Source organism: Babylonia areolata, chromosome 18 (genome assembly GCF_041734735.1).
Source record: "Babylonia areolata isolate BAREFJ2019XMU chromosome 18, ASM4173473v1, whole genome shotgun sequence".
In the NCBI taxonomy this organism is placed as follows: domain Eukaryota; kingdom Metazoa; phylum Mollusca; class Gastropoda; order Neogastropoda; family Buccinidae; genus Babylonia; species Babylonia areolata.
In genome coordinates, this window is record NC_134893.1 from 38,580,571 (window position 1) to 38,652,659 (window position 72,089).

The window sequence follows — 72,089 nt, forward strand, 5'->3', positions numbered from 1 at the left end:
TGTTAGAGACAAGACGTTTTTAGTGGTCGGTTATTATTACTGCTATCATCATCATCATCATCATCATCATCATAGTGCTTCATGATTTTTAATTGCTCCGACGCAGCAGGTCGTTGAAAGTGTCAAATGATTCCACAACTTTTGAAAATATCACATCAATTCACGTCACTTTCTCACAAACTGTAGGTTATCTGGTTGTTTTCTTCACTTCCCTTTTACTCAGAATTGAAATATACTGAAGACTGTTTTCGCACAGTAGATTCTGAATGTACAGATCGTTAGAGAGAAATTATCATGGAACCTGAATTAGGCAACACCAAAAAAAGGAGGATACAGTACAGCCTGACGCCGTTTTTAAAAATCTGTTTGGTAGGGCTGTTAATTAGTGTGGTTCGGAGGGTAAACCAGTTAAACTACTGAACTGAATGGTTGTAGACACAGATTAACAGTTCTATGGACGCGTTCAAATCATTCTTGAATAGGTGCACCCTTACATGACTAATAGAAGTTCTTATTTACAAAATGTTCTCATGCAGTACCTGCCCCATTCCCATCCCCTGCACCCACCATTCCGCGCGCGCGCGCACGCACACACACACACACACACACACACACACACACACACACACACTTGTGGGCTGACCCTAGGCTGTACTTAGATTCCGGTTTTTTGTTTTCAATGAATAACAATGGAAAAGAATAAAGAATATATTTTCAATTTACACTTAAACTGTTAATGTATCTGTTCAGAATGGTAGATCAGACACAACTGACTCCACGCTAAATAAAAAATAAAAAATAGATTAAGGAGGGGAGGTAAACATGTGCATGCCGTGACCGCTGGCCACACAGCACACCAAGAACAGTGAGTTGTTTCAAAACCTCCCTTAAGAATGCCGTCCACACGTCATGGAGAGGCGAGAACTGCAGGTAACCTGTGGCGTAGCCTGCTCGTTTGTCGATGGGACAGTGGGGCGGAACGAATTCTAGGAATCAGTCACTTATAATCATTCAAAGATTTCGAGATATCTTTTCCTGACGACAGGTCTGATGTGAGAATGACGATGGCGGTCGAAGTGTTTCAGAAAGAGGAGGAGGGAGAGCAGAGAGTCAAGGGGACAACTGAAACAGAAACATACATGTCTCCTCCAGTCAGTGCCGACCAACCTTTTCCGTTCCCTGCAGCAAGGCCACCCCACAGCAAACGACCCGGTGTCAAACACACACAATATCCGCTCAAGGAGGGCTGAACCGGTATTCACATTAACAAATAGCAGCACCTGTGTTCGCTCCTGACATGGAAAGTATGTCTCTTTAGCACACCCACCACGATGAACGTATTCACTTTTCAAAGCTTATAAAATTTCCAGCAGCAGAAAGAAAAAAATAATTTGGGAAAAAAAATATATTACACGGCTTCTTGCTTCCTGTGATATATTCAGTTTATTGTATTGTATTACTCTTTTTTGTCACAACAGATTTCTCTGAGTGAAATTCGGGCTGCTCTCACCTGGGAGAGTGCATCGCTACACTACAGCGCCACCCATTTTTTTTGTATTTTTTCCTGCGTGCAGTTTTATTTGTTTTTCCAATCGAAGTGGATTTTTTCTACAGAATTTTGCCAGGGACAACCCTTTTGTTGCCGTGCGTTCTTTTACGTGCGCTAAGTGCATGATGCACACGGGACCTCAGTTTATTGTCTCATCCGATTGACTAGCGTCCAGACCACCACTCAAGGTCTAGTGGAGGAGGAGAAAATACTGGCGACTGTGCCCTGATTCGAACCAGTGCGCTCAGATTATCTCGCTTCCTAGGCGGACGCGTTACTTCTAGGCCATCATTCCACCCATGTGAGAAACATCTCAACTGATGAACATCTTTCAACTATACAAAAGTAAGGTAAGTATTCTATGCGCGTATGTTCATGTTTCTGTGACGATTTTCAGTACACGTGTGAAAAACACCCAGAGAAAGCATACATTTGGGTAAGTTGTGTCCCAGGAGTGTCATTCAATACACTTCCGTTCTCTGGCGAAACAGACGGAAGCCGCTGTATACGATGTCAGTGTTACTGTTTTCCAAGTTCATAAGAAGTGGGGCGGGAGACCGTATTGTATGCATACGCAACACTTCCATAACCCCTCCCCTCTCTCTCTCTCTCTCTCTCTCTCTCTCTCTCTCAGAATTGGTAGGAATTGCTCACACGGGATGTAACCCGGGTTTTCAGAAGCTGCTGCGTCGGAAAATGACGGTCCGAAACTTTCTGCCCGGGTATTTTGACCATGTAAAGATGAGAACCTGCATGACTGTAAGATCATGATGAGAATAGAACTGCGTGACCTCAAATCAAACACGGTGCAGCAGTCGGTTTGCCCACGAGAAAATGAAAACTCCCATAAACTAGCCATTAAAGGAACGCGGAAGGACACTTAATTTGTCATGGGAAGATGAGTACTGCCTGGCCATGAACAAGTAACGCGGTAGGACATATTGGCCATGAGAAGATAACTGCGTTGCCATGAAAGAAACTGTTTTTGTGCGACTCAGTGAATTAAGTTCCTCCATGTTACGTTGCTGCTGCTGCTCTTGCTTATCATCAACATTTTTAATTAGTAGTCTTAGGCTTATTATCATTATTATTGTTAATTTTATTATTGTTGTTGTTATTATTATTATCATCATCATCATCATCATCATTATTATTACTATCACGCAATTCTGATAACCACTTATGCTTTAAAGCATTTGTAAAGTGATTATTATTACATGCAAGAGTACGTACAAGCTTTCATCCATTTCCTGCATTCATCATAGTGGCCATTCAAAGGGAAAAAAAACACAATACAGTGTATTGGGCGATCATGCGATGTTTGTGTGCGTGCGTGATTGTGTGTGTGTGTGTGTGTGTGTGTGTGTGTGTGTGTGTGTGTGTGTGTGTGTGTGTGTGTGTGTGTGTTTCATCATTTTAGAAAGGGGAGACTTCAGTACTATGCTGTGAGGCATGGAGGGTGGGGGTGTCCCCTTCACAATAATCTTGAAGCAAGAAAATGTCCGGAGCAAAATAGAACAGGTCGCTGAACTGACTGTGCACCAGGTTCGGTCATCCAGACCACCACATCCAGCAATATGTCAAATTGTGTCTGCCTTGTTACAGACCAGATGCAGATAGAGTGGTCTGGTCAGTGTCAGAGACCAGTGCCAGCCAGTCTCCTGACCGTTCGCTCTTTTTACGACTTTCTACCTCCCAGCGGTGTATGTCCGCAATATAATAATTATGATGAAACTGTTTCGGCAGATGTAAAGATGCTGCTGCGTTCAATTCTAATACTGGCTAATACGTGTGATTATCCTGTTGTGATTCTCCTTTATAACTGGGGTTGAGGATGGAGAAAGGGAGAACGGATGGGGGACGGGGTTACGTGCCACTTCACACACACACACACACACACACACACACACACACATACACACACTCACGCACGCACGTACACACACACACACTACTACTACTACTACTAATAATAATAATAATGATAATGATAATAATTACAACAACAGAAGGAAAGAGTACAGCGTATGCTGGCACAAAACCCTCTTGGCCTGACCTGTGATATGTTTTCCGACAGCCCTTTGGTAAGTCTTGGCGAGTAGGATCCAGAACACTACCTTTTTTCTCCCGCAGTATCCCAGATAAAGTTCAGGTTATGATTATACTGCGGCCATCTTATCATGATTATGACACTGCGTGGAAAAGAAAAGAATGGACCACAAAACATGTCATAATGATGTTGAGAATAAACTTTATGAAATAACTGTAACCAGTTTTACATTACATTCATTCATGAACAACACAAAGCTGCTGGAACTCAACACCGCATTCACCGAAAGTCACACGGGGGTGGGTGGGGGTAGTGCCTGGTGGGAGGTCGAACAATCATAATCCGGTCGTCGCAATGAACTTTGATGATACCTGCAATGCAGATGAACATGAATTCTGGCGATGTAAGCGAGATCATGGTGTTACAGACTAAGTGTAATGAGGGAAACGCGATCAAATCCAGTGGCGAATGTAAAGAATATGTGTATTGTGATAACGACGTTGATAATAATAGTAACGATAATACGGATAATAATGATGATTATGCCTGCGTAAGTACATTTATTTTCAGGGTTTGAATATGTAAGAGAACACGTGTCTTAGAGCGCCAAGGTCTGTGTAAAAAGCGTTCATTTTGTTATTTTATTATTTTGCGTGGTTTAAAAGTTTAAGATATGTGCAGATTGTGCACGCTCATTGTTTCAGGTGTGGTGCTGCTGCTGTTGCTGTTTAATTCTTCCTGTGTGGCTCACTGATGATCTGATGCAACAAAGAAATATTACATCTGTATTTTTAGCTCTGAAACAGTTATCTCGTTGCTCCTGTGGCACGCACATGCAAGCATGCGTGTTATGCACACACACACACACACACACACACACACACACATGAGTGCATGCGCATGCACATTCACACACAAACGCACATCAGTCTGTGACACCCACCCGCACACGGGTACGCGCGTGCACACTCACATGTTAAAAAAAAAAATTAACACTAAGAAACACTGTACGCGTCCCATCCCCTTAAGCCACCCCCCTGCCTTCTCCCCATTCCGCTCCTACCTCCCACCCCCACCCCTAATGCCCTATCCCACACCGCCCTGTCCCTGATGTGGCGTAAGAGTCAAGTGCTCGCACACGTACATGTAGGCATACACAGAACTTTTAAACACAAACATCGGAATTGTTATAGGTCTCTTGTACAAAAAACAACAACCAGCAACTAAAAACAAAAACACAAAAAAGTAATACAAAATCAAATCATTTCACGTATTAATTACTTTCCCGTCATGATAAGGCCCAGATGCCTAGCTTTTTGTTATAACAAAGGGAATAAAAAGTTACATGATGCAACTGTGTCAGGTGCTATGATTAGCTGGAATGTGCTGGCAGTGTGTTTTCGCTGACTGTTACAGTATTGTGGTAGGAAAGTAATGAAAGGGGCGATGGGAGTTAACTACGTACAATGATAATGTGGACTGTGGGGTCACTATGGAGAGAATTACGTTCAACTCTGATGACTTCTTTTTTCTTTTCTTTTCTTTTCTTTTCTTTTTTTTTCCCCTTTATCCTTGAAATTGTTTGATTTGGATTAAACTAACATCAAATCCAAACCCCCGTATTTCTTTGTATTTTTTCCGAACGATGGCGCGTGAATCTATTTGCTGGTGTGCATGCATCTCTCTCTCTCTCTCTCTCTCTCTCTCTCTCTCTCTCTCTCTCTCTCTCTCTCTCTCTCTCTCTCTCTCTCTTACAGTGATGGAGTCTTCCGTCAGACCGACGGATGAATAGGCAGGCAGACTTATCTGTCGGTGTGTGTCCTCATATGGGGGAAGAGGCCGATTCTGGATGTGCAGCACTTCCCACAGGTGTTGCAAGGGGAAACGTCTCCAGAAGCTGAGCCCTGCTTCCTTCGCTCACGCTTCTCCTTAATGGCCAGCGTTCTCTTGTTTTCAAACATCTTTATGCCACTAGAGCACAGCATCCTCCAGCGAGAGCGGTCAACGGCATCAGTTTCCCAGGAAGCGATGTCTATGTCACAGGCTTTGAGGTTTGTCTTCAAGGTCCTTGAAGCGCTTGCAGGGTCTCCCAAGTTCACGGTGGCCTTCCTTCAGCTGGCCATACAAAAGCATCTTGGGGATCCTGCTGTCATGCGGACGTGTCCTGTCCAGCGTAGCTGGCACTGGATCAGCAGGCTTTCGATCCTGGGCAGGCCGCTCCTCTCTAGGACCTAGAGGTTGGAGACCCTGTCTTGCCACTTTATGCCGAGGACCTTTCGTAGGCATCTCTGGTGCAAATGCTCAAGTTGTTGAATGTGACGGCGATACGTCGTCCATGTTTCACAGCAGTACAACAAGGTGGTCAACACAACAGCTCTGTAGGTTTTGATTTTGGTGCTGAGCCTGATGCCTTTGTTGTTCCACAGCCTGTTGTTGAGTGCCAAAGGCGGAGCTGGCCTTGGCGATGCGCAGCGTCATTTCTGCATCAAGGGCTCCGTTGCTGCATAGGGTGCTGCCCAGGTAGCAAAACTTGTCGACTGACTTGATCTCTGTGTCATCGATCTTGATTGCAGGTGTGTGTGGGGGGGGGGGGAGGCACTGGCGTTCTGTGAGCTAGCTGGTTGGTACATGGACTCGGTCTTGCTGAGGCTGATGGTGAGTCCAAAGTGCCTGCAGGAGGTTGAGAACCTGTCCATAATGAACTGCATAACATGGGTGTGTGCAGCACGCGCGCAGTCATCAGCGAAGAGGAACTCTCTCAACAGTGCCTCAATCAACCTGGACCTGACATGGAGTCGCCGCAAGTTGAAAAGTTTGCCATCTGTGCGAAACTGAATGTAGATGCCCCGGTCAGTCTTGGGAGGCGTCAATCAGCATGGCAGAGAAGAGAATGGAGAACAGTGTGGGTGCCAGGACGCAGCCCTGCTTCACTCCATTTGCCACAGGGAACGGATCCGACATGTCAGTATTTTCCTGTACTCTCGCCTGCATGCCATCGTGGAATGACGCAATCAGCTGGATTGGGCTGTCTGGGCAGCCGAACATTAGGAGAATCTTCCACAGACCACGCCGGTTCACCGTATCGAAGGCCTTAGACAGGTCTACAAAGACCATATGGAGCTCCTTGTTCTGCTCACGGCACTTCTCTTGCATCTGGCGTATGGCAAACACCATGTCACATGTTCCCCTACCTGAGCGGAAGCCGCACTGTGCTTCAGGGATGACTGTGTTGGAGACATGGTCAACCAGTCTGTTCAGTATGATGCGGGCGAAGATCTTGCCGGCGATGCAGAGGAGAGAGATTCCACGGTGGTTATCGCAGGATGTTTTGTCTCCCTTCCGTTTGTAAATGTGGACAATTGAAGCATCCTTGAAATCCTGGGGGACCTCCCCTCTCTCCAAGATAGACTGGAACAGGGCGGTCAGCTTGTCTGTCAGCACCTCGCCTCCATACTTGTAGATGTCAGCATGGATTCCATCCGCTCCTGGTGCTTTTCCTGACGTTGTCAGCTTCAGGGCTTTCCGGGTCTCGGCCTTGGTGGGAGGGGCAGCTTGCTAGTTATTGACTGGTAGCTGTGGGAGGGCTGCAATTGCCTCGTCAGATACGGACGAGTCCCTGTTGAGGAGGGTGTTGAAGTGCTCTGCCCAGCGGGCAAGGATGTCTTTCTTGTCTGTCAGAAGGGTGGTCTGGTCCAAGTCTCGGACAGGGGTTGATCCTGTGACTCTCGGCCCATACACAGCTCGGAGACCATCATGGAAGGTCTTCATGTCGTGAGCATCAGCAGCGGACTGAAGCTCTTCGGACTTTCTCAGTCCCACCAGGTGTTCTTCATCTCACGCAGCCTCTTCTGTACGAGTTGCTTGGTTTGCAAGAATTGGTTCTCCTTCCTCTGGCAGTCTTTATCGGAAATGTGATCCCGATGCCGTATATGCAGTGTGTTCAGGAGCTTGGAGATTCCAGAGTCGTTCTCGTCAAACCAGTCTTTGTGGCTCATCTGTACAAAGCCGAGTGTGTCAGCTGCTGCTGTGTACACAACATCTCTAAAGGTGCTCCATACCTCTTCTACATCAGTTGACGCAGGAATTTCTTGGAGAGCTGCTTGGAGTTGCTGCTGCAGCACGTCCTTGGTAATAGGGAGGCGGTGGATATTCAACTTCCTATGGGTTTCTGCCTGGCTGGTTGGACTTGCGTGCAAGTCTGATGGTCATCTTGCTGCGTACCAGGCGATGGTACGACCAACAGACTGCTCCTCTCATGCAGCGTGTAATGGAGACATCACCTCTGTCCCTCTGCCGGACAATCACACAGTCCAGCATGTGCCATTGCTTACAGTTACTGTTACAGTACTGTGGTAGGAAAGTGATGAAAGGGGGCAATAGGAGTTAACTACGTACAATGAGAAGACGCCGGGGTCACTTTGTTTTGTTTCATTATCAGTTTCGCTGTCACCATTTCATTCGTTTGTTATAATGGTTTGTTACACACTGAAAGTGTGTTGATGCATTCAGCCATTTCATTAGGACCTCATGGCCACTGACATTAAAGTGTTAAAGCGTCACACACACACACACACGCGCGCGCGCGCGCAGGCTTTTTTCCAATCTAGCTTCACATTTTGAAACACCAATAATATCAAAGCAAACGAACATTAACTCAATGAGAAGACGCCGGGGTCATTCAGTGAAGTTCGCGGTAAGTGCATGGTGGCATTTTCTGGTCGCTCTTATTGTGACTCGGGTTTGATAAATGTACAACTAAACTACAATGAAACATGCAAAGGAAATGCGCCCAGATTTCACACTCACAACTCAATGGGCTTTTGGTCGTTCGACAGGGTGGATCGAGAAGGGAGGGAGGGGGGGAGGGGGGGCTTTTTCCTGTCGTCTTTTCCCTCTCGACAGTACCTCTGTCCAATATGCCCGAATACGTCTTCTCTCCAAGCTATAACATCACGTCAAAAAGCAAGTTCCTCAAACCTAAACCTTAACGCGTCGAGACATTTGCAGTTTCTCAAGGATGCGTCACTGCCCTAGCACAAAAGTCAAATTTGGGAGAATGGGCGAGACCGAGGTTCGAACCCAGACCATTACGGACACTGTATCGGCACTGTATAAGCCTTTTAACCATTCAGCAACCTTCCTCCCGGAGACACATACTACAGCTGATCACAATGATTCATTGAGTTCTCCGCGGTGGCTCTTGAAGAGAGAAGCGCGCGCGCGTGAGTGTGCGTGCGTGCGTGTGTGTGTGTGTGTGTGTGTGTGTGTGTGTGTGTGTGTGTGTGTGTGTGTGTGTGTGTGTGTGTGTGTGTGTAAGCAACATGATTTGTGTGTGTGTGCTCGACCTCACATTGACAACTACTTAACATCAGGGAATCCACGAATGATCCTGGCAGCAGATTCAATTCGGTGACTGATCTGAATATAAAACACAACAGAAAGGTTGTTGACCTTGTTAAATAAATAAATAAATATGTGTATATATATACATATATTCTTTGTTCTGAGGGACGTAGTTTTGCTAAAACCGTCGTGCAAAAGGCTTTCAAGAGAATGTCCTTTGTCCGTTAACCTTCAATAAATGGTTGATTGATAGAAATTCACACACACACACACACACACACACACACACACACACACACACACACACACACACACACACACACATCAAAAAGCACACACACGCGCGCGCGCACACACACACACACACACACACACACACACACACACACACATCATGACAACATCCACTACCACAACATTAACACCACCACCACCACCGTGGCGATCATCATAGAAGTGGAGAACACTTCCAGCCTAGGCCGCCGTTAGACAAAAATGTGTGGTGTCGATAGAAACAAAACTCATCTATCTTCTTCTTCTTCTTCGTTCGTGGGCTGCAACTGCCACGTTCACTCGTGTATGTACACGAGTGGGTGTTTACGTGTATGCCCGTTTTTACCCCGCCATGTAGGCAGCCATACACCGTTTTTAGGGGTGTGCATGCTGGGCATGTTCTTGTGTCTATAACCCACCGAACTCTGACATGGATTACAGGATCTTTAACGTGCGTATTTGATCTTCTGCTTGCGTATACACACGAAGGGGGTTCAAGCACCAGCAGGTCTGCACATTTGTTGACCTGGGATATCGGAGAAATCTCCACTCTTTATCCACCAGGCGCCGTTACCGAGATTCAAACCCGGGACCCTCAAATTGAAAGTCCAACGCTTTAATCACTCGGCTATTGCGCCCGTCCTACAACATTTTTAAAACTTGTACTTAATTCCAAATCTAATTCAGGCAATCACTACTTCAGTAGATCATGGTATGTTGTTTTTTTTGTGTTTTGTTTTTTACCGTACTTCTGTGTGTGTGTGTGTGTGTGTGTGTGTGTGTGTGTGTGTGTGTGTTTGCGTGTGTGTGTTTGCGTGTGTGTTTGCGTGTGCGTGTGTACGTGTGTACGTGTGCAATGCCCGATCAGACTGCATAGTCCTGAATCAAACATTGTGAACGAAACGAAGTGAAATGATTTAACATTGTGGTTTAGAGACGAGCAGCCAAATTTGTGCTGAGACGCTACCGGAACACCTCGAGTGTATCAGCAATGCTACAAGACGTTGAGTCCCTGCAACAACGCCGCCAAACAGCCAGACTGAGTATGCTTTATAAAATCAAGCATAATTGTTTAAGCATGGATTCACTGAAAGAAAAACTGGTATCACCACCACCACGGCAGCGACGCACCCACACTGAGCAGCTGGAGCAAAAATCTTCTGCAAAACTAGATAATAGGCAGGCTGGTTTCCTCCCACGTACCATCCGGGATTGGAACGCCTTGCCCCAGAGAGCCGTGGAGGCCAGCTCAGTCGACACCTTTGTGTCGATGGTCTCCGGGATATAAATATCAGAATATACCTTTTTTTTCTTTTTTTAAGAAACCTATGTAGACCTAAATGTATCTTCCGCAGACCCCGTTTTATTCAGTGATAGAATAGTCAGGTATTGACTGTGATCACTTTACGGAAGGAAGGAAGGAAGGGTGCTTATGCGTGATGTGTGTGTTTGTCAGTGTGTGCGCGCGCACGCCTGTGTGAGCCTGCCATGTCTGTTTGTCAGTCTGTCAGTCTATGTACCTCTGTTATTTAGCCTGTTATAGTATATAACATTATATATATGTGTGTGTGTGTGTGTGCGCGTGCACACGTGCATGCGTGCGCGAACGTGTGTGCGCGCGTGTGTGTGTTGTGTTACTATCTCTGTGTCTGTCAGTTTGTCTCTCTGTCGCTGCGTCTGTCAGTGCACATCTCTCTTCTTCTTCTTCTTCTTCTCCTTCTTCTTCTCTACTCGTTTTGTCTGTTCGTTTCTCTTTATGCCTTTTGGGGTTTTTTTAAACGTATTCGTCTATTCACTATGACCGACTATGACGAAGTCATTTTGAACTGAGCAATTTGTTCTTTGATTGTTTGTCGGTCTGACTGATTGACTCACTGAGTGACTGACTGACTGGCTCAGTGATAGAGTGATTAATTGATATGAATTGATCATAAGGTGCGAACGATTCCAGGGACGATTGGTTTGATTAATTTATGTGTTGAGTTTATCAGTTGAAGTGACAAACGCAGATGGATTCTTGTTGTTGTTTTTGTTGATGTCGACTGATCAGGTTCGACAGATGGAATTCAGTTTAGAACGTATTCTATCCAGGAAAGATCAGGCTGTGTGCACAGGCAATTTATGAAAACAAACACTGAGTCGACCAGTGTACAACAGGCGCGCGCACACACACATGAACACAACTGAACACTTGACACAGAGCTAGGAAAACAGACTTGGAAGAGGAGATAAGAGAAGGCAGCACGGCATGAAAACACTACTGCAACAACAACAACAACAACAACAACAACAACAACAAAAGCTGTCTTCACATCGCATTGCCCTGAGGGAAAAAATTAACAAACAGATAAAGACTTAAGTAGTCAAGTTAAAATTTAAAAATAAAAACATTTGGAAAACGCGATATTCAGTCGATCATACGGAGCAGGAAAGCTGAAGTTGGCTTGAATGGCATTCCTTGTTCACCGCCCATTCACACCATTCACCCACCCAACCCAAACCCGCTATTTTCCATTCCCGTCTCCATGCCAAACAAAACGACTTTTAAACTGACACAGGCCTATATGTTCGCACACGTCGTTGTGGGTTATTTTAGTCTGACCATACGAAATAGCCGTGCATAATTCGAATATCATATTACACATCGCATTGCAAGGACACGCGCACTTTTTCTCAGACCGTGTTTATTTTCAGAATACCTAACGACCACGCCTGAGGGGATCTCATACCTCGGGTCAAGTCCAAAACAACCACGGGAAGGCGTAACCAATGACGCGGACAGTGTCAGATATAAACATAGCTGAGGAAACACACTGAGCGGATAGTGCACTCACGTGGCTGCAACAGCTTTCTAACATCCACATCGCCATTTCAAAATCTGTGACAAAATAAACTGATCTGGTCGCACATAAACACAATTCGTGAAAATAATAAATCAGCTGTAACTAGGGTCAACTGGCAGGTCGAGCAGACGCCTATCATCCGGGGTTTCTTTTGCGGAAGCAGACTTTCAGCGCTTGCGTAGTGTGTGTGTCAAGCAACCATTCAGTAAATAATGGCTTCTGCTAGATAGGTACCGTTATTTTATCGGGAGCATCGGCACTTACTTTGGGAATGTATTAACATCAGAGTGACATAATTGAATTCGTCAATCATTTAGCTTACTGATGTGGCCCTTCTTTTGAAGGAGAAACGACAATAGGTAAGATTTTTCGCACACAGTTTTGCCCTACCCTTCCTTCTTTTTTCTGTAGGTTGGACTGGTCGGAACTAAGCACTGGATGCAGTCTCCATTGTGCTAAGTTGGACATATTTTCTTTGTTGTTAGAACGATGGAGCTACGAGTTGGAAACAAGTATCGCCTGGGAAGGAAAATCGGCAGTGGCTCTTTCGGAGACATTTATCTGGGTAAGTCAGTGTTCACGATTTCATTTAGATTTTTAATCAGAAAATATTTTGTTTTTGTCTGCTATGAAGTTCGAAGAAATCAGATCAGCTGAGTTCGGATTCTGGTCTGTGTCATCAATGTGAATAGTGTCCGACTACTAGGCAGACTAGATCTGATACTCCAGCATGAAAAGGTGGCTAGTGACATAATTTTGCATGCAGTGGTATGGTGAATTTCATATGGATCTCGCTCAGTGAGACACACAAGATAATATACTTTCGTTACAATTTTCATGATTTATTATCAAAGAAATGCCCAATAACTCGCTCAGTCATTGTTTCAGTGAAGTATTCATCATTTTTTGCTCGATTCTGTGTTTCTAGCAGACTCTTCCAGCTTGTTTAGAATCAGTAGGAAAAGTGTATTTTTATTGGACAAAGTTGGGGGACCCAAAATATAACTTTCACCTTTTCCATAGTGTTTCTCGCGGACTATGACTATGTCAGTATGTGTGCACAATACAGCACATGATTGATAACTACATATTTCTGCTTGCACAGACATGAACACACACACACACACACACACACACACACACACACACACACACACACACAGAGTGTTATTCTTCCAGCAGGACACAAATATTTCTGTATCACTATCACAGTATCAGACATAGAAAATAATGATTTTTGGCAGCTTTGTATTAATTTTAAGCTTTTGTTAATTTGAGATTGTGAAACTGGACATACCACTTCCAGGAATTTATTGGATTTGATTTTTGTTTTTTCACACACAAAAAACTATTATATGCAGTCTGTATGTTTCTTTGTTTTGATTTTGAATACTTCATCCTGTGAGTGTGATTGATACATGTGTGTCATTGAATATCTTCTGATACTCATACAGTGTAAACAGTCACTTGATTTTCACTGTGGCTAAGTTCAGACTGTCATTAACAGACTCCCTGTACAGTTGCAAGTATAAATCAACCTAAAGAAGAATATGTTCAGAAACCCAAAAAAGTTTGTTTCCATTGCTATGTTGCAACTTTTACTAGTTTAAGTTTTACTTAACGGTCACAGATACACTAAAAACTTAGCAGATGCCACAATGTTATTTGTAAAGGGTGTGTCAGTTTTTCGTTTTCTTTTATATTTGCAGACTGGCATGATGTGAGCCTGAAAGAATTTTATGTTTTGGTTGAAGCAGACAATACAGTATTTTGAATTGAATTGAATGGAATTGAACTTGTACAAACTGTTGTGTAGTGTGAACATTACATATTCTGGTCAACAGCTGGAGTCTTTAGTTAAATATCAAACTATTCACCAAATAGAATCATTGTTCCCATTCCCAATGTTCGCAACAAGTAAATAACTTGTAATGTGGGCTGAATGAAGCATATTATGCTTTTGTTTTTGTAATACTTTTTTTTTTGGCGATTGATCTTCACTAAATCTATTAAATGTAATCATCAATAAATCATCAATGCATATTTTAACCTCACAGAAAAATTGACACCCAGAATGAATCTTTTTTTTTTCTTTTTCTTTTTTTAATCCTCAGCCAGTTTCAAACCTTCCTTTCCTGTCAACATTTTTAGAAAAAGTCATCATGTATCAGTTTGACAACCTCCTTTATTTCAACAATCTCTTCCACCGTTTTCAGTTTCTGTCTGCCTGTTGTGCTGAACAGCACTGAAACCATTCTTCTCCACATCCTGAATATTCTTCTGATACAGTGATAGTGTCCGACTCAAGAAAAAAATATTTCCTCTCTTACTCTTCTCAACTTGTCAGCTGCCTTTGATACAATGGACCATTTGATGTTTTTTTGCATCTTCATTTGAATTCATTTTGTTTCAGCAGCACTGCTTTCAGCTGCTTCAAATCATATCTCATCAACAGATTCCACCAGTCTCTAACAGTTGACAGTTGTCAGTCGGAACTCGCTAAAATCAAACACAGAGTCCCATACATGGAGGTTGGTGGGGTTTTTTCGGGGGGCTTCATGCTCTTCACACTGTACACTGCTCCCCACACTGAAATTATACGACCACCACAATTTCAGTCATTGATTCATTCTAATGCCAATGTTTGACTCTCAACTTCTGAAAAACAATACCCCTGAAAGTTTGTCATCTATTGCAAGAAAAATATGACTCCTTTCTGGACATTCAGAACTGGAAGACTTTTAATCAGTAACATTTGAACTGACAAGAACACAGACAAAACTGAAACAATGATCAATTCTCTCACACTTTGAATACTGTAACTCTCTGTCTTTGTTGTGTGGTTTCCCTGCTTCATCTATTCACTCCCTTCAGCACATACAAAACTCTGCTGCTCAGCTTGTCCTCTGGAAGAAAAGATCTGAGCACATCACTCTTGCAACGCCTCCATTGGATTCCTGTCTGACACAGAAGAAAGTACAAGATCAGCACTCATGCTTTTCATGTTTTTGTTGTTGTCGTCGTTGTTGTTTTTTTGTCTCCTCAGATGAAGGTGAACAGATAACTGATAAGACTGTACTGTGTTGAAAATAACAAACATCAGCTTGCTCTTTCTCATTATCTCACTATCTGTAAGTGGACATTGCTTCTTTGTGATTGTATGAGCGTATTTGCAATTTTTTTAGCGTGAAAAATCAATTGTGCAGGCACAGACATTTCCAATGGTGAGGAGGTAGCCATCAAGTTAGAATGTGTCAAGACAAAGCACCCGCAGCTTCACATCGAAAGCAAAATTTACAGAATGATGCAGGGAGGAGGTAAGTAATACAGTCCATAGTCATATTGAAATTTGAAGTAGAACCTCTGGAGCCAGATGTATGCTAGGTCTGTTCTTTGCCATTATAATCATGGACTTTCTGTTCTGTTCTTGTCTGTTTTGCTGTTATATTTTGATTTCTTCTTCTTTTTTTTCTTTTCTTTTTTTCATTTCTCCCTTTGTTTAAAATGGTAGACATCTGTTTGGAGGGGAGGGGATAGAAACTAGAGTTACACTTTTTATCATATGTGCTTGTAAAAAGTTGTATGATTTACTAGACCAATGCATACTGTATTCTGTCTCTAATTCTAAATTAGAGTGATTCACAAAATATTCATAATACATGATGATGTATGTTGTTTTTGTTGGGTTTTTCTTTTTCAATTTGTATTTGAAATAACTGTAAGTGTTATCTATATCAGTTTATCTGTTTCAGTTTATTCATGTTCAGCTGTTCTTGTTTTTTTAATAGTGTTCTTATTTTATAATGTAATAATTATTTTGAAAGTTTACAGGTGGTAAACAGTACAAGGCAAAACTTGTACAGCCTGAGTTTAGTTTCTGTGCGGTTGAAGAGTGAAGGTGTTTGTTGCAGTGGGCATCCCCTCCATCAAGTGGTGTGGGGCAGAAGGCGACTACAATGTGATGGTGATGGAGCTGCTGGGGCCTAGTCTGGAGGACCTCTTCAACTTCTGCTCCCGGAAGTTCAGCCTCAAGACTGTCTTACTGCTGGCTGATCAACTGGTGTGTGTGTTTGTGTGTCACTGTGTGTGGGGGGTGGGGGGAGGAGGGTTAGAGGGGGGGGTGTTGGGTGGGGGGGGGTGCAAAAGGGAATGGGGTGTGAGGTGGAGGCTGAATAAAGATGTTAATGCACCTGGGTTTAGATTCCATCAACACACTGTACACATGTGTAAACACTGGTGTGTGGGGTGTGCAGCATGTCATAAATGTGGGAATTGCTTTTCAGAAGAAGAATGATGCTACCCTTACACTACAGAATCAAATTTAGTATTATTCCTATATGTTTATCTGTACATTCCTGTTACATTGGACAAGAGACTTCATGAAGAACACAGGTCAGGAGTTGACCAGCAGCACATGTGCTGCAGAAAAAACATAGTGATATAAAAAAAAAAATTAATCTTGAAGATTGTGACAACTCAGATTTTTGTAAGTACTGTTGAAAAAGAAATGAAAAGGTGGAGGGTCCATTTATTAGTTGTGTGTACATATGCATACTGTTGAAAGAAAAATAATACACATAATTAACTAAATGTCACCGTCCTCTGCCATCCACCTCCTTCTCTCAACAGTACTGCAGTGTTTTTGCAAATGTATTATTTTTCTTCCATAAACATTGACAAAATGCAGCGTTTTATATGTCATTTGAAACCAGTACAAGACACTGACACAAAAAAAATACTGCTCTGGGCAGCACCTGTTCGCACAGTATTAAATCCTCTGCTCCTAGTCATATTGATAAGAAATTGATTCTAGTTTGCACATGTTGACACAGCATCAAATATGAATAATATCCCAATTACCCCTAAGTGACTGAGCATAAATCACTATTGAAATCCCATGTCAAGGGACCAAACTCTGACAATTTTCGATGGATGATTATTATAAAAAAAAAAAAAATTAAATATACTATCATCATCTTGTTTTGTTGCACTGAGTTATTTCTCCCACCCCCCACCCCCATAGAATTTGATCATCAACTTTAGATAAATCCATTACTAAAATTACATTTTACTTTAAAATAAGTTTGGTCTACTCTACTGTGTGTTTTAACACCACATCTTTTCTTCTTCTTCAGCTTGAGTAGCTATAATCAACATGCTGAATTTTTTTTCTTTTCATTTGGAGAGATGCTGTATTTTTGCATTGATAGTGGAAAGAAAGAAAAAGCAAAGAACCTAGCCTTGTCTGTAAAGAAAAGAGAATAAAATCCATGGAACTAGCACAAACAAAAGAGAAATATAATCCATGGAACTTGCACAAACAGGAAGATTGTGTACAATCGAATATTTTTAGTGAAATCAACGACTGACACATTGAGACAATGACAGTATCAGTTTTGGAGATTTGACAGTTGCTTCACACTTGGAACCATCTTCTCTGTGATTATCACTGTCACTGTTGGCAAAACTCAATCAGTTGATATATACTGTATTATAGGCCACTCAGTATGATCGACTTCTACAAGATTCTCATGCAGAAATTATTCAGACAGTTCAAAATCATCATCATAGTGATCATTTAGAGGAAATATGCCAAAGCTCTTGTCAGTCATCAAACATCTTCTAACTTAGAATTGAGAATATTGGCAAAACTTAACCAAATTGGGCATTGAAAAGTGATGCATTCTTAGCAAGGAATGGCAAAATCGAGACAGTGACTCTTGTGAGAGTCTCACTTACGTAAACTACAATGCCTATGCCCATGAAAAGCGGGCGCTCAGTGGTAGGAGAATACAGATGTTTTTGCGGGTGCTTAGTGGTTAGAAGGAATATACTTCTAGTTCTGTTGTGTCACTGACAAAGAAAGCCATTCTGGTTATCATTGGTGATGCAACATCTGAATGTGTGATGTGGTTGTACTTGTGTTACGTAAATTGTAATCGACCAAATATTACCAAAATAATCAGCTCATAATGTTAGCAGTTTTTCTTTCCTGAATAAACTGTTTCGAATTCAGTAGTTATTGAAGTGAGTGTATGTGTCAGTGGTCCTGTATATTTTATTGCCCCTTTATAAATCTAAGGCTAAAGTTCTGTAATCTTTTTTTTCTTTCTAAAAGCAGATAAAGCAACTGATCAGTAAGGTAAATGTAATCTTTCTTTCTAAATGTAGGTGAAGCATCTGATCAGTTTTAATGGTCTGTTTCAGATCAGCAGAATTGAGTACATTCACTCCAAAAACTTCATCCACAGAGATGTGAAGCCAGACAACTTTTTGATGGGGCTGGGGAAAAAAGGCAATCTTGTGTATCTCATAGACTTTGGGCTGGCCAAAAAATACAGAGATGCACGAACGCATCAACACATACCTTACAGGGAAAACAAGAATCTCACAGGCACAGCACGCTATGCCAGCATCAATACCCACCTGGGCATAGGTAAGTCAGAATGACTAACAGGTTTTTACAGTGTGTGTGTTGTCAGTGCATATCTGTGTGTTGAGGAATATTTGGGCAGGACAGTAGTTCTGAATGTATGAGTTAATCGTGGTGTGCCACTGTGTCAGTCCTCAAATCAGTTTTAAAAAATTATTTCAGCACAACTGCATGAGTTAATGGGATGCTGACCAAAATGTGGCTTTTGTGCAAGTGAATTCGGGGACATCTTTGGTTTGGGGGTGGGAGGGTGGGTTTCCCCCTCAGTTTATGCAGTGAGTTCATGTGCTCTTTGAAAAATTGCCATAACAGACTACATTCATTCATATACATATGCAGAGATGGGGTGCATATTTGCATACACACGAATACATACATAACTCCTTCATAAAAATACAAGAATGAGCTTCTGAAAAAACGACAACTTGATTTTGCTCGATGAATTCAACCTGACAGATGGAAACTGGGACTGGTGCTGTTAAAAAAAGATTTTAATTACACATACTGTGCAAACTACTATCCGCCTATGCGGAGAAAACAGAAGCAACTACGGCCGATAACCTCCTAGTAGTTGGACGTGCCTTGTTATCTTTCTATTATAAATAGTATCTGTGCCGTCTGGAAATTCTGTTATAGAAATTTACTTGTCTTTTGCTCTCTTTGTTTCCACATTTTCTGTATTTTCACTGTCATCTCTTTCTCGTTTTGTGCTCGGTTTGGATTAGTAATGGGAATATTCTTTTTTTGACCAGAATCTTTTCAGACCTGACATGGCCCAGTGACTGGGTTGTAACCAACAAACGGCAGAAATAAGAGAAGTTACCTATTCAGACTTTCTAATATTCTGATACTTTTTAGCGTCCCTGTCTTTGTTGTATACTTGTGTGTGTGTGTGTTTTATTATTTCAAGTTTTTAATATTCTGTTTTTAGACATACATTGTTTTCTTTCTGTTAAAAAAAAAATTAAAAAAGTATCCCTGGACTTTTTAGTGTCCCTGTCTTAGTTATATACTTCTGTGGTGTTGATTTGTGTGTATGTGTGTGTGGAAATGTTCCTATTATCAGCATTGAGCATATCTCATGTTTGACATGTTTTAGGAAAAGTTTATATGTGATGTCAGTTTATTTTATATATGTGCATGTGCTGTCTAAACAGAACAAAGTCGGAGGGACGACATGGAGTCGTTGGGGTATGTCTTCATGTACTTCCTGCGTGGCAGCTTACCTTGGCAGGGCCTCAAGGCAGCTACCAAACGCCAAAAATATGAACGCATCAGTGAGAAGAAAATGTCCACTCCTATTGAAGAGCTCTGCAAAGGATTTCCTTGTATGTCTGATTTTGTGTAAATAGATATTTATTGTAAATTGATAATATTAGTTGTTTGTGTCCTGGACTTTGTGCAGTACAAACTCTGTGCAGTCTCTTTGTTACCTGGTACTGACCCTGAATACCTCTATGACCAGGGCTAATAATTCCCAGACAAAAAAAGAAAAATCTGCTCCCCCATCCACAACCCCCTCCCAGTTTTCTTTTGACAAATATGTCATCACTGGCACTGAGTACGTCTATGACCAGGGCTAAAAATTCTGCCCCCCCCCCCCCTCCCCCCCCCCCCCCCAAAAAAAAAAAAAATTTTACTGCCCCCTCCACCCCACAATTTTCTGTTGTGAAACATGTCTTCTTTTTAGTTTTACATTTACTAGTTTGATTTTGCCTTTTTTCTTAGAGACAGCACACCAGACAAACATACTTTTATATATATTGTAGTACACAGTTTACAAAGAGCACAAAGAGATTTAATTGCACCAATGTTAAGAAGACGCCGGAAAATGTTGTGGTCGTTTATTCATCCTTGTGCACCACTGCATGTAAGTTTGTTACTCAAGTTTACACATTCAGTGAATGCACAACACTACCATATCAATGAAATAAGGCATTAAAAAAATGCTCTGTTGGTATATTGTTATGTTTTTGTTTTAGAAGCAGTTAAAATTATATGTGTCAGGATATGATGTGAAAGATATAGCCTTGCTCTATTTGCAGCATTTAGTTTTGTGTGTCGCTTGCTTTTGAATGATTGTTACCAGGAAAGTATGATCAGATACCAGGGTCAAGCCATTCAAATTACTGGATTAAAAAAAAAACCCACCTCATTACATCCACCTCCAGTCTATATATCCAAAATTTCTTTGGATCCTTTCAGCATCATTTTCAGTTAGCGGTTATACAACTGGCAAATCCTGTTTCATTCAGTTGCGGTTTTTAGACAACATGACATACCATTTCCCAGCCTTGTTGGTATTGAAAAAAGAAAACTGGAGACAGCTTACCTGAGCTTTGGATATGGTAGTTGCATGTAAATGTCAAAATAAGCTTGCTGAAGATTTGAGGAAATAACATGATTTATAGTCCTTCATTTGTCTACTTGCCCAGGGTTTGGTGTTTGTGGGAGTATTCATTTAGCTGATGGCTCCATTGTTATGAAGTATCCATGCCAGAAAGTTATAAAAGACTGGAAGTTCTGCAAATGCAACCATGAGATCAGTTTAAACATAGAACAGTGACTGATGTAGTATACACCAGTAGTTTTGTTGTTGTTTTGGGGTGGGGGGTTGTTTGTTTGTTTTTTTAATTTATACTTCCAGAAAAAAACAAAAACATTAATCTGTATTCATGTTTTTTTGTACAGTGATTTAATCAGGTCACCACTGCTACTGTACGAATTGGAAGCATGGGCAAATTCATTTTACAGATTGGGCCACATTGATGTTTGCACTTTGGTAGATACTCACGCTGGGAGCTTCATTCAGAATCCTACATCAAGAATAATGAAATACTTTGAAAAAGCCTTGTCATGTCTTTGCAGATTCACCTGAAATGGGACTATCTTGTTTTCCTTTTCAGCTGAATTTGCCACCTACCTCAACTTCTGTCGTTCCTTACGGTTTGATGACAAGCCAGATTACTCCTACTTACGACAGTTGTTCAGGAATCTCTTCCACCGCCAAGGGTTCACATACGACTATGTCTTTGACTGGAATATGTTGAAATTTGTAAGTCAGTGTTTTGCTCTTCTCAAAAGTGTTTGTCATCTGTTCTGTTTTCTGGTGGACTTCTGTTTTAAATCCAAATCTGATTTGAACAGTTTGTCTGAAATTGTTCTGAATTTGTTGAAAGAAGATATTATGTGGAGTGATGATCAACAGTCGTGTTATTTTATTGTGTATGTGGCAGTCTAATAATGCTTTTCTCTTTCATAGTACTTGTAATGTTTGTTTATGTGTGTCAAGTGTTTATGCAGTGGAGTCTTTTAAATTCTTTTCTGTTTCTGATATCCCATTCATCAGATCTTTTTCTTTTCCTTTTTTCCTATTAAATGCATACAAGTCCCATCAGGTTTCCACATTCAGTTATTGCCTTTTTCTCCACAGTTAAAAATCCCATGTCCATTATCAGGTTCGTTTCACCACAGGTCAGGAAATGATCATCCACACACAAAAAGGACAGGCTGCATTGACTGCTGACTTGAAGTTGTACACTATATGTCTTGTCAATAGTTGGAGCTTCAACTGATGTATGTATATTTTTGTGCTTGCATATGAATGGGAATGTGGTGCAGGGTGGACGTGGGACAGAGGAGCTGGAGCGAGACCGTAAAATGCACAGTTCCACAGCACGGGGAGTGCAGGGGATGGCCATTCCAGGAGGCAGAACGCGTCCTGAGCAGATGGGCCTGCAAGGAGTACCCACGCCTGCCGACTACAACAGTAAGTAGCTATGTTTTACAGCTTCTGTGGAGTGTGTAGTTTGTGTTTCATTCAAGTCACATCAGTGTGCAGGTGTGGTGTGGATGGTAGATGTGTGTGTTTGTGTGTGTGGGTACAGGTGTCCGTTACTGTCATTGTTGTCTCTGTGCTCTTATCATCTTTTATTAACACTCCTTCTGCATTTACATGTTCACAATGCTTGAACGCAGACTGGCCTAAATCTTCATTGGGAAGCTGAAGCTTTAGCTGCTGAAATCAACCTCAGCCACTTTTTGCTAATTGTGTGCAGCAGTAGTCAAGTGAAGGAAGGGTGGGGGGCGGAGTGCTTTCTCATAACAGCTATCAGCCAAAAAAGATGCATATTCATCAAAATGCTCAGGGGGTTCTCAAAATATAGATGGTTAATCTGGGAAAGTTATCAGTGAGGTTCCCTTGTTTGGGGAGCTGCTGTGAAAGAATGATGTATTAATTGTGTGCCAGTGTTGAAACTACAGATCTTGCATGTGTTTCTGTTTGCCCTACGCAGACTACCTATCTGAGAAACACTAAGTAAGTACCAGGCCATATGTTTTATTCAAGCACAAATTTCATTACCATGAGCTTGACGGTGTAACTGATCCCTGATTCAACATGCTGAAAAAAAAACCCGAGATATTCTTTGAAACATTGCTTAATTAACATGTCATATTTTGTATCTATACGGTCTGAGATATACTTGCCATATATTCTAGTCTGCTGTTTTAAATGTAAACTATTGAAATGACTAGGACTAATCAATTGATTACATTTTACTTAGCGATGACCATGTAAGAGAATGAGAAATACTGGTCTTGAGGGGAAAATGGGGGATGGACATCAGTCATTGGAGGGATCTTAGGTACTGTTGCTGGTGATAAATTTGTAATACTGTTTCCTTTGATGTTAAAGAAAATCATCTTGGAAATGTAGGCCTAGCTGTTTAGTTGTGGAAGTGCCATGGTTTTCTTTACATATGAAATAGAGCAAGATAATCCTTTACTATTCAGTAATTTGCATCAAATTTATCTCTTTTCTGTCTTGTTTTATCTCATTGTTAAAAAAAAAGAAGAAAATATACATTAAAAAAAAAAAAGAAAAAGATTTGTGTCCTTTTGTTTGGCTGGTATTGATGTGACGTGTCAGCTTTTTCATGTTCACAAGTAAAACCTGCTGTGAAACACTTATAATATGAAAGCAAAATGTACCATAGAAAATGGACACTATTTCATCCTGATTAGTTAATTGGCATTGTTGCTGTCTCCAGTCTTTCACATTCACAGCAGGTCTTGCTGCCTTTTTTACAGTCAGTGCTTCATCATATTTGTGGATATAGCTTTTGTATTTTTATCCTCCCCCTTTTTTTCTTCAGGTGTTTTTTTTTTTTTTTTTTTTTCCTCACTGTTTTGCAGTTTTTACTTATAGTACCAGTTCTTTTGTACACATTGTTACAGATAATATGCAAGTGCTTGATTACCTGGTAGCCCATATTTACTGTGTCTTAACAGAGTGACAGATACAAATTTTGTATTTTGAGTGTAATCTAATTTTGTAGGATAAACTTCTGCTTCTTTGTTGCAATTAGTTTGTTAAAGGAAATAAATCATGACCTGCCAAGATTCTTCAAGTTGCTGTGTCTCACTTTGAGTGTGTTAATAATACCCTGAATCAACAAAAGTTCAGAGACCGACATTAATACATTTTAATGAGATCTAAGTTTATGGAAGCATGCTATGAATGTGAGCTGTGAACATACTGCCTAATCTCATCTGTTTGAAATCTAATTTGCAAATGTATTTGAAGCCTCAAGTTAAAGACCTGTTTTGCTAACCAGTCCAGTAGTGGCTAGGTCCTCAGTATTTTCAGATTGCTTTCATTCTGTACTGGTGTGTGGGGCTGAAGAATCATTCTGTGGGCAGGGTTCAATTTGATTCATGCAAAGTTGGTCAGTGTTAGCATTCTGATTTTTAATTACACATACGTATTTCAGGAAGAAAATTTCCTTTTGGCCATCGTTTGTGTTTAAAGTTGGTATTATGTTCTAGCAGCTTTCACTGGTGGTAAAAATAAGTGCCCTTGTAACAAAAATCATGTTGTCATGGTCTTATTCAAGATGCCATGTCAAAATAGAACTGAAATTATTTCTGACAAAATATGAATAACAGGGAACACTGAATTTACAGTTACTCTCTACTGTAGTCTGATTTCAGCTAAAAACAATATATCAGCATTGTGTGAATGTATCAGAATTTTGCCGTGGATTATTTGATGTCAAAATCAATGGAATCATTGTGTGAAATAAAAAGTGAATATATATATACTGATGTTTTACTTGTTTATGTGTTATGTGAAAAGGGGATCGGAGGTTGGGAATGATGTCGCATGTGTCAAAAAATCGGATACATTTGACAACACTGACAGTTTTGTGTTTCCTGCCCCACTCATTAGACTACAGACATCACTCTTGTAAAAGAGAAAAAGTAAACTGGGGGTAAGGAGGAAAAGAACTCGTCCAGGTGCCATTGTGACCAAACCCCCTTTTCATCTTGATAAGATCATTAAACCTCCAGGTAGATATCCTAATCAGTTGGTCAGTGAATCAGAGGTCAGCACTATTGGAAGTTGGAGAAAATACAGAAGTAAAATGCAGATTGTGATGATGACATGGATTTTACTGCAGTCCAGTCTTTTGATTTAGAGATATTTATCTGTACCAGCTGTTAACAACATGATTATGTACTTTCTGACAGGGTGTTCGTTGCTGCCATAAGTTGTGATTTCTTTGCAGCTTTCAGTGTAAATCATTCATTTTTCCCTTTCAATTTTATACATATTTGATTTGATAGCACTTTGTTTTAAAAATTTAACTTCTGTAATCTGTTTGTTTGTGTGTGTATATGTTTTTTTGTTTTTTTTATAACTATAGATGTTCTGTGTTTGTTGTTGTCAGTATATTAGACTTTTTGTCATTCATTATCATACCTTTTTCATTAATGCCTTAATCAGTGAAAGTCCCAAAAAACAAGCAGTATTTCATTCATCATAATGCCATTATTGTATGTGGATTCACCTCAGCTTAGTTCATGAACATTCAGTTCTTATGTATGTATGCACAGCTATGCATCTTGTGGTATGTTTAATTCAGTTTGAAAAGTTTTCTACCTCTTTTATGTAAATGAGAAAAGCTTTTTTTGTGGAAAGCTTGTTACGTATAGTTGTTATATTGTAGTGCAGAAAAGAAGGGGGAATTCAGCCACCGTAATAAGGGGAAATAGGTCACAGATACATTTATTTTTCCTGTCTGTATTCTTGTGTGGTATGATCCACAAACAACAATAAAGATGCCCCAGTGGCTTTATATAAGTAGCATGTTAATAAATCCAAGAAAATCAATTGAAACTTCAGGCCAAAAATAACAACAACAAAAAACACACAAAGAAATGGCTTCAGATCCTTGATCATCATGTGACGATGTGTATATGCATGAAAGTCAAATACACACATGAAAAATCCTGTTATCCATGTCAGCGTTTGGTGGCTTACGGAAACAAGAACACATCCAGCATGCACACCCCTAAAAACAGAGTATGGCTGCTTACATGTTCGGGTAAACCGATTATACATGTAAGAACTCACTCATACATGTTCATGAGTGAACATGGGAGTTGCAGCCCACAAATGTGGAAGAAGAAAATTCATTATGTTTTTTCCTTCATGGCACTGACAGGGTTTCATTGTCAAGCATCATACTTTCACAGGGTCAAGAGTGCATATACTGATATAGGTGATCACATTTGTTTCTTGAGACTGTGAGGAGGAACAGGGTAGCTTATCCTGTGCTGTCATCGCATTTGATGCAAGAAAAGAGAGAGCATGTGCTTTACCCACATTTTTAATATTTTTTAAGTACTTTGTATGTACATGTTCAATCGTATCCCCATGTACTCCATAAAGCACAGTTACTTCAAGTAACGATGGGCTAGAGCTTTTCAACATTCACAAATGGGGTGGGATTATTTATTATGCATGTCACATGCAGTACTGATTTTTGCTATTGTAAAAATACAGAATACAATTACTAAAGAATGAATCAGAACCTGTTTGGGTTTTGAAAAGCCGAAATGGGAACATGTGCTGGACATGTTTATGACCTCAGCTGCTAATGTGTCAGATGTTTGTTTTTCTGCTCAGATTGCAGACATTCGTTTTCATGAGGAAAAAGCAATTTTATGACCATTTATTCTCTCACACACACACACACACACACACACACACACACACACACACACACACACACACACACACACAACGCTACATCAAATTTCTCCACTCATTCCACACCTGGTTTAATATAACCTTGCTTTTTAATTCTGTCATTTGGCTATCAACTGGATCTTTTCCACACTTAATGATTTCAGGATTCTTTGCTTTACAGTATACTGTGTATGAGCACTGCTGCCCTATTATTAATTTTTCTTTTAAAAAAATATTGAAGTTATGCATGAGGAATAGTATTTTTCTTTCTTGAACTTTGAAGTGTTTTCATTATACCATGGCTAGTGGAGAAAATAAAAATTTTTGCAACAAAGCAGAATTTGGATCATGCTCTTTTGCCTGCAGTTTGAATTTACATTTGGTAGTTGAAATGTACCAAGATAGGGAGGTGTGTTGTGGATGGTTCATAGTGCTTTTTTTGTTATAAACAGGAAAAGAAAAAAACATAAGGGGGTGTGTGTGTGTGGGGGGGGGGGGGGGGGGGGGGCATGGATTCAAGGCATGAATTAGGTTTAGTATTCAAACATTGGATCCTCTAGATTTCAGCTGAAGAGACAGGAATGACTATATTTCTATCGCGGGTGACAATATACTTTTTGAGTCTGCATCTCATTAACTGGTGGTTTTTTGTTGCATGCATAGTACTTTAGCAGTGATTTTCAGCATTCTGCATTATTTGCAGGCATCTTGAATACTGTCACTGTTTGCACCTGCTCTAGTAGGTGTTTTTACCCTGTATCACCTATAAATGTATTTCATGGTTGTCCATGGATGTCACAGAATTTCTTTGTTATTTGTTTATTGCTTTGTATAATGATAATATTGATCAGTCTACATGTTCTCTCACTGCATAGATTTTAGCTGGATGAATTGGATTGAGTATCATCAGGGAGAAGAATAGTCTTTCTTCTTGTTTCATCAACTGCCTGCATTTATTCTCATGTTTCACTCTCACGCTTTCTCTCTCTCTCTCTCTCTCTCTCTCTCTCTCTCTCTCTCTCTCTCTCTCTCTCTCTGTCATACTCTCACATATATACATGCACAAAATGTGTACCTATTTCATTTTGCTGAAATAGAAGCTAACTTAGCCCACATCATTTCCTCAGAACATGAAATAAGAAATGTGGCGACAACACTGCCCTGCCTTTACCTCTCCCAGCCCCATCTTTGCCCTCTCCTCTTTCCATGTCTCTTTTTTAAAATTGCATTTCTTTGCCACCGATATGAATTATATTTGTGTGTGTGTGTTTTGTTTTGTTTTTTGTTACGTTGTGTGCATCCCGCAGACACACAATAAATACTTTTATTCTTTTTTTTTCTTTTTCTTTTTCAGAAATTTTTATTCATTCAATTTTTGTTTATATTGCACAAATCTTAATATAACTAAACAGTACGAATACAATACATTACATTAACTTAATGCATAGCAGGAAAAGAAAGTGTAACAAGACAGACGTATACAGAAGAACATAGGGCATACATGGTGCATATTTTACATAATTTTTTTGGTCACTGTTCTAAATATGCACTTTGTTACAAACGAAAAACAAAAACACAAACAAACAACAAAAAAAAATTAAAAATTTAAAAAAAAGAAACAAACGTGATCACAAATAAATAAATAAATAAGTAAATAAAGAAATTTGGGGGAAAAGAGACAAAACTTGGGGCACTTTCTCGGTGTGCACAGGTAGGAAATTTCTTCATATGAGTGTCCATACTGCACTTTTTCATCATCTAAATAGGCAGTGTAATACACTCGAGGTATGAATTTGTACCGCCACAAGACAAAGGACACAAAAATATCAACAATAAATAACAGAATAAAATAACATTGGGGAAACAGAAAGTCAGTTTCCTTTAACTAATGTATTGTAAAACTAGTTTGACAAAGTTCATTGTTCTGTCAGGTTCATGTATGGCAGCCATTTTATAACAAATTCATGCTTTTGCATGTTTAGTAGGTGTGCATGTTTTTCAATTTTATATCTAGTCGTTAAATGTCAAGAACATTTGGATATGTGGTCTAAGTTTGTTTATTCTGCAACTATATATAAAGAATTTCCCAAGTAGTAGGATAAGATCTATCATAAATATGTCATCAGTTCTGCTGTTCTCTTCTGTTCCAAATAATATGACCTTATTATTCAAATTTAGGTCAGCTCAATTTTGACGATTTTCTATGATGATACTTTGTAATTCTGTTCAGTGTGTTTTATCTAATTCCTTGATTTTTTTTTTTTTTTTTTTTTCCTAGTTACTGTATTTCTGTTCTCCAGTTTGGAGCTCCTCAGATTAGTCAAAAATATTTTTTGTTTACATTCAAGATGTCCATATTGTAATCCAAGCATGTGAAAACTTTTTTTTAAATCCAGGTTGAGTTTAGAAAGATGCAGCCACCTGAAATACTGTGTGAAAGCTTTAATTTAATTGAAGAATGTGTAATTTTGTCTGGCTCTGGCAGTGGTGAGCATTCAGTGCTGCAGTTAACATCCATTGAGCTGTCCAGTAGACTTTCCATTACACATGACCCTCCAGGCATGGATCACTCAGGGCTTGGCATTAACTTTTTTCCCCACTTGCCCAGTGCAAGTCACTGGAAAATTCACTTGCCCAGACAGATTTTGCACTTGCCCACAGTGCATTCATAAACTTACATATATCATATATGTGCACGTGCACACACCCACACCCACAGAGAAAGAAGCAGTCAAACCCTCTTCTTTAACTGATGTTTGTTTTATTGTGTCTCACAAAAAATGAATGTTGTTTTGAAGAGCTAAAACACGTTTTCTCTCTCACTTGATAAAATACTGCCCTTCGCATGTTTTCGCAGTTGACTGTCAGCCATGGAGATTCTTTCAGCCATTTCTGCTGAAAACTGCATTCTCACTCCTCTTTGTAGACAGTCTTCTGCTGTTTGCAATATTCAGTTTTGGGTTTTAGTCACGAAGATCGATTTTCTCATTGAAGTTTTTTTGTTGTTGTTTTTAAAGTGGAACAACACTAGAGTCTGTTGCAATGTGATTTTGAGTTATGTGATGTGTGGTGGGCAGAAGACGAACTATGCTTTAAGAAAAACTGCCAGTGATTCTCTAAAAATTGCAACCAGTGGCAAATCATCTTTTAGAGCTGCATATCTCTCTTTTTCCGGTAATCACTTGTCAAAGTCCAACTCAGTACATCATCTGCTTCACGAAGAGAATCTGACAATCAGTATTGGGAGTGTGATGGATATTTTTGAAAACACTTGCTAGTTTTGAAAAAATATAACTTGCCCTGTTGGACAAGTTCGCTAAGGACATTACCTGCCTGCCACAATGGTCTACTTGCCCCGGGCAGTCGGTCAACCGCTATGTTGAGCCCTGATCACTGCTCATGGTGGTCTTGGATAAACACCTGTGGAAAATATTTAGGCCAGTTGGTTTGTGAGGGAAAATACAGGTACTGATCTTTGACTGGCCCCTGCTGTGATAAATGTTTGGGGACCAGCCTATGGCTGGCCTTATTGGTCATTTTGATGGCCAGCCTGCAGTGTCTGTCATCAGACAGTGCACAGTGGGTATACACGGAAGTTGAGTATTTAGACTCCAGTTTGTTGGACACAAGATATAGGTAGCAGCAGAGCTTTGTCTCAGCAGCCCAGCCTCATGCTGCTTTTTTTTTTTTTTTCTTCAGGCATGAGGCCCCAGCCGTATGAGACTTTTAAACTATTCCCTCACGTTCCATCTCATATAGCAAGCAAGTTCATGTCCTGGCAGATTAAAGAGCATCTCCAAACCTTGACAGTACTGCAGTGAGTTAAAGACTCCAGCAGTTCATGGTTCTTCCTTTTTGGAGGATTTCCTCCTACAGGAAGTCACCAGTTTACCCAAAAGGGCTTCCAGCATGGACAAGTTTCTGGTCTTGGATTATCTCTACAAAGAAGAATAGAGCATCTGGTTTCACTTCATTTTTAGGTGTTCTACATGACCATCTTCCTCCTGGTTTCAGCCACCAACAGAGGCAGGACTGAAATCCACTGCTTTCCTCAGGGATAGCCAGGCCACACTGTGCTTTCTGGCGGAATTCCAGGCCAAGAACTGGGGACCCCTTTCTTCCGTAATTACTATAGTAAAGCCTCTGTTGAACATCTTGGACAGTGTGGATGAAGACAGGAGGCAATGCCCTTCAACTTGTTCAAGGCTTGTATTTTGAGAGGGAAGTACACTCATGAGACACCTGTGGGCTTCTTTGAGTAGTGACTATAAAATTAAAAAGGACATTTCTGCAGGCCCATTTACCCAATGGATTCTCTGACTGCTGTAAAATATGCCAGCAAGATGGAGAGATACTTGCAGTCTTAATTATCTGGCCAATGAGATGGGAGCCTTTGTCACATACAGTGCACAGTCCCTATTTGACCCAACCTATCTCCCACCATTCTCGGTTCATTCAGATGAAAGCAAATTGTTCACATATTATATTGAAGGTTATTTTTTGTTTTCAGCTTCCTTGCGATGATGATTGATAATAATTGCAGACTTGCGTGCTTGACCATAGTGTGCTAATTCTGCCTCACTTAATACTTATACTCCTCCTATATGTGCTTTACTTGGCTGCTTTGAACAGACAAAAATATGAATAAATCCTTCTGCATGTTTTCCTAATAAAACAACGGTTCCAGTCAGTTATTATGTTATTTTTTGTTAGTGTGTGGTTCCCTGTGAGGGGTTTGAGAGTGCACATGAAACATATCCTGATTTCATGGAATTGAGCCACTGAATGTGCAGGTCAAAAGTTTGCAGGGTTTGTCTTTTGCAACTTTTTTTCGCATCATTTTTACAGCATTAATGCAGGCTTGCCATCGAAAGCTGTGTACCATAAAGAAAATGATATAAAGCAAGTATAATGCTGTGCTGTGCCTTGTGTTTGCATGTCAGCGGTATGTGTTCATAGGTATGTGTGTGTGTGTGTGTTCCCCATTGTTAATGAACACATTTTTAAAGGACTATTTTGAGAGGATCTAAAGATATTTTGGTGCTTTGTTTGTTCTGTTTAACTCAAATTAGTTGTGAGTTTAAAAAAGAAAGAAACAAACAAAAAGTACTTGCTGACTGCTTAGTTCTAATGGAGATTAATGGTTGCTTTAACTTGCATAGAACCAGGAAGTCACCTGTACCTTATTTCTGCACAGTGCACAGCTGGGAAAACAGCAGTGGTAGTGGCATTGTTTATTGGCTCTGGTAGCAAGTCCTGTGGTCATGGGCACATTTTTTCCTCTTTTTTTTTCTTCCTTTTTTTTCCATTGAGTGTTGGACTATTGCACCCAAGCTGTTCTGGTGTAGAGAAGTGCTTTTTCCACTTATGTCCTTCAGGTACATGCTGCATGCTTTTGGTTCCCTGGGTCCGTTTCTTATTCTAATTCTTGTATTCTGCATGCTGTGCTTCAGTCTTTGGTGAATGCTTTCCCTTATATTTTATTTTATCTCTATATATATATCTGGAATGCGGCCTCTGTCAGTATTGTACTTTGAGGCTAACCTTCTGGTTTCATTCATTCAAGGTCTGGTTTTCTCTTGTGATCATGTCATTGATCATGAAGTTCATTGGTTCATGACGTTCATTGGTTCACACAGTCCATCGGTTCATGAAGTCCATTGCTCATTCTTGTTCATCTGTGGCAAGAGCCATCAAGTGACAGCCCTAGTGGACTGTTGCATTCATTTTACTCTGATCCTCTTGCTTTTTGAGTTTCTTTGTGTTCTGTTTTTCTTACTTTCTCAGATGTGAGGGGGTCAGGTCGGCCCAAGGACAGACTGCCAGTGCGGTTGTCTTTGGCCACCAAAGGCTCGGAGTCGCAAGAAGGGGTGACAGATAGTCGTGCCAGTGAGCGATTGCCGACCCCTTCCACGGGGGGGCGTCTGAGTTTCAAAGGCTCCAATCTGCCTGTGCTCGTCAGGGACAGCATTGAAGGCTCCAAAGTGCGGCGTGTAGTGGCAGAGGGTGGCCGACCTCAGAAGCAGAAACCTTGACTAAGCTTGTCTTCCAAGCAGCTTTAGGGTTTATCCACTGTTAGAAACAAAAGACGCTGAGAAAGCTTCTCCAAGAAGCAGCTTTCGGGGGTTAGGTCTAGGTCTACAGTAGAGGTTGGATCGTGTGTGCTTGATATGAAGGGAGAAAGGGGTTACTGCACTGCCAGCAGATTGTGAGTGTTAGATGCAGATACTATTCTTTGATGAAGACATGATGTCACTTAGGGAACCAGGCACATGTGCTTCAGTGATTTAAAAGGAAAATGTTTTGTATATATGCATTGAATGATGTGTGTACAGGGCATTTTTGAAATTGGTTTATTAGAGTATTTAAAATCTTGTGCTGATTTTTGGCATGTATCTGTTCAAAAACTTTTGGCTTACATGTGAAGCTGTGAATTAGTGGCGACGCAGTTGCCCTCCTGTGTATGGGTGTGCAGTTGTCTAGTGTTGGGGTCTATTCCTGGAATTATAAATGAATGCTTATCATTCAGAATTTTCTCTAGAACTTTAAAGAATCATATTTGGAGAAGAAAAAAGACACTTAGCAATGCTGTATATTGAGAGACTAAAAGTCCTCAGAAATGTAAGTTTCAAACATCACATAAATCAAATATCAGTGATGTTAAGTTTATAAGAAAAAAAAGTTTTGATTAAAAAAAAGATTTGGAATAACAAAACACTAGAGACATGAGATATAAGATAATATATGCATGCCTTTTACAACACTGTCCTTCAGTGTGTAGCCAAGATAATGGGGATTGTACACAGTTATAAAAATCAGTATGTAAGGTTTTGTGTACTGATAACTTTAGATTGTTATAGTTTTCTTCTCTCTTTTTTTTCTTTTTTTTTCTCTCCAGATTGTCCATTTGCGCCATTCTGTACATTATTTATGTTCACTTCACAGATTTAGTGTCCTGAACATATTTTGACCAGTTAAATGGCATTTTATCTTCCATCAGATTTTGAAATATGTTTTCACAGTAACTGAGCATTTTTTTTAACATTAACCTATTCACAGACGGTTCTTTCCTCCAGCCTGTGAACTAGTCTACACACTTTTAAGAATGTCTTGCTCTCAGCATTGCAAAAAAAAAAAAATTGGAGTCTGTTCAGGTCTCATGCTGTACATCATATCAATATACTTGTATAGTAAGAATTACGGGATAGTTGAAGAAGGTTGGCAAAGTGTCTGCAGTCAGAAAATGACAAGCATAACTGCCATTTACACTAGCAGTTTCACCATGAATTTCTTTTGAATTAAGGGGGGAAGGGAGTGGGCTGGTTTTGGAAGACGAACATTGTGGACTAGAAGACATGACCTGAGAGGCAGAGGTTGGGAGAAGAAGGGGGGATTGAAAGATGAACATGACCTGTGGTCAAAGTATTTGGGTGAGATTTATTCAGACTGGTTATCAGTTTAAAAAGAAATGCGGGAAATAAATCCCAGTAAATAATGTTGGAAAATTATTTATTTTTTGCTTAAACTGCACCATGACCTGCGATTCCTCAAGAGAAGATGAGGTTAGCTTGTTTTTGATATTGTTTTTAATAGATCTTCATATTTTCCAGTCACAGTAAAATGCACTGTTGAGATTCACCAGTTTTTCAGATTATCAATTAACTATAAGTTCTTGATTGTAAAATAGGATACAATTGATGACATGAAAGTAGTTACCAGTAAATTTCAGCCTTCAAGACTGATTACTGTATGCTTTGATTTAAACAAGGTAATGCTGGTTGCAAGCTCTTCATTTAACCTGGAATAATATCTTTGAAAATGTGTTCATGTGAGGGGCAAGCTAGTCTGACTGGAATGTATAAATCTGACAGTTAAATTTGGAACAGTGTGGAAGTGGGCAATGATTTGAGAAACTTGATGCTGCCAAATGGTTGAATAAACATGGGAGTGTGTTGTGTGATGAGAGAGTTTGATGTGCCAGTATGTGACTTTTGACCACTTAAAAAAAGAATCAGAATGAATGAGTGCTTGGATTTGTGTGTCTTTTGCACAGAACGGTTGAGAAAACTACTGTTATGATTTTGTGGCAAAGAAAGCTTGAAAATTCTTAAGTGATTGCTATTGTTGTTGCATGAAAGATAAGACTGTGAAAAAATCATTTGTTATTGGTTTGTTGCATGTAAGGTAAGACTGTTAATATCTTTTTTTGAAAACAATACCATTTTTTGTTGTTGGCAATAAATTGTACATACGTGAAGTTTGACAGTTTTGTATGTTGTAAAGCCGCGCCAGCCCCCTCATGAAATGGTGTAAGGTTCCCCATTTACAATGTGATGTTATATACTGGCAAAGAAAAAAGAAAAAAAAGACATCTTCTGTCACCATTTTTGGCTGGTTGAGGTTGTGGAATGTACAGTGTGAATGTTGTCCAGCAAAGGTCTGCCAGATGCTTGTATCACAGTGTGTCCTGTGAGTAGGTTGTAGAACAGTCTAAGCCAAGTCCTATTCTTCACACAGCATTGAATACAAGTGTCTCAAGTTGTTGACACTAATGTGTGTAAAGTGAATTTGCACCATTCAGTGTTGTCTCCATTCAGCTTTGAGGAGGGTGAGTAGTTGGGGGAGAGGAAAGTTGGGGAGGAGAGGGGTGGGGTCGCCTTCAGTCCTTGGATGTTATTGTTGTTTTTAAACCAGAGTGTAACAAAGATAGACGATGAAAGGCTGGTTCTCACATGTTGTTTTTTTGTTTGTTTGTTGTTGTTGTTTTTTTTATGATGTAAGGAGAGGAGCCTCAGTGAAGCAGAATCGAAATGGAAAAGGATTTGCTATACTCTTGATATTTTCCACTGATATTCATTATTGTTCTAATTCTCTCTTCTAAGTTCTAAATGCTATTATTTTTGATAAGATGGGAATTCTGAATCAGAACTATTGTCGAGCTTGCCAGTCCAACTCCTCATGAGCTGACACCTATTTCCCAGTGGAATTGTACCGGTAATTAAAGAATCAACAGTGGTTTTGGCCGGGGGGGGGGGGGGGGGGGGGGTTATGTTCGGAAGACAAAAGAGCAGTGATGCCAGATGTCACGGTTCACAAGCCAAAATTGGTAAGTACTTCCCTGTGTCAGTTGCGTTTGGCTTTGATCAGGACCCTGCCCAAGCCTTTATCCTCGCCAGAGTGATACACAGTTTAGTGACTGTTTTATGGAAGACAAGTGGTGATGAATTTCAATGGCAAGAGAAAGTGCCTGGTTTTTTGTTTGTTTGTGGTTTGTTTGTTTTTTTGTTTGTTTGTTTTTTTTTAACCTGATGTGATTAGCAGTTAAGAGATGTGAAGAAAGAAAGAGAAAAAAGTGTGAATGGTTTGGACACTTTCTTTTCATTACGCTGTATTTAGAAGGTTGATTTTTAGTTTGAAGCAAGTGTATACATGATTTGAGACCAGACATGCAGTCAAAATCAGTGCAGAATACCTGATTCACATAAATCTTTGTTTCCAGTCCTTGGCTAGATATCCTGTGTACACTTTCATTTGATAATGGCTGCAAAATTGATTGTGTGCAATGCTTCCAAACATGTTGAATGCAAGAAAAGCAGTCATTCAGAGAAGAGGTATATTTCTGACAATAAAACAAAAACACAAAAATCATATTTATAAAACAAATATTCCATATTAGAAAGTGTAGATTCTGTATGAACAAGTGGTGAGAGTTGATGACTGTTGAGTGAAGTTTATGTCCAGAATGTGACATGGATTTTCCTGCATCCTGATGGTTGTATTTCAGACTGGATGTTGTACATAGTCAAGATTCAGAGGACAGCATGTACTTTGCACTCACTTCTAATAAGGGCACGGAAGGAGTTGTGTTTGGCAAAATTCTGTGGAAAAGAACATGGTCGCATGACACCTAGGTTGTGGCCATAAAAAATCATATTCTTGAGGAAAGCATCCTTCTGTGTGAACATGTAGATTTGTTGTGAAATGGAAACTTAAAAACACTGCGTTCTCTCTCCTCATTATAAATATTCTCTTTGATAACATGTATTGGGAATGGTTAATGTTGCTTTTTTTATTAAATATATTTAGAATTTGGGACGAGAAATGGTGCCCATCGAGGCCTTGAAATTTGACTTCCAAAGAAACAGTTTTAATTGCACTTATGAATGGTTGTATATAGAGCTAACAACCGAGACAGGGGGAGTTAATGCTTCCACATGTGAGTTTTGTCAGTCACATTATTTTATCTTTGTGTAGATTGTTCCAGTTTGTGGGCACTTCATGTGTGCCAGTGATAATAGTAATAGTCATGTAGCACAATGTCTGGGTGTGTGAGTGAGTTGTAGCCATTTTGTTGCACTTTACTGCACACTTATAATCTTAAGCTATACCATTCACTGCAGCCTACTTGTATATAATATATATATATATATATATGTGTGTGTGTGTGTGTGTGAGAAAGAGAGAGCAAATTTATTCTCCACATGTATGTGAAGTTGTTCACTTTGAAAATGTTTTTGACTTGCTTCACAAATTCAGTGATCATAAATTCTGAAAATGACAGAACTTAACATACAATTGACAGGAGACACTTTCAATGGAAATACATATTTCCTGCTTTCCTTCTTCTCTCGCTCTTCCTGTTCCTGCTCACAGTTCACCTTTTTTGTGCTGTTCAAAGATAGGGTGTTAAAAATCATTCTTAAAATGTATTCTCTAAATAAAAATAAAACTTAAAAGCTGGGCCTATTGCACCATTTCTCTGGACTTTATCCTCTGAGATGCAGCACTTGTAAACAATAAGTCCTGGTTGTTTTCCCAAAGGTGATTTGAAATTGAATGAAATTAACATAACCATATTTGGGGGGCTACAAGTCATGCATTTTTCTCAGTCTTAGAAGTAAACTGGTCACCTTTGATTACGCACTAATGGAAGTAACAGTAAATCAGTTATGACCACCTTTTGAGCTGTACTGACATGTATTTTAAAAATCAGTTGCTGGTTCAGTGTCAGTGTAGCTGAAAACATTGATGTTAACACGTCAGTTGACATGTAGGCCATGCGTCTGACTCTTGGTGCTCAAGTATGAAGAAGTTTGGCACAAAGCACATGCAAACTGCACGTTCTAGTGAACATAGTCGTACACACCTACTGATGCCATGTTGAAACAAAAAACTATCAATCTCTCATATGATTAAATCCTTGTACTGTTCACACATTGCAGAATTTTAGAGATGACTACATGAACAGAAACAAAGCAGCAGAAAAACGTTTTTGAGATGGGAATAAATAAAATGATGGTTTGGAAATGTAAGGGGGGGAAAAGATAAGCTCTGTGATGTTCTTAGTGTTTTTAGATCAGTAGGCATGATCAGAGCTTTAAGCAGAGCCATGAAAACCTGTTCATTGCACAGTCCAAACCACATTGCACAGTCCAAACCACTGTATATGTGTGTGTGTGTGTGTGTGTACACACACACACACACACACACACACACACAGCTGAAAGACATTGTATTTAGTCAGGAAAAGCACCCCACTCCTCCAAAGTATCTTGTTGCTTGAAAAATATGGTTCACATTGGTGTGCATTCAGATTGGGATTGGGTACATAAAGTTTCTTGAATTTTTGTGGGGGTTTTCCCCCAAATATGAACCATTGAACCCAATCTTAGTAATACCTTCATCAAGGTCACAGTGTTTGATGTGGAATGTTTTGTACATAGTGTGAGCATACATGCAAGAATATGTGTGAGTAATGTTTATGAATGGATGCGCACTCAAGCGGTTTGAATCTGGGTACAAGTACTGGTTGGGAAAAAACAACAACACTTGAAATAACAAGCAGTCTGAAAACTCCAGACCAGTTTTTTTCACATTCACAAGTTATGTTCAGCTATCAGTGAAGCAACCTGTGTTAGCCATTGTATGCCTGGGTTCTTCAGCCTATTGGAAGTGTTCTCTTCCTTACCCCTGTGGTTTCTGGCACTATTCAAGTTGTAGACAGGTAAGGGAACACTGTCTTGTCTACGGCTTGCTATTTTGAACACTTTGAAAATGGACATTGCTTCTGTTGGTTTTTGTGTATATGTGTGTGTGGCTGTTACAGTGTTTGTGTATGACTAGGAATAAGATATGACTGTTGTTTCTTAGGAGAGAAAATCGGGCAAATAAACCACAGTGACCTGTTTCATGAGCATGTTATGTTGATTGATGTAATATTAATACATTTTTTTTGTAGCCCCTATTCTCAATCAGAAACCAAGCTCTAAGCACTTTACAAACACAAGGTCTTTTATTTTATTTATTTTTATAATGTGTGTATGTGTGCTTATTTTGCTGTTACCATCCTTTTGTATGGCTTTGAATGAGCCATGTCTGTGTTGTTTCTTTGGAGAGATGAGGCATTTGTTATATTGTGTGTTACCTGAAAAACTGTTCACAACCCTCCCATGACAAACCACAACCACTTTACAGGCACTCATGACTGACCTGACATACCTGGTGCACAGCCATAAAAAGCAAAGTGTTTGACACTTCCTGAAATAAAACATTCAGATATTTTTCATACATGTAAGTAATATTATTTACAGAGCAAGGTAGATTGTTCACACCCCAGCACAAATTGTTCATGGTCTGAAACTGTCCATTTCTGCTGTTGTGCTTGCTTACCACAACTAGAGGTCCATGTTCCTTTGATGTGCTGTCAGCTTGCTTTTTGTTGGATTTTTTTCCCTTAACTGCAAGAGTGAACTTATTTATCTGAAATTTATTACATTATAATCTAACTGGGTTGCATTACATACATATTAGAGCTGTTATGCTGGTTCTTTTTTTTTATGATAGAGAAAGTGAGCAAAAACAAATAGTCCATCAGATTAAGTGGTTTCTTTTTTTCCACCCATCTTGTAATGCCAACAGAGCAAAAAATATATTTACATCTTTTGTTTTGTTTTGTTTGTTTTGTATTTGGTTTGAAACGTAGGATCAAACTAATAAGCAGTGTGGCTGCCATTGGCAATACAAACGCAGTGTGGTAAGCCGTGTATGGTCAAACGCAGTGTAAGTTCGTGCTGTAGACATGTTTGGTCAAACGCAACGTAGTAAGTTCAGTGCTGTAGCATAGTATGGTCAAACGCAGTGCAGTAAGTTCAGTGCTTTAGCATAGTATGGTCAAATGCAGTGCAGTAAGTTCAGTGCTGTAGCCATGTATGATCAAACGCAATGTGGTAAGTTCAGTGCTGTAGCCGTGTATGATCAAATACAGTGCAGTAAGTTCAGTGCTGTAGCCGTGTATGATCAAACGCAGTGTGGTAAGTTCAGTGCTGTAGCCGTGTATGATCAAATGCAGTGCAGTAAGTTCAGTGCTGTAGCCGTGTGTGATCAAACGCAATGTGGTAAGTTCAGTGCTGTAGCCGTGTATGATCAAATACAGTGCTGTAGCCGTGTATGATCAAATACAGTGCAGTAAGTTCAGTGCTGTAGCCGTGTATGATCAAACGCAGTGTGGTAAGTTCAGTGCTGTAGCCGTGTATGATCAAATGCAGTGCAGTAAGTTCAGTGCTGTAGCCGTGTATGGTCAGACGCAATGTATAAGTTCAGTGCTGTAGCCATGTATGGTCAAATGCAATGTAAGTTCAGTGCTGTAGCAGAGTTTGGTCAAAGTTTTAATGTCACTGGTTTGGTTATGAAGATGGATGCATTTGTTGGCTTGCTCTTATAGGTGGAAAGGTTTTAGATATTTGCTGTTTTTGACTCAGGGTGTGTATAAACAATGTAACTTTGTAAGTCCATGTAATCACCATTTTTTCAGTTGTCTGTCCGGAGTGTTTTGTTAAGCATACATGATCACATTATCTCAGCTAGAACAATTGATACAGGAACCAAAGTTGGTAGAATGGTGGTTAGAAACAGGACATTTGCAGTCATCCTTGTGATAAAATATAAACAAATAAATAAGAGAGATCAGGGTTATCACTTCTATGAGAAGAACAGTGCACTGCTGCTTTCGCACTGCTGTAATTGTGACTTCTATTCTGGTTTCTTCTCCACCTCTCAGCCTGTATTCCTTTTTCCTTTCTGCTATGCCTGTGATTTAGTTTAATGTCAGTCTAACATGTCATGTGAACAGAGCCTATGTTGGGAGGTATGAAGACCCACTTCAGGGGTAGCTAGATGGTCTGCCTCCATGACTGAGCAGTTATAGTATATTGATTGGCTTCTTTGTAGATATATCTTTCAAATCAACACATAGTACGGCACAAACTGTACGCATGTGTTAATTTGAGTGTGTTGAGTGCACTGAAGCAGAGCAGGCACTACAGAACACCATGAAAGTAACTTGGTGGAGTGCACTGAAGCAGAACAGGCACTACAGAACACCACTGAAGTAACTTGGTGGAATGCATTTAATCAGAACAGGCACTACAGAACACCACTGAAGTAACTTGGTGGAATGCATTTAATCAGAACAGGCACTACAGAACACCACTGAAGTAACTTGGTGGAATGCATTTAATCAGAACAGGCACTACAGAACACCACTAAAGTAACTTGGAGTGCACCGAAGCAGAACAGGCAGTACAGAACACCACAGAAGTAACTTGGTGGAGTGCACTAAAGCAGAACAGGCACTACAGAACACCACAGAAGTAACTTGGTGGAGTGCACTGAAGCAGAACAGGCAGTACAGAACACCACAGAAGTAACTTGGTGGAGTGCACTGAAGCAGAACAGGCACTACAGAACACCACAGAAGTAACTTGGTGGAGTGCACTGAAGCAGAACAGGCACTACAGAACACCACAGAAGTAACTTGGTGGAGTGCACTGAAGCAGAACAGGCACTACAGAACACACGAAAATAATTTGGTGGAGTGCAAGGTGGACTGTAGTGGGTGGCTTCATGGTGGACTGATTTCAATACTTCATGGACTCCTGGCATTTGGGTGTGATAGAATAAACCTGGGTGCTGTGATCCTTGGAAAAGCTGCAGGTTTCGATGAGCAGCATGGACGTAATATTGGGAAACAGGAGATGAGATGAAGGCAGCTTTGGAACCATGTGCATACTGATTCTGTGGGTGATATGATATTGGTAAGATATTTGTACACGTCTCCATGTATGTCTGCACAAAGTATAAATTGGTGTTAAACAAAACAGTCCAAAGGATTGTGTGTGGCACATGCTCTACCCAAGCACTGGTTGCAGGCCCAAAAGATCGAATAAATGTAATGGAACTATCTTTTTTTGTGAGCCTTTTTCCTATTGAAAATTACTGTTTTTACCCAGTAGTTACAACTTATCTTGGTGAATGTTCCAAATACCTTGCAATAGTTGAGAGCAGATGGAGTCTTCTTGTTACTGTTTTTCCAGTCCTCTCATACTTTGCAATTGTGAGATTAATGGTAATGGTCTTTTTTATATGCTCCCTTCTTCCTGTTTTGTCCTCATTCTGGTGCTCTTTTTCATACTGCTCCTCCACTCACCAACACCACTTTCCACAATAGAATCATTTGAGATGTCTTGTCAAAGCATTCTGTAAATGAACTGTTATTTTAAAAAGGGAATATTTCAGTGTGGAAAAAAATTAACAACATTTATTCAGTCATTTTTACTAAAGAATCAAGTTGGAAAAAAACCAGTTTAAACCCTGATCCCCAACATTTCTCACCTATTTTCATATGTTTGAAAAAGTTTTAAAAAAGAAGAAAAAGTACACACATACCTTTGCGTGCACACATCAGTACACATTCATATATGTGCATACTCGTACAGTTACATGGGAGGAAATGCTGTGATTTTGTGGCAATACAATTTGTTTGAGAAATCTCCATGGAGAATTAGGTAGAGGGATCGGGTTTGTTAAAGAAATAAAAGCTGATAAAATAGGGCAGAGTGCAAAGCAAATTAACAGGCACATGTTCATTTTGTTACACAGCATGGCATTAGTGAATAAGAAAGCCTGGGTGTGGTTGTGTTTGAAATATTCAGGGCAAACAGCTTGGGAGTAATCAGTATTGCTACTTAAAATCGTATGAAAGATGGGGCATCAAAAAAGGAAAGAGTCCTTCAGTGATAGATCATTTTGCCTGTGATTATTCCAGGGAGTGGTGAAACAAACATGTGTCCCTTTCTTTCATTTTTATGTGGAAAACACTTGCCAAGAAACTGGCAGCATCAAGTTGCGCTTTATGTGTTCCAGCGACATCCCCACGGCCAATATCTCGCGAGCGGGAGCGGCGAACCAGCACCCGTCTGCACCGCGGCATTCCCACAGGAGCGGAGATGCAGCGGGAAATGACACGCATGTCTGTCACACCCATGCAGCAGGCCCCACTCATGGGCGGGATGAATTCCGGTCTTCGTCGAGGCAGCGCTTCCAAAGAAGAAACGGCACGAGCTGGCTCATCCAAGCATGTACGGAAATGAGTGTCCCACTTCCCCCTCAAGTGCCAAAGGCTGCATGTTGTCCTGTGATCTCTTTTGGGACCAGAAGGGGCAGGGCATGCTTCAGTGGGTGACCAGTTGGTAGCACTTCCCCCTCCCAGCTGCCGGTGGTTCTCTCCAACATGCCATGCCTGCAGGAACAAGTGTGATCTGTCTGAAGTAGGTCTGCATCAGTCTGCCCATCTCTGCCATGCTGTGTAAAAGCTGTGACAGATAGGGGTGATGTGTGTGCACACATGCCATCTTTAATGTAGGTTGAGGTGGGAATGGGTGTGTGTGAGAATAGAACCTAAATAATGGTGGTAGAGATGATGGGTGTTTCCAAAGTTTTCATGGGTGAGAGAACAAATGTGTGCGCTGCCTATGAATGGGAAATCCAGCCGTTATCATCAGATAATGGGTGTATGTTTTTGTGGGTTCAGAGTGTGCGGTTGTCAGTGTGGAAAAGAGGAGCATTCATTCATTCAGTCTAGGCTTCACTTGCCTCTGGATGAAAACCACTGCAGTGAAAGTGAATGTTTTTCTTGTCAGCACAGATCAGTATATTTAAGAATATATTGGATGAGGTGATTAATTCCAGTCATATTTCTTAAATACAATGCACATTTCTAAGTGACAAACCACATAAAGGTTTTCTGTCATGCATATTAATTTAAACAAAAACGTTTGTATGGCTGTTGTTCTGTATACTTGTTCAATGATGGGGATGAGGTAGAGTGTGCTGCAGCCAACAGCCTGCCTTGTATGCTGTAAATAGTGTATGTCAATGTGTGTACGGCTGTAGCTCAGAATAACAAGTTTTGTGAAAATGTCGGCATGTTTGTTTTGTATATTCAACTAAACTCACCATGGATGTTGTGTGTGGTCATGTAACCTGAACCAAGTTGATGTTGGTTGACAGAAGCATATGTGTGTATGTGTTTCTGGCTATTGCCTTAAACTGGTCATGCAGGGATCTTCCCACCAGATGTTAAAATGCATTCACTTCTGATAATGCCTCCCACCCAGTGGATGGATTGATTTTGAATGAATGTGCTGCTTGAACTCTTTGCTGTTGGCTTGACAGAATGAGTCAGTTATTCACATCCAGTCTTTATTGTTGGATGCTTGTTAGTTGATGCTTTTTTGTGAGACTGGTTTGAAAACACATTTAAATTTACCATTTCTGATCATTTTTTTTCTGCATCACCATGTTGATGACAACCACCAAGCTGTCTCATTCCATAACAAAAATGTATATGAAATGCGTGTGTTAAAGAATGTGTGCATTTTCCACTGCTCAAAATTCAAAGTGGATTAAATGTGCCAAATTGTTCCTGCAGATTAGCATTTAAAATTGTAAATCACATCACAGTATTTGTTCCTGTCATTTCATTACAGATTTTCTCTCTATATAAGACTGAGCTCACATATGATTCCAGTAGAACTGACATATAAACCCCAGTAAAGCTGACATAAAATTGCAGTATGATTTTGTAATGAACTATAGATAAACATACCAGTAGTAAATAAAAATAAAGAAGACAGTGAAAGAAAAGGCAAGTGGAAGGTGACCTGTTGCCAAAACAAATTGCATATGTAACAAAAGTGATGTGCAGTGCTGTTTGATTTGTCTGAGGGATGATAACTCCTTGTTATTTCTTTAAGATCTTGCAGTCAGAATCAATGAGGTCATACACTACAAACCCATGGTATGATCAATTAGAAATGTGAATTTGTGTGAGGTTTTTTGGTGTGTTAAAAACGTGCATCCTTTTTATGATCTCAGTGTTATAAACCTTGAAATACTTGAAACCGAAACTGATACACACACATTTATATATATATATATATATCTGTCCACATACACAAATTTTGAAATTAGTCAATACATATTTCATTTGTGATAAGTTGGCTTTACTGAAGTTCTACAATGAGCGAATGTCAGTGTTAGCCACTTGTGATTGAATAAAATAACCAGCATTGCAGTGCCACATATTCTGAAAATCACTAAAAATTCTGGTCACACAGTATGTTGTAATGGACTTTAATTTTGTGAGATTGAAAGAGACATGATTTGCTGTTTTACGTTTTGGTTAATTTTATTCATTTCATTTCATATTTTCACAGTGGATGGAGAGAGGGACAAGAGAGTCACTGGAAGTGAAGTTGCATGTTGGTGTAGAAACCAGAGCAATAAAATCATCTTCATGAGCTTGTTATTTGCCCACTGTACATGACTTATCTGGGGGAGTCCATGTATGTGAACGAAAATGTACATACCCCAAAAGCTTGTTTTCTGTATAATATTTCCTGAGTGTAAAAAAAAAATGTATGAATTAAAAAATTAAAAAAACATACATTTCCTTATGAAGTCTGTCTTCTGAAGTGCTGAAGTTGCTTTTGTGGTATGTGAAAATGCTACCATGTGTTTTTGTGTTTGCATGTATGTGCCACAATCATTGAATCTCAAGGCCAACCTCAAAGAGCAGCATGAGACTGAGGCTGATGCTGATATACATAGTTGGCCAAATATAAAAAGCAGTGTGGATATTCAAGGGGGACTGCCAGGTGTACAGATGGATTGATCACTTTCTGTGCTTGATCAATTTCATTGATTAAGGATAATCTGTTGAATATTCACAAAATCATTAATAAGTTGCAGATTGGAAACAACTGGTTTATTTTGGGTGTTTTTGTTGTTTTTTTCCTTGCAAAGAACTGAAGAAGGTTCTGTTATTTTCAATCAATACAGCACACATCACATTCAGCACACGATGAATCAGTAACATTTGACATTCAATAAAGTCATCACCACTGATAATAACATAAGGTAATGACAGTGGTGCACATGTGTTAACATCACCAATGAAGGAACATTCTTCATATTATCACAGTGTAGATATGCAATATTATCATAACCTGCAAGACTGACTTATAGTTTAGCTTCACAAGAATGTTAGTTACTGCAAGGTTTTTTCTTTTGTTATTTTGGGATTTTATTTGTTAGCTATCATCTCCAGTTTTTCTTGTTCTTTATTTGGCATCCTATAGTGTGTCAAACTGTCACATGTTATATAGCCAGTAGGTTTGCTCTGGTGACCAGTTTTTTGCTGTACGCAATACTGTGACAAAACCCCACCCCAGTTCTGGCTCAGCCAGTCGGCATTATTTGGTTTTCTTCAACACTGAACATGTCCACCATTATTCAGTCTTCATTTTATGGTAAGAAGCGACCAGGGCAACACTTGGGTTTATGCTGTCACCCAATTAACCTTACTCCCTGCACACATGGAAATCAGTAGATTCAGGGATGGGTTTGGTTTCTCCCTTGAACCCAGCTGGGCACATACTGTGTCTGTCCACTGCTGATGCAGTCCAATCCCTCTACAGCATATGGTAGCGACGGGGACTTCAAGCTAGAAGTTGCAGTAGTGTGGTCCTTGTACCAAGATGCTCTTTCCAAAGTCAAAATTTTGCATGTATGTATGAGTGTATGTGTGCATGACAGAAACCTGATTGAATGACACAGGAAAAGAATGATGAGCGCCCAAATGGCAGCCATCAGTCGGCTCTACCCAGGTAGGCAGCCTGTTGTGCAAATGATCTTGTGTTTGTAAAGCGCTTAGAGCATGGTCTCCGACCGAGGATAGGCGCTATATAAGTATCCATATCATCATCATCGCCCACCTGGACTTGACTTTGTCGATCACTGACACAGGAAAACCATTCACTAAGCAGCCACCCACCCCCAGACCCCCAGTCTGAAGATAGGTGTTTTATGTGACACCAAAGTTGTAAGCAAGAGAGAGGAGTCGAGCAATCTCTTGACAGAACAATACACATTAGATCAAATACTGAAAAAATATCATTTTGGCCTCATAATTCAGTGAAGCTTGTTTGTTAAGCTCATAACAGATAAGCCTTGTCTTTTCGTTCAGCAGTTAATTATGAAAATGATAAATGATTACCAACCTGAATGAAGAATGCCAGCCAGCCTTTCTCAGGATTATCAAACTGCTCAGACTTTGTTAAATGACTCTATAAGAAAATGAAAGAAAATAGTTTGTTCATGATGATTAAGGTTGTTGTGGCCTCAGTTTTAAATACAAATGTGTTTGGCCACATATACGTGCACACACACACATACATCTGATGTCATATATACAGTTGACTCGAATAGTTAGACCACCTGAGGAGCAAGAAAAAATGTCATGTGGTTAAGTCGACTTATTCTGAAATTAGGTCAGCGTAGATGTAACCATGTATAGATGTTACAGCTACTTCGTGAAACCAGTAATTTTTATGAAGTCCCTGAAGGATTTAGTTATTTTTTGTAACCGCTTTGGCTTTTGACACAATCAATCACTGGCATCATGGCTTTTCAGAAACAGCCTTGTAGTAGGTTCCAAAGCGATCTTACAAGCCGCATTCATTCTTTCATTATCAGACTCTCTCTGTTGCCATCACTCGGGGTTCATGATGATCACCAAGCCACCAGTCACTCATTGTCAGTCACCCCCTCAGCTACTGTCAATTTTATGGACAACATTCACCTGTACATTATTTTGCCATCCAGTGTAAATAGATCACACAGTACAGATCATGCAAAACTATTGGTCAGGTTAAGTCTTGGATGAGTGAGCATTAGTTAGTGTAAAAGAACTCTTGGCAACAAGAGGGTTGTCCCCTGGCAAACCATAGTAAAAGACACTCAGTGACTGAATAACACAGAAAAATGTGTGTGCGAGTGTATATGACTGAATGACACAGGAAAGTGCGAGTTTGTGTTACTGAGTTGACACAAGAAACGAATGATTAATGCCTACATGCAGCTGTCAGTCGGCTTTATCCGCTGCAGGAAGGCAACCTGTTGAGCAATGGATCTTTTGGAAAGCACTTAGAGCTTAGTAGGCGCTGAATAACTGTCAATAACAATGATAAATTAAAACTGAACACACAGTGGCATGGTCCTCTCTCTCTCTCACCACGCTCACATGCATATTAGTCAACATGTCATCATCCCTTACCTATGTCCAGTCAATCAGTCATTAATATCACAGACGCTGTGGTAGAAAACGAATATATGAAAAGGTGTAGAGATTCACTGATGAATACAATCCTGTCTTCGTTGCTTTCTTAATAATCGTAACGATGTCTTTTTTCTGGAACATTAGCAACACACATCAATATACTAGGTCACTTAATAAACATGGACACATATTTCTCGTACGTTAAAAACGCAGGATCCAATTTACATGCTTAGAAAAACATATCGGTTCCACGACCTAAATACAACTTGATTACTTATTTTGATTCTTTAAAAAAAAGGGAGGGGGGGATGCGGGTGGTGGATGGGCTCCACGACCTAAATACAACTTGATTATTGAACAAAAAAATTAAGTTACTTTTCATTCACATAAACAGATCCTTTCCCGTTTAAATCATCCAGTTAGCGTAAGAAATTCAGTTTTATTTTCCCCTCAGGCACGCTGTCCTCGATTCGCTTTCTCTGATGTCCCTTTACAATCGTCACTAATGTATTTAGGTCTCCCTGTCAGATAAACTCATCAGTCACTGCCTCACGACTGCCCAGTTTGTCAATGAGGCGTCACCTCGTACACACAGTCGCCACACCACATCTGCTTGGCAGTTAGCATAACCCAACGTGATAGGCGTTGAGTGCAAGCATACAAAAGTTATTTTTGCCTACCTGCCACAATCAGAGTGGATTTCTTCTTCGGAATTTTGTGTTGCCAGTTATTTTTCAGTACGCCAGGTGCGTGCTGCACACGGGACCTCAGTTTCTCGTCATATGCGAATGTCTTGACGTTCAAGTTTCAGTTTCAGTAGTTCAAGGAGGCGTCACTGCGTTCGGACGAATCCATGTACGCTACACCACGTCTGCCAAGCAGATGCCTGACCAGCAGCGTAACCCAACGCGCTCAGTCAGGCCTTGACGTTCAAGTTTGATTTTCCAGTCAAACTTGGGAAAAGGGACAAGACGAGATGCGGAGCAAGACTATATTGAAGACTGAAATGACACATAAGCCTCTTAACCATTCTGCCACCTTCCTCCTGTCTCATTCAGTCACACACATGCGCGCGTGCACGTACACATGTATACGAGAATGGATTTCACTTCAAATTTTTGCCAGGAACAACTCTTGATGCCATGGGTTTTTTTACATACACACATACGCGCGCGCGCACACACACACACACACACACACACACACACACACATAGACACTGCTGGTTTGTGCCCCTGTTTGTCCTGTCTCGACATGACCATGTGTGCATGTGGTGTGGTTGTAGGTGCATGTGTGCAACCGTGTGGGGACGGGGTTAGGGGGTGTTTGTGTGTGCAAACCATGTAGTACCAGCTGTATGGCATAATCAAAAGCCTAAATGTATAAATTGAAAATAATATTTGAGGGGCTATAAGTCACACGCAGTCAGGTCACTAAGAGCTGTAATAACTTGGCAGGACATGCTGTTGTTCAAACCTGCCCTTGCAATTCGAGTGTCTGCAGGATGCAGGCGCACCCCTCGACACACACACACACATTCATGCGCGTGCACCTTAACGTTGTCCGCAGGAGGAGGTCTCGGTTGACACAAAAAGTTGTACGGCATTTTACACGTGCAACACGTCGTGAGATTTTGAAGTTTTGTGAACTTGAACTCACACAAGCTCAGAGAGCAGAGACCTGTTTGAAAGCAGCTGCATGGAACAAGGACACTAACTAGAATGGTTTTGGAGAAGAGAAACAATTCAAACAGGAGACATTACAAAAATGGAGACAGACTCAAGATAGAAATTTGAACATTCTGGGTGAAAATGATAAAAGAAACGAGAGAAGAAAACTTTGAAACGGCGTATCTACTCTTCTTTCAGCCTCAGTCCTCATTTACAGTATGTACTGTACATTTTGTGAGCCTGGTGAAGTGAAAATTCAAAGTATACGAGTTGTGTAGTCTTCAGTCTGAACAACAAGGACATGCGTTTGTTTCTAAAACGTGGTGGAACTTACTTCTAAAACGTGGTGGAATTTAGATATTATTGATAAGCAATAACTAACTCCCAGCGCCTGTTTCACCACACGCTGTACCTAGTCCTTCATCAAGGCCATCATTTTTCATAACCTGTTGAGTGGAGAGGAAAGAATACACACACGACTCGTCACACAAGGACTGTATTTTAAATGAACTCCGTCAGTGAAGAGGACCTGTTGAGAAGCGTTACATACAATTATGCGATGTACGTGCTGATGTGGAGTTTCAATTTGCACAGGATCCTTGCCGACGGAACTAAGGTAAGGTGTTTCTTCTCTCCCTCACCCATTTTGTTTCGGCCAAAACTTTACATGCAGCTTCTCTTTAGCTTTGCATGCAGCTTCTCGCAGATTGTCTCTCCGTCTTTTTTTTTTTTTTTTTTTTTTCGTATAGCTTCCATTTATGCGAGATATAAATCATAACCCGGCATTTTGTCATTCATAATGCAGAAGGAAGTCAAAGTAGATGTAAAGCGAGTTTGTGTTTAATACGAGTGTCATGTCGTGTCGGTGTGTCCTGTGTATGTGTTTCAGATTCAAAGTGGTGTCAGAGTGTGCGGACAGATAGGTATACGTTACACAGCTACTGTTTGGGAAAAAAAAAGGGGGGGAGGGGCAGCACATAACTGGCCTTCGTGTAAACCCAACACGCTGATCGGGCCCTGAGAACATTTCCAATGTTTCTGTACAATATTAACATAAAAATGGAATAAACTGGTTAGGCAAAGTTAACAAATAGGTAAACACATTGAAATGAAGGGGAAGATACAAAGAAGGCAAATGACTGAAATAAAAACAAGAACGAATTATTATGAACCACGCTCAGCGAACCCGCGCGTACCCACGCATGTGAATACACCAGTATTGGCAAAGTGTGCAAATGCACACATACCAACTGGCACACGCCGCACAACGCACATGCAACAATCCGCAGTCTCACAGATATGAAGGCCCAGCTCTCAACCGACATAACGAATGTGACTGGATCCCACACCACACTGGCATAAAAGCACACGAATTCCAACACATATTCCCCACCTCCCACAACACCACGCACACACATACCACCATAATTTTGCCACAAGAGAGTGGGAAATCACCGAGGCCATGAACGTAGCGTCTAGCATGTTGTTCGTACTACCGTACTTTGGGAAGGCCCAGAGAGAGCATGTTCCATTTTGAAAAAAAAACTGCGCATTGCTTTTTTGGAAATGCCAATATTCGTTTGATAAGTAATGGATCATGCTCTGCCTTTGACTAGTTTCAGGTTAGACTTTTGGTTGCCCTCCACTTTTTTCTATCCATATTTCTGTCAGTTGATCGATCGTGATGGCTTACCTGGTTTTGAGGTACTCTTTCCACTTTTATTTAAAGATTTCATATCTTCCTAGATTGTGTGGGGCGAGTGGCCAGCTCAATGTTGCCCCAGGTCTATGTTCCCCCAAATTTTCTTTCAGCCATGTCGAGTTCTCCCAGGTATACCTTCCCCAAATTTTTGTTCCCCCCAGGTCTGTATTCCCCCACTGCTGACCACTACCCAAAAGTGCTTAAACTGCATTATGTGTCACATCTGCGCATTATATCTTGGCAGGTGTTTTAACAACTGTTGACCAATACTGATTTCTGCTGACCACTATTAGAGTTTGGCTTATATCACTTTGTATGCGATATTATGGCGTCTTGGTAGGATTTGACCATTAGCTGTCCACTATTGACTAGGGCTGGCCATTACTGACCATTACTTTCATTTGCTGGCTACTACACATAAATTAACCTTCAGCTTGCGTTGTTTTGTCACATTTGTGAATTATCATGTCCTGGTAATTTTTTTTAACACTGCAAACTGATCGCTGCTGACCACGAACCACCACAGACTACTGTTGAACAATGACCGTCAGTTAACACTGCTGACCACCACTGACCTCTGCTGATCACTGACCACTGCTGCCCACCACTAACCACTATAATTATACTGATGACTGACCATTATTGACCACTGCTGCTGAACACTGACCCCCCATAACCACTGACCACAAGCGAGCACTAATGACCGCCACTCACCACTGCTGACTGTAACATACCACTGTATACTTACAACTGATTACTATTGACCACTGCTGACCACCGCTATCACTGACCACCAATGCCCACTACTGACCACCGCTAACCATTGCTGATCGCTAAGCACCACCTACCACTGCTGAGTATCACTGACCACTGCTGATCACTTTTATCGGCCACTAACCACCAGTGCTGACCACCACTGACTGCTGACCACCACCGACCGCTACGGACCAGACCAGCACTGATCACTGCTGCCCAGTGGTCACTGCTGACAAGCTTCCTAAAGTATATATATTATGTGTCATTGTGTGATTCAACATGTATGGGTTTGGGGGAACATAGACATGCTCCCTCCACAATACAAAAGAAAGGCGTTGTATTGGGAACATGCGTGAACATCAGTGGATTTTCAGTACATCGATCTGATTTGCTACCCAACCCTTTGTTCATATTCAGATCATAGATCTTCTGGTCCTGTCAAACTGTACTAAAAAAAACAAAAAAAAAAACAAAAAAAACTATAATTTTTCGGGGATGGGGTAGTTTCGGAACGTAAACGCACACTGCCGATTGCAGAACACAAAACAAAAACAACAAATATGTAAAACTTGTTTCCATTGTGTATTCAGCCTGAATGTGATTACTCACAATTACTGCCAGTAGACAAATTTGAAAAGTTAGTCCATGTATTACAGTGGATTGCTAGCAGAGTCCTGGTTTCGTGAACGTAGGACACTTTCATACATGAAAAGGGACACCTCAACTGATACCATGAACAAAGAGGAACTACATTTTAACATCTCTTCCCTTGGCTGAACCAGTTGAGTTACAAGTTAGGTTTCGTACACAAGCATACGACATGGATAAAACTGATCTGAACTGCAACCTGTTTTCACCACTGCACACGAGTTGTACTAATAAGCCGCATGTGTGCGAGTGTATGTGCGAGTGCAATATTTTCCCTGTTTAAGCTCTGCAGTTCTTTTGTAATGTTAATGCTTTGCCTGATTCATCAGCTGTTTTTGTTTTGTTTTGTTTTTTTGTTGTTTTTTTAATCACGTCTTTCTGCTTTGTATTACAAACACTACGACATGGCTAAAACTTATCTCTGTGTCGTGTTTGCGTGTGCGAGTTGCCTGTATAATCTCTGCGGTTCCTTTGCAATGTTACACGGTTTGTCTCAGATTCACCAGCTGTATTTTTGGATCACGTCTTTCTACTCGGCATTTCAATGTATCTTGTCTCAACAGATGTGATGTAGCGTATATGGATTAGTTCGAACACAGTGACGCCTCTTTGAGAAACTGTTATCTGGTCTATATCTGCTAATGAACTACAATGTGCATAATCTATTATTTTTCCTGGTGTGCGTGTGTGCTTGCTCGCGCGCGCGTGTGCGGTTATGAGTGTATGGTATTAGTGCGTTAATTCTTTGAGAGGAGTGTGTAGACAGAGTTGCATTGCGCAATATTCTGCCCAGTGAAAAATGTGATTCATAATCAGCAGCAGCATCAACATTAAAATCTCGTACTGTTGGTCAGGCTTCTGAACTGGTACTGTCGGACGGAGAGAGCAGCCACCCAGACACCAGTGACAAGGCCGACCCCCGTTGACGTGCTGACTGCAGAACCAAGTGAGGGAAGAAGTGGTGACACGGGAGAGTGCCACCTGTCATTGAGGCCAGCTCCACGCCACACTGCCCGTACAAGACCACTGTTCAACAGGTCAGTGCGTACATGGCAGTCAATTCTGCGTCACCGTTCAGCACAATGGTCAGCCAAGGGGTCCCGAGAGGCGATGACAGGTCAATGTAAACAGGGACTTCGGGTTTCAGGCTTTTACTTTTTTCTCCTTGCGTTTTCCGTCATCTATACCATCTGATTAATTACCACACTGACCATTCACTACTGACAACACACACACTAATAATTGCAATAATCTTTTTTTTTAATCTAAAATAGAGAAAATCCCGTAAATCACAGTGAACAAGAATTTCCATCTAAGGACCGAACACCAGTTGTTTTTTTTGTGTGTGCGCGTTTTTTGTTGTTTTTTTTTTATGTGCATTCAGCCAAAGGGCCTTTCAGTATCAAGCACCTTCTGTCAGGAATTCTCTTCCTCTGCGTCTCTCACCAACGTTGTCCTCTTTCAAAACATACTTGAAAACCCATCTATTCAAACCGGCCTTGGGTGTGATGAAGCATTGCTAATTGTCTGCATTCTTCTTCCTACCCGCCCAACTGTACCCTCTACTAAAGTTACCATGTAGTGTGTGTGTGTGTGTGTTCATACCTGTAATTTGTAGTATTGTCTTGGTGTATAGATACACATATGTTGTTTTTTCATGTGCAGAGGTATTGTATATGTGTTTCATGTTCGGCGCAGAGCCCATCACATAGGGAGTTTACGCCATGTAAGTACCGTTATCATTATTGTTATATTAAAAAAACATAGTTCTGCGATTTTTTTTTTTAATTACTAAATTAATGCATTTTATTGTTTCATACTGTGAAATGTGTTGCCTATTTGCTGTGCAGAATTGAAGATTACGAGAGCTTCCAGAGGAAACGCACCAGAATGGAGTGGACCCCCACAGTTGTGACCCTGGGGAAGCAGCCGACCTCTGTCTTGTGGATAAAAATGACTTCCCACCCCCCAAAAATTATTCTTTTGATGAGGGTTGCACAGATTTCTGTCAGTAATTAGTTTCACGTTGACACAGTTGGAGTGAGTCAGTGAAGACGTGTTTGTGAGAGGAACGGTAAAATCAAACATTCTGCGTTTTTAATCCAGAAAATACTTTCAGCACACACATACACACAGTACAGTGCCCGTTTGTGTTATGAACGCTATGGGGTCATTGTTGTGAACGCTATGGGGTCACTATCATTAACTGGAATATGAAGTGTAAGCACGAAGTTCATTATGTTGTGGATCCCCTCTTCAAGACAGTTATTGTCGATCCTCTGTGTGAAATGTTATGGTCTAGACACAAACTCCCAGCTAACGGACACGTGCAGTTCGGGAAATACCAGTATAGTTTGGACAGTGCTGAAGTGTGGATTTTTTCCCCTATTGGTTTGAACTGATAATCACTAAGTATTGATGTAATTGGATCTGACAATGCCAGTCTTTAGGGGCATAAATAATTGGGTTAGGAATTGTCCCCAAAATGTATGACCTTTGATGCTGTTCTAATATTGTTACCCCGCTTTCGATGACCTCCCTCCCCTGTGGTGAGTTTGTACATTCACAGGAGACTGTTAGAGGGACGTGGTGTCGGCCTCCACTCTGACCAAGTGATTGTCTACAGTTAAAGGGGGCTCAGGAGGTGATTCCCGCGTATGTTGAATCGGATCAGACACTGCTGGACACCACCGAAAGGGACTCGGAAGCAGCAGTATCTAACATCAGTTCTCTGTGGACTGCTGGCACTAAGTTCCCTCTCCAAGTACCTCAACCTGCCTCTGAACAAAAGTTGGGGGCTTCAGAAACGGAACTGCTAGGGGTTTGAATTGAGATTTACTATCTTTTAAAGATTTAGAAACTTGTGGTTTTTAAATTATTGAATAAAAATTTCTAAAAGTTAATGGTTTGTAAATGATTGTGCTGTTATAAAATAATAAGGGGGAGGAATGACCGACTCAAATAAAGTCCCCCCCCCTCCCACATCCATTCGGTTTAAACAGTATTTTATTTGGAACATGTCACAATACAACACATATCGATGAACAGGACAACAAGAAAATCTATATAAAAGTCCTGTCCTGACACATGTACATACTCAGCATTCTGTTTATTTCAACTGCTCACAGAAAAGTCATCACATCTCACATGAACGATGATGAACTGCAGTCAGAACAAGAACTTATCGCCATGGGACCTAACAAAAGTTCACCGACAACACATGTCCACGAAAATGGTGCAAAAGCGAGTGAAACTGGCATTAAAACTTAACGAACATGTCCTCGCTCAATCAAGTACTGTTTTGCCAAATAATGTCGGTGAGCTTTTAGTCCCATGGCAATGCGTTTCGTCCATGATTCAATAGGTCAAGGAAAATAACTGGTGGGAAGGCCCAGATCTGGACCTGCCAGCCCCTTTGGTCCACTTTTGAAAGAATGCGCGAGTGTATTCCTCAAACTGCTCACATCAGTTTAGATACTGCATATTGAGAGGTCATTTTAGGAAACATGTAGACTGGGTGCGAACCAATACTGTTCTGACGAATAGACAAAAGTGTGTATTCTTATTCGTAAAATCCATTTCTATTTTCCCTTAATTTTTCTTTTTCCCAACCTTTCTCTGTATCGTCTCATTTATTACTATCGGTAACCAAGACATTGTAAGCAGAACGTTTGGTGCGAGGATACTTTAACTGCAAACTAGTAAGTGGACCAAAGATCTGGACATTGGGAATACAGGCCTGGTCACTGCGGCATGAAAACTACACAACATGGGAAGATACAGGCCTATCATTGTACGAAAACTGGTCATCAACATGCGGAAACACAAGCATAGTTACTTTATGGACATGGGGGAATATTGGCTTAGTCAACGCATGGAAAACTGGATGGAGGAATACAGGTCTTGTCACCGTACAGTCATCAACATGGAATACAGACCAAGACATAGTATCACAAATGGACATCAACGTGTGAAAATACAGGTCCAGTGACTCAAAACATGGACACTAACATGGCGGAATACAGGCCTCACCTTCACATGAAAACCAGAGAGAAACCCTTACGAACAAGGTAGCAAAATCCGAAAAACCAAATCTTACTATTTCCCAAGCACTACCAGAGATAGTCAGGTGTTCACACAATATAACAATAATATACATTTGTATAACGCTTACCGTGCGGTTTAGCGCCTTCATGTGAATTGTTGCGTAAAGTCCAGCGGACCGCACAGGGCCATCTAAGGACTGTCAAACCATACAAATGCCCACCCGTGTCAACACTTAACTGTCACATACACTCAAAAAAACCCAAGATAAACCGACAAAACTCTGTTCATGACATTATCTTACCCATTTAACTCCTTAGGGCAAATAAGATTAGGCCATGCTGAGGACGTTAGCCATTCCGCTTAATTTATCATCCCCAAATTACACAAAATCATAACAGGAGAAAAAACCCAATACTTCAAAACCAAACAAAAAATACATAAAAAAGGCCAGATAGGTAAATAAGACTGCAGAACGAACAGCTGGTGCCCATCCCAGTGTTTACATCAGCACAGATAGTACATCATAAAATAAAAAAAATGTTGTCTAAGTGTCAAAGCTTGCTCGAAAAAAGAAAGAGGAATGGACTGGGAAGGTACAAAAAGGAGACAACAGTGAAGGAAGAAAACAGGTCGAAATAAAGAGTGCGAAAAAGAGGAAATTTCTTGCACGGAATTTCCAGAAGGCGGGGATGCTGTTTATACTGAAAGACCCCCGTCATCCCCACGGGGGGAAAGCGCCTTTAACAATACACCTATTTTGAATAAGAAACAGGACCACACTGTCTTCCTCACCTACTGCCGAGCTGTCCTACAAAGCCTCCAGACCAGAGTGGGGGACAAAACCTTGCGGGACATCCAGTCTGAGATGCAGGCCCTAAGTGCTAGAACCACAACGATCCTGCAGTGGATTCCCTCTCACAGCGGCATTGCAGGAAACGAAGAGGCAGGCAAGCTCTCCAAAGCAGGAAGCAGGCTCACATAATCTGCACACCCCCTTAGCTTTGGGGAGGCAAAGACCATCCTGCGCAGCCACTTCAGAAACAGCTGGCGAGAACGGCTACATCTGGGAGCAGAGGGGGACAGCATCCATCAAGTGGGTCGAGCTCAGCAAGTCATCCTCAGACTGCACACAGGCCACTCCCAGCTCCTCTCCCATCTCTACAAATTGAAAATTTCCCGCACAGACCAATGTCCGTGTGACGCCGCTCCTCAAACTCCAGCCCATGTCCTGCAACACTGCCCTCAACACAAAGAGCTGAGGCCTCAGATCTGGCCCAGTCTCACAGCGCTCCAGGACACGTTGTGGGAAACAGCTACAGAGCTACTGCGGACTTCGAAACCTATTCTGGACTGACCTGAGCATGGCCTGGGAACGCTGAAGAAGAAATAAGAAACAGAAATATAATTCTTTTAAAATTAAATGATCAGATACAATTCGCTAACTGTCTAAAAAACAGCGTATCATCACTCACGACTCACACAGCTCTCTCAACTCACTCCCATGATAAAATGTCCAGATTTAAAAAACAACAAAAAACCCCACTAATTACGACTAGTACGAGTCACGCAGCTCTTTCACCTCACCCACAAAATAAATTGCCTGTATTCAAACTCGCTAAAATAAATACCAAAACTAACAACACTTATGACTCACACACCTCCCATCATAATTTGGGGAGAGAATTATCTATAGTTTAAATATTGTTTGAACGAGTATGTTTTAAGATTAGACTTTAAAGATTTTACAATGGAGCCGTGTCTGATGTTCTCTGGTAGAGATTTCCACAACCAAGGGCCATAGTGTGTAAATGTTCGGAAACCATGGGACTTGCGTCTGTTACGCGGGATTTCGAGCATGCATGTGTCAGATGAACGCGAGCCAGGGCAAGGTGGACTGTAAATTTTGATTAGGTCAGAAAGGTACGATGGTGCAGAACCATTCAATAAATCGAAACATATACAAGCTATTCTAAATTTGATTCTTTCAAATACTGGAAGCCAGTGCAACTTACATAGATGAGTGCATGGCTGTCTGTAGTGTGGTCAGATTCTAGCTGATGACAGATGTGAAAGGCGAGTTGAACATAAAATGTCGTCAGTCGGTACATACAGTGTCAAGTAGAGAATGTGTCCGTGTTCGTGAGTGGGTTCTGTTACAGGCTGACAAAAACCAAACATGTCCAAAAATCACGGAGCTCTGTGGTGCTGGGGTCATTAACTATATCAAAGTGAATGTTGAAGTCACAACAGATAAGAACTTTTCCAGACAGCGTGCAACAGTATTCAAGAAAGTCAGAACTGGTCAAAGAAGTCTGTGTGAACTTCTCTTCCTGGGTGGGGGGGAGGGGGGGGGGGACGATAGATACAAAATAAACGAATGAATTTTTCATGAAGAAAGAGTAAGATGGGCAGCTTCAAAAGTAGAGTGACTGACAGGTGACATAGTGCAACAAACATTCTGTTTTGTTTTAGGCATTCTTTGACCCCTCCCCTCCCCAGGGCAAGAGTCACGAGGAAAGAAGAGTACCCTGATGGGGCGAGGTCGGTACACTTGGCCTCATCGGACATCCCCCACAGAGCGAATCCTGGTTTCCGTGAGGAGCATAACTTCAACGCCCTGGTCGACAATAAAGCTTCCGGATTGTCCGACAGCGCGTGCATTAGACATGCACAGAGACAAAGTCAATGTCACACACAGCGGGCTGTAGAGGGACGTGGACCTGGTTGCAGGGCTCACAACAATGTCCTGAAACAGCAATAACAACGTCGGCAGGAACTGATGAAGGGACCGGTGATGTGACAGCACAGTGCCCAGTCCAGAGGCTGGTAGTAGTAGTCAGAAAGTCAGATGCTGGAGACAGCGGACTGTCGGCCTTTAAAGATCCACCACGAATACTCAACAACAGCGATTTTCCGCTGCTTTCTCCCACCACCCCTTTTCAGTCTTGTACGCGGTAGCTTGCGAGCGATGCCCAGAAATGATACGAGGCCTGATGTCGAGACAAGGTCTTGGGCCAGGGTTCAGCAACAACTGTTGTCGACTGTGACAAATGTCACCTACTGTTTGGCTTGAATCACTTGACTACCAGAGCGCAAGAATAATTGTTGGTGAATGTCTATGTAACAGTGAGAAAGGCACGGCTAAAAGGACGGTGAGCACAGTTTCAGTTTGTTTCAGTAGCTCAAGGAGGCGTCACTGCGTTCGGACAAATCCATATACGCTACACCACATCTGCCAAGCAGATGCCTGACCAGCAGCGTAACCCAACGCGCTTAGTCAGGCCTTGAGAAAAAAAAGAAAAAAGTAAATAAATAATAGATAAATACATAAAAAAAAGAACTACTACTAATAATATGTATAAGGCGCAAAAACTTGATGAAGTCGACTTTTAGCGTACAAAAAAAAAAAAAAAAAAAAAAAAAAATAAAATAAAATCTAATAAAATAAATTAAAATAATAAATAACAATAATTTAAAATAAATAAATAATAATTATAATAAATAAATAATAATTTTAAATAAAATAAATAAATAAGTAATAATAATAATATATATATATATATATATATTAAAAAAAAAAGACAACAATGAAGATAAATGAGCAAATAAATGTAAAAAAATGCAGACACACATTCACATATATGCATAACAGATATACACCAAACATGCAGTTTCACAGATAGGAAAGCACAGTCAAATACCCATAAACATACATGAGCCCCAACACACACACAAACACATTACCCTGCACCCCATCTGCCCCCCTCCTCCACACACTCATTTCTAGGCTACGTATCGCTGCTTCCACGGCACACACACACACACACACACACAGAGGCACACTTCCTTGTACAAGCACACACACATACGCCCATATCCCCCACCCCCAAACACATATATACAAAAATATATATATGCACACCCGCACGTTCCAATATTCCGTTGCTCCCGCAGTGTAGGCATGCATACACACACATTCCTCATCCTCTACCCTACCCCCCCTCCCCTCCCCTCCACACACCCACACACGCACGTGCACAGAACTCTCCTGACACTTGTGTACACTTACACCCTCACGCATGCACAAACGTACACAAACACACAGACCCACACATACACAGGCTGCCACTGATTGGCCGCAAGAGAAGATCTCTGATGCCAAGAACGTGGCGTCTAGTGTGTTGCTCAGTCTGTTGTACTTGGAAAAGCCCACAGAGACTCTGTTCCGTTTTGAAGAAATTTGCGCAATGTTGGTTTGGAAATGATGCCTGCGCCTATATTTGATTTGCAAAGCATCGTGCTCCACCTTTCATGCTAGACTTACGGCCGCTCCCTCTCTCTGCTTTTTTTTTTTTTTAATCTGAAAGTTGAGCACAGTGATGCAGTAGTATCACGGTCATTGCTGTCAGGATGACAACAGGGAGAAGCCGTCACAATTCTGTGGTAAAGTTAGCAAAATCCACAACGTCACAATCTTCATGAAAAATAAGACGGTCCCATTGTACTAATTTAATTTGGTAAATTGTAAAATATATATACCAAGGCAGTGGATACATTATTAGAAGAAAGAATACTATTATAAAAACTTTAGCAACCGTTGTCAATCAAAACTGTTAGGCCGAAACGTTACACAATATCAGTGTACGACATTCTACTAAATTGTACCAGTGGAATTTTAAACATAACCAAGCTAAATCTCATTCGTAAAAAAAAATTCATGAAAGCACAAAAGCGATTCAAGACAATGTTTTTCAATCAATGTCACCTCCATACTCAAAGTGTCACGGGAGTAAAAAGAAGGAAGAAAAGAAATCCTCACATATAGAGCCGAATCATATATATATATATATATATATATATATATATATATACTTTTAATGAATATAAAGCGAATCACAAACACATCGCAACACAGTCTTCCACACAAAGTTTGGATAAAAGGTTTCGGTGTAAGTCGTAAGCAGAACCAAAGCATAAGCATAAAAGTATATAACTGAACTTATATATAGTTAAGTAAATATAGATGAGGACAATCTGAGCTTAAAACAAAAATAGATTCATAGACTAATCAAAGGCATGCGCTCCCAGCACCCGTTGCGAGATAACCTGCAAAGGTTCCTGCAACGTATCGTTCCAGATTCCAGAAAAGAAGCTGAGCTGAACCACTGTGTGGCCCACCTGGTGCGTGATCACAACTCAACTGTGTGTGGTGTGATGGTGGTGGTGGTGTGCGTTTGACACAAATATGTAAATAAAAAAAACACACACACACAAACCATTTCTTAAAATCACAGGTGGTAGCCAACCCCCCCCCCCCCCCTTTTTTTTTCCCCCAAACGCCACGTTGACCGCACAGGGTCATGTTATTTAACAAAATTCTAGTTGAAAAAAAAGGGGGGGGGGGGGGGGTTGGAACAACAACAAAAAACCTGTCAATATTGATCCCGCGGTATCTGAAAAAGAAACCTGGAACAGCCACGCACAAGTACACAAATGGCAATATCCACATTTCCCCCCCTTAAGACAGAATGAGGTGTGTTCAAGGCGTGGACGTTCACTTCGCCAGTCATGCCGATGAGTGGAGGGGAATAAATGTGGATACAACCTACATAATTATACCATATGCCAAGGTCATGCCTCACGTTGACCATTCCGTGAATTAAGGCTTCAACTATTATGAGGACTAGATTTTACATAAGAGGTGAAATTCATGAAAAATGGGTAAAGTACTTCCCGCCAAAGAATCGACAGGAAATTTCTGACGTGGAACAAACACATGAACTGCATTCCTGCTTTTAGCATCAAAGTTCGACGCACGCTGTTGGGTGGCTGGGACAATGGGATGCTGTTTCCAACATGCTCAAATTACCTGCACATCCCCAACTCTGAATTTCTCAACGGATTTAAACGAATCTCAGAATTGACCCCTGAAGCTCTCAGATTTACTGATTTCCGTAAATTTACGGAAAAATCTCATCTCACCAGCCGCCGCAGTGGTGGTTAACGTCGCACACTGACGATTGGGCGGAAGGGGGTTCGAATTCCTGCGAAGGCGGGTTTTTCGGCCCGTGGCCGGCTCCTACCTTGAGTAGAGTGGGCTTAAATGGGGAGACTGGGACCACACAGTCGAATACTATCCACTTCACGGATGCGTCTTTAGGTGTCTTGCTCTAATTTCCTGACCAACACTGCAAATATCTGTATCTCCCAGGCCTGGCTGACGCCGGAATATCATTGTGGACATGAAGAGTCAAGTAAATCCTTGTCACGTAGTCCCAAACCAAAATGTAACGTAATGTAAATGTAATGTAATGTCTGGTATGTGGCCTCCTGGCAACCTACCATCGATGGTTCCCTACGGACTGCCGACGCTGAGACTTGAGTTACTAACCCGGGTGTAGCTGTGTATGGCGCGGGTGTTGTGCCAACGAAACGGTGTAGATAAAGGGGCAGCCAAAAACAAAAATCATCTCATCTAATAGTACACAGGATAAAATACGGAATGGACTTCTTTTGCAGATCTGCATTACGGACATACCATATCGTTTACAGAGCTGGTCTTGTATCTTTTACTGTGCACACTGATATCAGATACATCAAACGAAATCAGTCTTGTTAAAGAACATCTAATGATTCGTTTAATATTCATTTTCATCGGGCGTGCATTGCTGCCCTAAAGGACTGATGACTCTCAAAATACATACATATATATATATATATATATATATATATATATATATATATGATAGTCGTGTCCGACTATGACCATCAGAACAGCAGAGGCAACTGCTGTTCCGACTATTTGGGCTAGAATTTGATTATAGTGGAGAGTGTCTTGCCAAAGCTACTTCCGCACTCTCACGGCCAAGAGGCTTTTAGGACAGTCGGCGTTAGGATGGTTCCCAAAGGCCAAGCCCCCAAGGCTGCAGCACTAAGAGCCAGTGCAATTAGTTTTTGCCTCCTAGTTTGAGTCATAGCCCTTCACAAGACTAAGCTGTAAAAGATTTTCCACTGCATTGGAGAAACCATTGATAATACATCTCTCATGTTGCTGTTGGCCCAACTGTAAACTTTCAATAAGCTGCAACTAAATGACCGTAAGACTGAATTTATGATATCCTGTCCAAAAAAGTTTCGTCAGCATCCCCCCTTTCCCCTGTTTTGATCAGTAACACACCTGTTTCACTTTCTGTTCGCAGTCTTTGCGCAATCCAAGACCAGTCTTTCCTTTGAACGCACATTTCGAATATTTGTAATGTTGCCCATCTGAAACTGCATAGAATCAGTTCTATCCGCCACTATATCTCAACTGATGCACCAAAACACTTGTATGCACTTTTGTTCTCTCAAGATTGGATTGCTACAATTTTCTTTTGGCCAGAATGAAATTATTATATGTTTGATTTCAACGAATTCAGAATAACGCTGCCAGACATTTGCAGAGCTTCTAAATTTGACCATCTTTCTCCTCTCCTTCAGTAGTTGCCTGAAGAAGTCACCTGGACTAGACGGAATCACAAATGAAATGATTCTGCATCTTGGGATGAAGAGCAAGGCAGTCCTTTTAACAATCTTCAACTCCAGCTGGAAGATAGGATCAGTCCCACAGTGTTGGAGGGAAGCAGACATGATCCCCATTCACAAAAAGGGAAAGGACAAGTCGAAGGCTGACAGCTACAGACCCATCAGCCTTACAAGCTGCTTAGGAAAGCTGATGGAGAGACTTATCACTAGGCTTGTCTGGCACCTTGAGAAGTATCAGCTGCTGAGTCCTGAACAGGCAGGCTTCCGCCAACACAGATCAACAGAAGACCAGATCATATTCAGGACGCATTCCAAGAAAAGAAGAACACGCTTGCTGTCTGGATTGACATGGAGAAGGCGTTCGACAAAGTCTGGAAGGACGGACTCAGGTTCAAACTACGGCGATGTGGTGTGTCTGGGAGGATGTACACCTGATTCAGGGCCAGAAGAGCAAGAAGATGCTGAGACAGAGAGTACCACAAGGATGAGTCCTTTCGCCAACGCTGTTATCTTCATAGATGACATCGTCAGAGAACTGCCAAGAGGGGTCAGAGAAGCGATCTAGTTGTTTGCATAATGTCTTATGTCGGGGTTGCCACACAGTTTGTCCATACTCGAGGATAGGCATGTGTGTCTTGTATAGCTGGATGAAGAGTTTGCAGTCTAAGAACTCAAAAGTTCTGCGGATGACGCCTATTACACTGTTTGCTCTTGATGTGACGTTGTCAGCGTGTTGCTTAAATTTGAGGTCGTCGTCGACATGAACGCCGAGATCCACTTCCACCTCACCTTCTGCCAGGGGTATTTCTCTGCTGGTTCCGGTTTCAGCGTCTGTGTGCTTCATACGGTACGTTGCTTCTGATTTCCGCGTGCCGAGTTTCATCACTTTGTATTTCTGTGGGTGGAATCTCAGAGCCAATCGTCCGACCATTTCTGAAGACTGACTAGGTCCTGCTGGAGTGATGCGGTTGATTCTCGGTCATCGCTTGCGGCATACAACTTTGTATCATCTGCAAATAGTTTGGACGATGAAGATAATTTTTTTATTATAAGTGATATACATGAAATAGTCATGCGATGCGTTCATCAAACTCTTGAGGCCTTTTATCAGGAAGGTGTTGATATGACTGCCCAACAACTCATGCCCCTTTTTACTGCAACATTGGCCACAGTCGTGTCTGGAGCTGTATTCGAGGCCACGATTGGGTCAGCGAAAACCATGATGGATACTCTGTACACACCTCCAGCAAGCTAAACCACCAGTCAACGAGAAACGCATTTAAACATGAAAAACGACATGCTGCATCGTACAATACTCAAGGAGAGAGCCTATGGTCATGGTGACAAAGGTGACTGTAACTGTGCTGCTGGAGTGCTTTAATTGTGCAACTTGAGTGTTCTGAGTAGTTTTGTCCCCCCCCCCCCCCCCCCCACCCCCCTCCCTTTGCTCCACACTGCGCTTATGTCAAGCACATCCACCACATTAATTCAAACTGGAATTCTTTATCTGTCACCACTTTGTCATCTTTTTTTTCGTTTGTCTGTTCATACCGGCGAACGTCTTCAGTCTTAACAACTGATAAAGGGCAAGGAGAGCTTTAGTTTGTTGCATTTGTCCACTCCCGGCTACTCCGTTACAAACAAATTCAAACAATTAAAACGCGATTTAAAAAAAAAAAAAAAAGAAGAATAACTTGAGAAAAAGAAAACGTCACTTCACTCACCTGGGCAACAACTGACCATCACTGAAGTCTCACCCGTGAATATATAGTTAACCACCAACCAAGAAAACACAAACAAAACTTCACCCAAAATGTCCTGTTCATTAATACAATGTTAAATCATGAAACTTAGTTTCTCACTGATATCTTCACTCAACCACTGAACCAGTGTTGACTGGAAAATACATTTGAAAAGGAAAATATAACTTCACTCACCTGACTCAGAGCAACCACTGACTGGACGAACACAAATCTCAATCGTGAAAAATTAACCACTGACCTCGAAAACACAAACAAAACTAAATCCAAAATGTCCAGTTCATTAACACAATATTAAATAATTAATTTTTTCTCACACGGATATCTTCACCCAGCCAGTGTTAACTGGAGAATATCTTTGCGTTGTTGCGGACGATTCAAAATGAGCGCGGATACTTTCAACTGTGGCTGGTTGGCCATTGCACCAGGACCGATCTCACGTGACTGTGTGTGTGTGTGGGGGGGGGGGGGGGGTAGAAAAAAAGAAGAGACAGAAAATATACTTTAAAAAAAAGAAAAAAACACACCAAAAAACAAACAAAAAAACTCGTCTTCGTGAAGTAGACTGGCTCCCCCGCAGAATTTGCAATTTACGATTTTCGCTGTTCGCAGGTCTTGTCATAGTTCGCCGTTTATATAGATTTAAGCAGTTAACATTGTTAGTCACTATGTTTGATCCTGCAGAACATGTCATCAACGTAACAAATAAAGTTTGTTTTTACATGCTGTGATTTATCAAACGTTACACCTCCCTGTTCGCCATTCGCTTGTCACGTCGGATCGAGTGTGGGGTCACAGTGGGGTGAGAAGTGGGAGCAGAGACAATCGAGAGAGGGGGATCTTTCTTTCTGTGTTTAATTTATAACTTTTGGTTCTGGTAAAACAACACCAACAAACAACAAACAAAACAAGAACAACAAAAAATATTATTAAAAAAAAAAATCATGTTCGCTGTGCTCCGCTCGTCTCGATCGCCGCTTCTCTTGTCTGACAGGTTGTTTAGATAAGGCAGACTCCTGTTGTGTTGGCAGTGTGCGCCGGCGATAAGAAAAATGAAAGTTGGCCCAGGGTTGCAGGCAGTTCAAAAGCTCTCTGCTTCATCTTATTATAAGGCTTTCCAGTTCGGCTGCTATGCTTCAACTTATTATAAGGCTTTCCAGTTCGGCTGCTATCGTGGCTGCCATGATGTTTTTAGAACCATAGTAACGGTTGTTCTGGCGATTCCAAAATAAGATTTGACGGTGTTCATTGCTGTTTTAATATTATGGACAATTTTATTAAGTACGAAGTAACAAAATGAAACACAGTTATGAACATGTGTTTTAAATTGATCAAAATTCGTCATAGCTGCAAAGAAGCTAAAAAGTTATATTCTCTAAGAGAAACTGAGCAAACTGTGCAATGTTCCTTATCCTGAGCAACAGCAATTCTACTGACCATCCTAAGTTTCCACACGATCTAAATAACCTGAAAATTACGTGGAAATTAACTGATGCCAAACGAAGGTGCGTGACTCGTTATTGTACATGATTTACTATATAGTACAGGCCATATTAATTTTGTTCTCAAGTTGACTGCAAAAGAGATGCTTTGACAGCCCCGGAGACGGAACAACTATATGGGAGAGTTTCACCGCAGAACAAATCATCACATATCAAAAGCTTCACTAGAAGATGACAAAACCATCGATATTGTCATTACATGACATGACGGATTGGTTATGTTTTTGAAGGTTGCTGGGCAACTGATGTTTAAACAGCAATTTATTATACAATTGTCTCTGCAGGGAGTGATCGAGTTCCACCATGACAAGGTGCGTGAAGTCGCCGTGCCGAGTAAACCACATGACACCAGATTTAAACAGATCAGCCCTTGGGATATCATGAGAGAGAGAGGAGAGAGAGTGAGAGAGAGATCTTTGTTTACGAGGATAAGAAAGCACACGTGCTTTATGGTCCATATCTTGGCAACGTATTATAAATGCAAGCTGGTCAATAGATCTTATTGCATGTTGTGCACTGCATATACCGTCGGCATCAGGATCACATTTCCGATAAAGACTGCCAGAGGAAGAACGACCAGTACTTGCAAACCAAGCAACTCGTACAGAAGAGGCTGCGTGAGATGAAGAACACCTGGTGGGAGAAAAAGTCCGAAGAGCTTCAGTCTGCTGCTGATTCTCATGACACGAAGACCTTCCATGATGGTCTCCAAGCTGTGTATGGACCGAGAGTCACAGGATCAACCCCTGTCCGAGCCTTGAACCAGACCACCTTCCTGACAGACAAGAAAGACATCCTTGCCCGCTGGGCAGAGCACTTCAACACCCTCCTCAACAGGGACTCGTCCGTATCTGACGAGGTAATTGCAGCCCTGCCACAGCTACCAGTCAATGACTCGCTAGCTGCCCCTCCCACCAAGGCTGAGACCCGGAAGGCCCTGAAGCTGACAACGTCAGGAAAAGCACCAGGAGCGGATGGAATCCAGGCCGACATCTACAAGTATGGATGCAAGGTGCTGACAGACAAGCTGACCGCCCTGTTCAAGCCTATCTGGGAGGGAGGGGAGGTCCCCCAGGATTTCAAGGATGCTTCAATTGTCCACATTTACAAACGGAAGGGGGACAAAACATCCTGTGACAACCACCATGGAATCTCTCTCATCTGCATCGCCGGCAAGATCTTCGCCCGCATCATACTGAACAGACTGGTTGACCATGTCTCCGACATAGTCATCCCTGAAGCACAGTGCAGCTTCCGCTCAGGCAGGGGAACATGTGACATGGTGTTTGCCATATGCCAGATGCAAGAGAACATGCAAAACATGGTCTTTGTGGTCTGTGGAAGATCCTCCTAAAGTCTGGCTACCCAGAGAGCCTAATCCAGCTGATTGCGTCATTCCACGACGGCATGCAGGCGAGAGTACAGGAAAATACAGACATGTCAGATCCGTTCCCTGTTGTAAATGGAGTGAAGCAGGCCGGGCTGCGTCCCGGCACCCTCACTGTTCTCCATTCTCTTCTCTGCCATGCTGTGACCGGGACATCTACATTCAGTTTCCCACAGATGGCAAACTTTTCAACTTGCGGCAATTCCACGCTAGATCCAGGGTGTTTGAGGCACTGTTGCCAAGAGAGTTCCTCTTCGATGATGACTGCGTGCTTGCTGCACACAGTCATGAGGACATGCAGTTCATTACAGACAGGTTCTCAACCTCCTGCAGGCACTTTGGACTCACCTTCAGCCTCAGCAAGACCGAGTCCATGTACCAACCAGCTAGCTCACAGAACGCCAGTGCCTCCCCCCTACCTGCAATCAAGATCGATGACACAGAGATCAAGTCAGTTGACAAGTTTTGCTACCTGGGCAGCACCCTGTGCAGCAACGGAGCCCTTGATGCAAAAGTAATGCTGCCGGCATCGCCAAGGCCAGCTCCACCTTTGGCAGACTCAACAACAGGCTGTGGAACAACAAAGGCATCAGGCTCAGCACCAAAATTAAAACCTACACAGCTGTTGTGCTGAACACCTTGTTGTACAGCTGTGAAACATGGACGACGTATCACCGACGTATCACATTCAACAACTTGAGCAGTTTCACCAGAGATGTCTACGAAAGATCCTCGGCATAAAGTGGCAAGACAGGGTCTCCAACCTCCAGGTCCTAGAGAGGAGCGGCCTGCTGATCCACTGAGTGCCAGCTACGCTGGACACTGGGACACGTTGTCCGCATGACGGACAACAGGATCCCGAGGATGCTACTTTATGGCCAGCTGAAGGAACTTGAAGGCCACCGCGAACTTGGAAAACCCTGCAAGCGTTTCAAGGACACCTTGAAGACAAACCTCAAAGCCAGTGTGACATAGACATTGCTTCCTGGGAAACTGATGCCCTTGACCACTCTCGTTGGAGGATGCTGTGCTCTAGTAGCAAAAGGACGTTTGAAAACAAGAGAACGCTGGCCATTAAGGAGAAGCGTGAGCGAAGGAAGCAACCGGGCTCAACTTCTGGAGACCCGGTTTTCCCTTGCAACACCTGTGGGAAGTGCTGCGCATACAGAATCGCCCGGGCCTCTTCTCCCATAATTATGAGGACACACACCGCCAGATAAGCCTGCCTGCCTACTCATTCGTCCGTCCGACGAGAGACTCCATCATGTTGTGCACACACACTGAGAGAACCGTGGCGAACGAACGAAAGAAAATTTTTTTCTATGATACTGAGGTAAGCACAATGAGAATAAAACATTTTCCCACCCAGCCCGGCCTCATAGGGTACAAAATCACGAAAGAAAAGCGAAGTTGCTGCATGGGCGTCGATCCTTGATGGAGTACAAGCTCGGTGTTTTGCGGAGTTCCCGACGAAAATGTCATTGAACGACGTCGGTAATCGCTACATACGATGATTTTGGTAGGATCGAGTTCGTCGGTAACAAACAACAAAATAGTGGGAGTTCGTTGGCAATTTTGGTGGGAGAAATGTCGAGTCAGGAAGATATGTGCTGAGGGGCACGTGACCAATCTGTTTTGATTTCTGTTTGGACGTTTCTGGTCGCGGTTCTATTAGCCATTGGTGAAAAGTTCATGCAGGACAAACTCAAGACTCTAGAAAGGTCCGCAATGACTTTCATTGACCGAGAATTCAACTTCACATCCGTTAAATTATACGGGACCTATGTCGAGCTGTTCGCTGCACATCGATCCAGGATCGATGCCCAGCGCCGGCCATCCTTAAGTCCGTGGGATACTTCACACCTGCCCCTCTTCCGTTCAGTCCCATCTTGTACACGATGTGGCTCGATTGTCACGCAGTGTGCGAGCGCCGTGACCTACCAATGTGTTGCTTTGTCGCAATAAAAAGGCGTTCAAGGACCACAACTCTTCTCAGTAGAAAATGGAGCCCAGCAAAACATTTGTGTGATTCACATATTGACTTCCTGAAGTGTCTATTTTGTCATTAAAGGGTGCACCATGTGAACGCAACGAGCCAGACGCTTTTTTCATGAGGTTGTCAAAATATGAATACCCAGATGTTTGCTTTCTGTCGTTGGATATGTATGTAATTAAACTTCCATCTAACGTTGTTTTACCAATCGTGTTTATGCATCATATGATCATATCGATCGGCTTGTTGTCATGTCAGTCTTATTTGCTTTGATGGGGTTCGTTGTAGGAGCCTGGTCCTCTATACACACAAAGTGTCTACTGATTTAGACAGTGTGAGTGTAGTTACGAAACGAAAGAAAGTGAAACAATACACAAGTGGATTTTGTGCGTGTGGGCGTTCATTCCAGCGTGTGTGTGCATGCGCGCGCGCGCGTGTGTGTGCCAGTGCATGCGCGTATTTTTGTGTGCACCACACAAATACAGCAACTCTGTGTGTGTGTGTGTGTGTGAGGGAGGGAGAGAGCATGTGTGCGCACACGTCTCAATATCCACAACACACCATTTCACAGCTTCAGTACAGAACTAAAGTGAATGTTTGGTCAGATGCTGAGTGCTGAATTTCAGATGCTGTAGATCTAAAAGTAACATTATTTGTGTAGATGGTACATGATGATACTTGCTGATCCCTGAATAGTAGTTGAGTCAAGGATGCATACAGGTTCTTTTTTTTTTTTTTTTTTTTTTTACAGTATGTATTACTACATAGCTGCTGTAGGACATATTTGTACACATTCGATGGATGTACATTGTATATATTGTATGTATCCACAAGACTACTTTGATGAGTGGTTGTGAGTGTGGGGTGTAACTTGCTGATTTAAATTATTATTAACAAATTTATCATTTTAATATATTAGTTTTAGTGTAACAGCTAAAAGGAGTTTTCAGTTCATTTCATTTATGCTTTATTGCAGGCACTCGGATATTTACTGACTCAGAAATCAGGGAACAGCTTGTACTGCTGTAACCATGGCATCTAGTCAGGATCAGGCAAGGAAGAAACGGATTGAGCGGATACAACCTTTTCTGAAAGATTTGAAGTGAGTCACAGA

At 41.2% G+C, this 72,089-nt stretch overlaps 2 protein-coding genes across 3 annotated transcripts in view; both read left to right on the forward strand.

The window, feature by feature from the left end:
- The first annotated feature begins 12,217 nt into the window (after positions 1-12,217).
- On the forward strand, positions 12,218-44,470 carry LOC143292744 (casein kinase I-like). Of its 2 annotated transcripts, XM_076603284.1 has the most exons (10): positions 12,218-12,417; positions 12,544-12,623; positions 15,265-15,375; positions 15,970-16,118; positions 18,266-18,494; positions 19,649-19,819; positions 21,398-21,546; positions 22,113-22,260; positions 32,317-32,520; positions 42,730-44,470. In XM_076603284.1, exons 2-10 carry the CDS (start codon positions 12,548-12,550, stop codon positions 42,954-42,956), a joined length of 1,464 nt encoding a protein of 487 aa, XP_076459399.1. In that variant the 5' UTR covers positions 12,218-12,417; positions 12,544-12,547; the 3' UTR covers positions 42,957-44,470. The 2 variants fall into 2 exon arrangements, with proteins under 2 accessions (XP_076459399.1, XP_076459397.1); XM_076603282.1 differs by lacking the exon at positions 32,317-32,520 and having other exon boundaries at positions 12,219-12,417.
- Positions 44,471-70,965: 26,495 nt separating this feature from the next.
- The window catches only part of LOC143292745 (3'-5' exoribonuclease HELZ2-like), a 99,542-nt gene continuing 98,418 nt past the window's right edge, over positions 70,966-72,089 (forward strand). The window contains exons 1-2 of the mRNA XM_076603285.1: positions 70,966-71,097; positions 71,952-72,077. Coding sequence (XP_076459400.1) covers positions 72,007-72,077 — 71 coding nt within the window. The 5' untranslated portion in view covers positions 70,966-71,097; positions 71,952-72,006. The remainder of the gene's footprint in view (positions 71,098-71,951; positions 72,078-72,089) is intronic.

Bases quoted from the DNA above. Each gene is read 5' to 3' on its own strand.
- LOC143292744 (XM_076603284.1), top strand. From the start codon at position 12,548: ATGGAGCTACGAGTTGGAAACAAGTATCGCCTGGGAAGGAAAATCGGC. The intron at 12,624-15,264 runs GTAAGTCAGTGT...TCAATTGTGCAG, and splicing joins TTTCGGAGACATTTATCTGG to GCACAGACATTTCCAATGGT. The intron at 16,119-18,265 runs GTGTGTGTGTTT...GGTCTGTTTCAG, and splicing joins TACTGCTGGCTGATCAACTG to ATCAGCAGAATTGAGTACAT.